The 71,541-nt window shown below is 39.5% G+C and overlaps 5 protein-coding genes and 2 pseudogenes across 5 annotated transcripts; 2 read left to right on the top strand and 5 right to left on the bottom strand.

Annotated features, from left to right (window-relative positions):
* The first annotated feature begins 3,421 nt into the window (after window positions 1-3,421).
* Window positions 3,422-5,184, top strand: LOC125316665 (adenylate-forming reductase 03009-like). The gene is made up of 4 exons (XM_048285560.1): window positions 3,422-4,244; window positions 4,329-4,559; window positions 4,640-4,914; window positions 4,966-5,184. Exons 1-4 carry the CDS (start codon window positions 3,422-3,424, stop codon window positions 5,182-5,184), a joined length of 1,548 nt encoding a protein of 515 aa, XP_048141517.1.
* Window positions 5,185-7,727: 2,543 nt separating this feature from the next.
* LOC115729788 (GDSL esterase/lipase At5g45910-like) lies at window positions 7,728-10,522 on the bottom strand. Its single transcript, XM_030660414.2, has 3 exons — window positions 10,365-10,522; window positions 9,331-9,607; window positions 7,728-7,912 (listed from the first exon to the last, which is right to left on the bottom strand). Exons 1-3 carry the CDS (start codon window positions 10,380-10,382, stop codon window positions 7,728-7,730), a joined length of 480 nt encoding a protein of 159 aa, XP_030516274.2. The 5' UTR covers window positions 10,383-10,522.
* Window positions 10,523-14,683: 4,161 nt separating this feature from the next.
* LOC115729789 lies at window positions 14,684-17,227 on the bottom strand (annotated as a pseudogene).
* A 17,851-nt stretch (window positions 17,228-35,078) lies between these two features.
* Window positions 35,079-36,842, top strand: LOC115729791 (adenylate-forming reductase 03009). The gene is given in 5 exon segments (XM_030660416.2): window positions 35,079-35,901; window positions 35,986-36,113; window positions 36,115-36,217; window positions 36,298-36,572; window positions 36,624-36,842. Coding segments are annotated over 5 exon segments (1,548 nt in total).
* A 2,390-nt stretch (window positions 36,843-39,232) lies between these two features.
* Window positions 39,233-43,646, bottom strand: LOC115733938 (GDSL esterase/lipase At5g45910-like). The gene is made up of 5 exons (XM_048285563.1): window positions 43,298-43,646; window positions 42,957-43,178; window positions 42,313-42,461; window positions 41,274-41,550; window positions 39,233-39,613 (listed from the first exon to the last, which is right to left on the bottom strand). The coding sequence occupies exons 1-5, from the start codon at window positions 43,533-43,535 to the stop codon at window positions 39,399-39,401; spliced, it is 1,101 nt and encodes a 366-aa protein (XP_048141520.1). The 5' UTR covers window positions 43,536-43,646; the 3' UTR covers window positions 39,233-39,398.
* A 9,350-nt stretch (window positions 43,647-52,996) lies between these two features.
* LOC115730078 lies at window positions 52,997-55,830 on the bottom strand (annotated as a pseudogene).
* Window positions 55,831-68,585: 12,755 nt separating this feature from the next.
* LOC115730077 (GDSL esterase/lipase At5g45910-like) lies at window positions 68,586-71,041 on the bottom strand. The gene is made up of 5 exons (XM_030660659.2): window positions 70,645-71,041; window positions 70,295-70,522; window positions 69,711-69,859; window positions 69,288-69,564; window positions 68,586-68,848 (listed from the first exon to the last, which is right to left on the bottom strand). Exons 1-5 carry the CDS (start codon window positions 70,883-70,885, stop codon window positions 68,637-68,639), a joined length of 1,107 nt encoding a protein of 368 aa, XP_030516519.2. The 5' UTR covers window positions 70,886-71,041; the 3' UTR covers window positions 68,586-68,636.
* Window positions 71,042-71,541: the final 500 nt, after the last annotated feature.

Below are 71,541 nucleotides of genomic sequence, written 5' to 3' on the forward strand. Positions count from 1 at the left end.
ATATAAAAGTGCAACCTATTTAATGAGGCACTATAAACTATTTAGGACCCCTCAACATCCAACTGTAATCATCCCTCTTTCATGCAAATGGAGCCCAACCATTAAATTCATCGGGATTAAATGACCACATAAATATTTTTAATATTCGTGTGCACTTGTTTTGAAAAAAAAGGAGGAAATTCACAAGATTCAGTCGCCTTTGACCTCCTCTCGACCGAAGGCCTCGTCAGCTTTTGCGTCGCCAATTGGTCTTGGAATGTACTGGTGACTTTAAAAGAGTCTGATCCAGAAGCCGGAAAGCTAGAAAACTTTATTTTGACCGAGTTTTTATTTTTTCCAATTTAGTGTCTTCTCTTTCATGAATTCGTCTATACCATTGAAGTAGATCTTGCTTGAAATAAGGACCTAAAGTGCGCTCGTTGTTTCAAAGAAAGACTTGATCAAATGGAATTTTTGTCTTTTTTGTCTTTTTTATTTTTTTCTTTTTATGTCCTCCTCTTTTACTTTCCTTTTTTTTTTTTTTCCTTTTTACTCTCCTCTCCCCCACCATTGCCGGCCTTGGGCGAGGGCTGCCCTCACCGGCATTGGGCGAGCGTCGCCCTCACGTGGGCTGTGCAGACAAGGGCAACTCTCGCCCAACGCCGGCGATGATGGGGGAGTGGCTCTCGATTCGCAACCCATTGCCGTCCACAAAAAATACACAAAGGACCGGTGAATTCTCATCCACCCATGGCGCTCCTCCCTACGCCAACCACCACTGCCACCATCGCGAACCACCGAGGTACACTCCGCCGCCTACCTTCCGCCTTGGCAAGGCTACCCTCGCCCGATGCCTGCGAGGGTCGCTCTCGGCTGCCTAGGCAAGGGCTGCCCTCGTGGTCACGATCGCCATTATTCCTTCCCTGTTTGCTTTCATTCCGTTAGCGAATGTAACGACGCAATAGATGCCCCATTGAACCAAGACTTGTGTCGTGTGCTGTCTGAGATCTACTTCTTCTTTCTTTCTTTCTCTTTTTCTATTTTTCTACTTCGTTCAAAGGGAAATAAGGATAGAACAACCTTTCGTCTCATTTTGCTTAACAATGTACTAAGTCGAAATGGATCACCTGTTGTTCTTGTTCTTCGCCGGCATTGTTGATGCTCTATTTCTGTTGAAATACATAGGCCAAATCGCGTACTTGCTTGAAGATTTTGTATTAATAATAATCCAGGAGTAGAAATTTTTAACTGTTATTAAACGAATTTTCCTAATCAGAAATTAACTTTTGGAATAGAAGTAGAAAAATCAGCTTCTGCTTTTAAATAGAAGTAGAAAAATCAACTTCTGGCTAAAAGTTGATTTATGAAACAGAAGTGTTGCCATGTGCACCCTTAATTAGGGGGAATTATGAAAAGTTCTCATTCCTCTATTGAAGTCTTGTCACCATTTTGGTTCAAAACATAGAAATTTCAGATTCAAACTGGACAAGCAGCCCGGCTGCTTCATAACTCATGTCCTGAATGAGTCATATGTACGCCAAATTATTCATTTGTCTGCGGATAATATTTCGTCTTGATGCAGGGATTGAGATCTACATTCGTCAATATGGAGATAAGATTCTGTCAATGTCAACTCATTAGAAGCACCTTTCAAGTGTGTTGACTTAGTTTACTATTCCAACCCCAATGTTAAGCATGTATTTAAGAGATCAATGCTAGAGTGGGCCGATATTTCGAAACCTACCTAACTGCATATTAAAGACAAAATCGTGAGAGTTGATATGGAATGAACCAAGGCAAAGTAAATCACGAGTGAGTTGGCGATGGTGTCACCACATGGTATTAGAGTAGAACACCCTCTAGTGGTGTGTTGTTCAAGTATGATCCCCGCAAAAACAGATGGGACCGTAAGGACATGCTTTGAAGAGGGCACAGAGGCAAGTTAGCTAGGTGGCTCCTCGTGGATTTCTAGGATGGTGAAGGAGACAAGAAGTACCCGAGTTGCACACTTAACAAGGGAGAATATTTATGTGCAAGATATATAGACCGAGGTCTCATAAAAAGACGCCTTTCGTAACGACTTGTTTTCGTATTGAAACTCAATTTTTGGGTATGTTCAGGTAAAAAAACTGATAGAATGGTGATCTCTTGAGAAAACGCCTACTTGTATTTCAAAAGACAAAACTATCATGTTTAGTCCGAGATGGGTTAATTAAAATCAAAGTTAAGATGCCTTAATGAATATGTGCCGTTGGATAACGTTGATGAAAAGTTGTCTTACAATTAATTTCTCGTTTGAACTTATGTAATAATGGAATTCGATTTGACCATATAGTGTTTTTTTTTGGTTGGTTTTTTTTGGGTTTGGGGGGGGGAGGGGAGGGAGGTTCTGGGGTTGGTGGGGTGCGGGCGCCGTTGGGCGTGGTGTGGGTTGGGGTCGTTGGGTTGGTGGGGTTTGGGCCCAAGAACATACTTCATCTTTATTTGTCAACTTAAGGGGCCAATGAACACAAATCCTTCCCTGACAAAACACTCAAAGACAGATTATTCAAACCAGTTAAAGTCTATCACAACGTAAGACTAGTAATATTTCTCCAAATGGAATTGGGGATGAACAAATACTTTGTCAAGCTCAACATTTGGATTTTTTTTTTTTTGGCTGAAAATCACAGAGAAGTTCGTGGATTAATTATTGATACAATTTGGCACACAAGCAAGGCTACTTGACAGAGTTTCGAGTATATACGTGCATGCCTAGTTCCTCTTACGGCAATCTATTTAAATGACCCTTTATCAAAGCAATTTTAAATTGTTCTATCTAACTTTGATTTTCAAGAGCAACATGGCCTGTGATTTGTTAAAAATTGATCCATTTACCAGAAAAATCCAGAATAATCCTAAAAGTATCTAGTCTTCATACGGTGGAGGAATAGTGTAGAATTATCTAGAATATGCCGAAAAATATTGGTTGGCACATCAAAGTGTCCATGGTTAGCAATAAAGACACCTGGGGCATGTGTTCACTGTATGTACATGCCGGTGAAATCTGCCTATGAATAGGCTTGACAGTGCTCCTGTAAGGATAGATGAAGAGGAAAAAAAAAATAGTCAAACACCCGATAGCCTTGCAAGTATTTTCCACTCAATAAAAAAATAAATATTTTCTTGTCTACTGATCTTGCCTTCTTACCATAAATAGCTAAAATAATACACTCTTGCCAAATATCAATTTACGCTTTCGCAAAAACTAACATGATTGGATGGAGCTGATCGTTTGGTCATTTAATGCTTGACCAATTCAACTTGAGAAATGATTTCTAAATCACAGTCAACTCTCTCCAATGAATAACCATGCACGACCCACTGTATAAACTCGACCCATTTCCTCACGAACGCAGCACAAAGCGTCGTGCACAAACCAAGCAATTGTCCTCAACTCGTCATGGAAAGCCAAGTGAGGTTCTCGAGCTGTAGAGGCGTGGCATTTGAGATCAAGCCTCGCCCAGATCCATTCGCCATTACCACACCTCAGAGAGATCCCGAGATGACCAGCTATGGGAGTAAGAGATTTTGGCTTCCGTGGTCTGGCGGAAGCTCATCTAGGGTTGCTCCATTGTCGCTGATTCAGCGATCGATGAGCAAAGCGAGTAGCCACTTTTGTGACCTTGATCTCGACCTCGACGGCGATGACGATGAAGGAAATGATGTGGTTTTCGAAACGCTCGAGGAAGGTGCTTTCCTCGAGCCCGAAAAGCACGCGGAGAGAGAGCAAGCCAAAGTGGCCTCAAAGATCGACCCGCGTCTCTCGAAGCCCTCTCGAGGACATGAGTCATCGAGGCTGTCGGTCATACTCTTTGACCAAGGGCTGTTCACGGTGTACAAGCGGCTGTTCGTCGTTTGCTTGACCCTAAATGTTGTGGCCCTCGTCCTTGCGGCGACTGGACACTTCCCTTATGCGAGGAACCGCGCCGCCCTCTTCTCCATAACCAACATCTTTGCGCTCACCCTGTGCCGGAGCGAGGCCTTCTTGCGCGTCGCCTTCTGGCTGGCTGTGAAGCTGCTCGGCCACTCGTGGGTCCCGCTCCTCGCCAAGACGGCCACAACCTCCCTCCTGCAGAGCCTTGGAGGGATCCATAGCGGGTGCGGCGTCTCGTCCCTGGCGTGGCTGTTCTACGCCCTGGTCCTAACCCTAAAGAACCGGGACAACACGTCACCCGAGATCATCGGGGTCGCATCAGTGATCCTCGCGCTCATCGCCCTCTCATCGCTGGCGGCATTCCCGCTCGTGCGCCACCTGCACCACAACGTGTTCGAGCGGACGCACCGCTTCGCGGGGTGGTTGGCCCTCGGTCTCCTCTGGGGTTTCGTCATCCTCACCACCGCGTACGACTGGAGGACGAAGAGTTACAAGAGTGACGAGTTGGCGTCGAGGCTGGTGAGGCAACAAGAGTTTTGGTTCACGGTGGGGATTACGGTTTGCATAATAGTGCCGTGGGTGACGGTGAGGAGGGTGCCGGTCAAGGTGTCTTCTCCTTCGGGGCATGCCTCCATAATCAAGTTCCACGGGGGAGTCAAAGCAGGTATGTAATGATTTGAATTTTTTTCCACTGAAGACATTCTCGATGTTATTTTCATTTCAAGCGTACTTTTCCAACAACAGGCATCTTGGGTCGGATCAGCCCATCCCCGCTATCCGAGTGGCATGCCTTCGGCATCATCTCTGACGGCAAGGATGAGCACATGATGCTCGCCGGAGCTGTCGGCGACTTCACGAAGTCACTCGTCGCCAACCCTCCAACCCACCTCTGGGTCCGCCAGGTCCACTTCGCGGGTTTACCCTACCTTGTCAACATGTACGACCGGGTCCTGCTGGTTGCCACCGGCTCCGGCATTTGCGTCTTCCTATCGTTCCTCCTCCAACCGTGCAAAGCGAGCGTTTGCATGTTATGGGTGGCCAAGAACGTGGAGCAAAACTTCGGCAAGGAGATCAAGGAGATGGTCAGCCGTCACCCGAGAGACAAGGTGATCGTGCACGACACCGCGGTGCATGGGCGGCCAAACGTGGCGGAGATGAGCGTGGACACGGCAAAGAAGTGGGGCGCTGAGGTAGTGATCGTCACGAGCAACCCCGAGGGAAGTAGGGACGTGGTGAACGCATGCAAGACCAAAGGGATTGCCGCTTTTGGTCCCATTTGGGATTCTTGAGTAGCTTAATCATACATACGTCTAATTTGCGTCCTCCACATTTTATCTATGTTTGAAAAGAAGCACGCAACTTGGTTTGATTGTATGTTTTTCCTGGTTCTGTAACTTAAGACTTGCTATGTATGTTCAAGAACTCAGGTGAAATGCAAGTGATAATTGCATATCACATTTGCTTGGACATGGTCATGGAATATAGTCACCTTTATTGGCGCAGATATTGTCATATGTTAACCTATTAATACTAGTTGTTTGATTATTTACTTGTTTGCATTGTCTCTCTAAGGTAATATTATCAATTTCACAAACAACACATAACATGAATAATAGACACGTTCATCTGCTACTTAACCATTAAGCCAATTTGTGGAGCTGAGCTGTTTAACTGTTCACAGTCGTGATAATTAACCCTTAATTATGCTGATAGATTCATTGACTTGTGTGAATATTAGATGACAGGGGCATACCAAAAATTCATCATTTGATGTGGGCAAAGTCCCACATCAAGATGGTATCAGAGCCACTCTTTTAGTGCCCACCTTCTATCACCTTATCCTCGGGGCTGCAATCTGTCAAAAGCTAAATTTCATGTTCGAAACACGTCACTGATCGAACTGGATATATTACACTGTGGAACATCTTGAATGCCACCTTGAGAGAGAGTTCTTCTTGTTTAATCACAGTCCCTTGGTGGTGACGCGAGGCGGGGCCCCGTTCTTCCACCCATTGTAACGTATCATCATTGTGATTCGTTGCTATTAAAATTGCTTTCCGAGATGCTTAATGCCTACTTGGCTTGGCCTGATCTTATTCTTATACTAATAATTGCTGTAAGAGTTCCTGAAAGATGATGATGTATACGCGCAAAATTTAGTATATTCCAAGTTTTTAAGAAACGTCCGACAGATTCAATGGGAAAACTAAGCAAAATTACCATTCATCATGTCCAGTACGGCTAGATATGAGAAAACGTCGAATATAGTAAATCTGATCGAGACAAATGGGTGTAAATTTTAAAGCCCCTGGAAATGTACAAGCGAGCCTTGTTAGCCGCAATTGTCCGAAAGCATATTTATAATCATTTTACTCAGAAAAAGGTTCACTATTTTACACTGCTGCTTATCTAAACTATTGCGCGGAACAAGCGATCTAACAATAAATAGACAGAATAAGAAAATAAATCGGACACCGGATGTACGTGGTTCGGTCGTAGAGACCTACATTCACGCGAAAGCAGCAACGAATTCCACTATAGATCAAGCGATACACGGAGATTGCAGACCAAACTCGAGTAACTCAAACACTCTCAGTATTTTTCAAACCCCAATTACATCCAATAACGTACACAGTGTTTAGCCCCCAACTCCTAACGAAATAATCTCTCAATCTCGCAAAAGAATTAAAATATAAATTCTTACAGCAAGAATTTCTTGACTAGAACACAAAGTTGTTGAAGTAATTCTACGGATAGAATCCACGACCAAGTTAACCCACTACCGAGCACTCGTCGCCGGCGCTTCTTGAAGACTTCACGTTGTTTTTCTCGTGTGTCCCTTCAAACCACAAGTACATATTATAATATATATGTACTCTGCCAAAAGATGAAAACAAGACCGACTTCTGCAGGGATTCGTATCTTCCTTTTCTTCTTATCTTTTATTGACCAAGTCAAACTTTAAGGAAAACAAAGTCCACTTGGACTTTCCAATGGAAAGCCAAGATCAAAACCGTATATCAAAGTGCATCCAATAAAAAATTCCTTAGCCGAATCCAATTGCACTTTCCTTTTATGTTTATTTTCTGCATGGACTCCAATTTCAAATATGAAGTATCCAATTCGAAATATTCATATTTTGGCTTTGGGCTCAAATTCGAAACATATTATAATATAAACTATGCTTGACATCGCAAAGTTTGTAAAATTAACCCATGTCTTTTGTATATTTGTTGCTGAAAATTTAGGGAAGATTAAAGGGAATCGAATATAACTTGACTTCATCTTGTCGTAACTTCTGTCCGGCATATGCCGTCTTCCTTTGGTTAATGGGAAAATTGCCGCTGTCCAAACATATCTTTGAAGGAAATGCGATCGCCAACTGCTAATTATTATGACAGAAAGAGACAATAGGAATCAAATTGATGTTTAATCTACACCTTTTTTTTTCAATTGTTTGACTCCTAATTTGGTACTAGCAAGGCCAACTGGATATCTAATCGGTATAGTGTTGTCTTCGAGTCCGGTGTACCGGGTAAAACATCTTGGACGGACTATAGATGACATTCTCTGAATAGATTATATATTAGTTCTCTTTCTTTGAAAACGTCATGAGAAAATACGCCATCACCTTTATTTCTATCTAGATATGTGATGAAGCCCTACTATATTTTTAATTTCGCTAGGTTTGCAAACTATTCAATTATATCGTCGCACTTTATTGTAGCACTCCCATTCTCAATCCAAACCCTAAGGCTCGAAAGAACAAGACAAAAAAGGCAAAGTATCAGTTTACTGTCGTCGTTCATAAAAAGGGTTGTGATGTAAACAGTTAAATTAAGTTACGAGTGGCAATGTGATGATAAGCAGACTCGGTCAAGTGAATCTCGTCCCAATTGACGAAAGCTGATGGATCCCTGCAAGCGGTCGAGCCGGTGTGACCGCACCTTGCTGAATTATTGAAGTTGTACGGACCACCTCCTCCACAACAGGCCCTCAGTGTCCCTTCGTAAAAGCCTGCGGTGGATGCACTCACCTGAGTCATCAAAACTTTTGGGCAGATCATGTAATTATGTGTGTTCATGTCAATGACATCAACCAGAAGGCCCTGAAGATGTCATTCGGTGTGCTTCATGAAATATGAAAAATGCTAGGGTTTTGTTTTCTTCCTGGGGAAAGAGTACTTTCGGTTTCAAACCGATTTTTTTGCTCTTTGAAGTTTCTGGCTTTTAGTTTAGGAGCCAAAAGACACAGCACTTGTTAATGAGCTCCCCACGGGACTAAATATAGCCGATTAAGGAATGTTTTATTAAATTTTTTTAACACATAATATGAGAAAAATAACTTACTTTTTCGTGTAAAATATGTTGGATAATGGAAATTACAGCATTTTTTTTTCCTTAAGTTGTTGATTAAGTGTCTCGTGAAACTCATTAACAAGGATAACAATAAAGCTGGGAAGCAAGTAAGTAGTTAATCTGTTACCCACTTCTTGGCATGAATACAATGTAATTCTGGCACTTTAGTACCCGATCGTATGTAAAGGCCCGTATTGAGCTAAGCCAATTTGGTTATTATGTTTTGAACTTCAAGAATCGTTTTTTCGAATGTATTCGGCCGCTTTCTCGGACTCAACCCATATCGACATGTAAACTCTCGGCCATTTAATCTTAATCACTTTCTGTTCATTCATTTATGACATTCATTATTTACATTTACATTCCTATATATCTAGTATTTTTGTTTTGTTTTAGAAATTAGTTCGGGCTGATCTGAGAAATTTCGGGCCTAAACATCAAACCCAAAGGCCCGAACCCTCCAAAATGAAAAAGAATAGGACAAGCCAGAAACCCCAGCCCCGAAAATCATGCTCCGGAGACAGGTCAATGGATGTCGACTCAATTCACTTGGGCCCACAGCCGATCACCAAAATCATGATTTATCATTTTGTTTCATTATACCGGTCCACCCAATTTGCCATTTCAACCTTAATTCTGCTTTGTGATCAAGCACAACGTTAAATCTAGAGGTGAAGGGAGAAAATTGTGGGTAAAAGAGAAAAAAAGTGGCTTTCATTTGATTTACAGACCATGTAAGTTCTTTCTTTTTCATACAAAGTCATCTATAATTATTGATCTCGTCCGTTATTGAAAGATAGATATGCATATGATTCAAATTCCATTCGATATGTTTTAGGACTCGATTGCAAGTTAATTATAAGTTCTAGGACTTAATTGCATTTTTTTTGAAATTTTTCTGACTCAATCCCACTCTCGTGACAAGTTATAAGATTTTTAATGCATCGATGATGAATGTGATATATGGAAAGTAAAAGTCATTCGTACACAGTTGATTACAAAATTGTTAGTTCAAGCAAAAGATATTCGTTGACCATGAAACCAGAAAGGGAAAAAGATAGTCTAAAGAAGGCTCACCGTAGTGCTTGGGAGCGTGATAGATAGACTTGGAGGCGCCGTAATAATCAGCGTACATGATTCTTGCATGAGGGTATTGTTCTCTCAAATTTTGCAATTCTTGCTTGAGGTAGTTATTGTGATACTTGGCAAAAGCATTATAAACCCTAAGACATCCGGTTCTCAAGTCGTAAGCCGACCTATCGGGGCTACGAAACAAAGTTAGATACACCGCGGAGCAGCCTACCGGCAAGTTTCCCGGCACCACCGGATCCACAGCCCCTTCTTCTATCAGCATCTGTTATGGTTATAATAGTTCGACAGAAAAAGCAAAGAAAGAGAGATAAGAAGTTGTGAAGTTCCATTGTGTACAATAATAATCGAAATAAGAAGTTTTTTTCATGAACGGTGTAATTATTGGGGTGTGATTTATACTCCCCTATGACAAGAAAGTACGTAGGTCCTGCTCTACTACGAGCTGGTGGGGGTTCGGGAGAGCCGCCTCGATCAAGGTCTCAAGGGGCGGCGCCTCCCGAACATCATAGGGACTTTCACGATTTAAGCTTATAATTTTTCATTAGTAGTTTAGGCTTGTGCTTATGAATAAGTATTGCTATATATACTCTTTTTTACTTATAATTGAGTGATGTAACGAGAGGTGAGAGGTGCTAATTGTAGCAGAAGCTTCTGCTGGACGTAACTCCAATTTAAGAGTGAATTAGGATAAAATCTCGTGTCTCGATTTTTCTCTCGCTTTATATTTTATTTCGACTTGATTGTGCGCGAATCCTAACAGCAATGAGAAAGAGATTTCCTTTACAATTTTAAATTCCACTTGCTCGTATTAAAGCGACCTTCAATTTTATTACGAGAATTGAACCTTAAACTCATGCCTAAGGGCTAATAGTACGTTTCAACGGTACACGCTCGTAGATGATACGTGATGATTCAGGGTGATCCTCCAATTAGTGTCATTAATCCATTTAATGAACATAATTCAGATTGCTTCCATGTTAAATGTACGTCAACATTCGAAGTAAGTTCGTAGGACATACGCTGACGGCACGAGTCATGGCTCCAACGACTGGCGGTACCAAAGCATGCAGCTGTTTAATGCTTCCACCGACAAAAGAGGGATAGTTGTAGTCATTGCCACCAATCTCCCCCCCAGAAACAGAGACTTCTTAAAGTACTCTTCACATTCTGCATCTCAAAAATAGCTTTATCCATCAAGGACTTATCCAGTCAGTATGTACCCACCTCAAGGAGAGGATAGAAAGGAACATTTTTGTGTGCAATTAGGCAAATCATACCACATCTATCAATAAAGTTACATGCTAAGCACCAAATAGTAGAGGTGAATAAAAAGGACCGATCGAACCGGGAACCGCCCCGGACTAGACCGTAAGAGCCCTATAGACAAGTCCAGTTACAGACGAGTGCGTACACATTTCACGTTTCATAGCTATTTCCTCAAGAGAGCTACTAGTCCGACAGGCTGACAATACCGTTAGTTGTTTCTAACCACACGATATCTCAATTAATGAGTGCTTCATACAAAATGCGCGGTAATGGTGTGTCGATCTATGGTTGAGATTGTACCATTCTTGTTAATATCTGACACGCTGGGATCAACGAATGGAATACGTTGGGACTCCCGTGTCCCAAAATAAATTTTAGGCAAATCTTATACTTTAAAATCCAAATCTGCCCTAGCCCTGGGGTCTTCTTGATGGCCCATCGATCTAGTCTAGCTCAGTACTTTGATTCAGGCAATAAGCCCCCATTTTATGAGAACCTTTCCCTCTCTTTATCTATTTCTTTCCCGACGTGGGACGCAAAACTAAAGAGGAAGGAAAAGGAGAGACCCTTGGATGTTATGGAGGTGTTGTAGAATTGAACAATCTCTGCACAAGCAAAACCGCTGAACTGTTCCAACAGTGCTGTGTATTTCTTTCATCATTCCTTGGATTTTTTTCAAGCTCCAGCATCCACGAGCATTATCTACTTTTGGATGAAGACAAAATTTGACATGTGGTAAACTATGAGCTCCCTTCTGTCACGGTAGATTACTCCGTCACTAGTTTATTGGCATACTGCATACATGCCATGAGCATTGCTCTGCAATTTTCGATATGGCTAACTGCAGTACTATACTTCAACAGGAGCAAAATTATGGTTCATATCAAAAACACCTCTGAACATCAGGAGGTATAAAAACTGCATATAAAAGAATGCTGAATAAGCCGGTCAATGGCGACTCTTGGATTGCAATATCATTCCGAATTTATCCTAGAGCGACTTACAAAACCATAACTCGTTCAAAGCAGCGCTGCCTAATCGAGGATCGCTATATGAGGCGAGCCCTTGTGGAATTTTTCTTTGTTCCTTTTGACGATGATGGTCTATGTGTTAGTTGCCTTGAGATTTATTCTTCGGTCAGTTATTTTGCACCTTTATCTCACTTCTCTGTGCCATGGAGGTGACGCTGAACACCATCAATATTGAAAGTTGAAAGACGATCAGGAGAAGCGAGTTTGCTTTAATGCAAGGGCAGAAGAGCAACAGCCGTTCAGTCCCCGGTAATTTTGATGTCAATATGGGGTCTTTTTCTCGCAATAGACATGAAACTAAAAACAAAGTCTAAGAGAATTATTATGGAAATCCATTCTAGGACTCTTTTCATTAATTATTTATATGTGAAATCATAAAAATGATAATTTATCATGTATATATAAGAATATACATTCAATATACAACGTGTCCCAATGTGTCATAATTTTCTATTTTTTGAGAAATCATGTGCCGCCGTATCGTGTGGTGTCGTGTCCCGTGTCCCGTATCGTGTCGGTACAATATAACTGCCAACCCTCGAAGAGGGTGGCCTGACCCTTGTTCAGCGAGGAGAGAGGGAGAGAGAAAGATGATTATTTTTTAGTCGAAAGAGAGAGAAAGATTCATTATTTGAAGATTTCAATACTATCTCTTATAATTAGACTAAATGGGACGGAATATTTTTCTTTCTTTTCAAGTTCCATATTATCTTATCTAGATTAGGAATTTGATAATATTGTTGCCTATTTGAATTTCATATTTTAGCCAGGTTATCTTTCTTTCTTTTTTCACTTAGCGGTTACTCAATAGTGTCCCAGTTACTCAGTCATGAGTGGCCCCCGATCTTTCATTGTAAAATGCAATTGTATTATTGAATAAAATTTGGACTTTTTGGGAATTGTCCATTGTTATTTCTCTTTATGTTCTTTTTTCTTCATAAGTGATTAAGGGCGCGGATGATAACCATTCTGCTTCTCTATTTCTGTTCCAAACCTGTTTAGTTAGGGACCATCTGGAAAAGGGTGCAAATATGACATTGGCCTCTTTAGTCGCCGCTAACCCAAATGAACAATACTTCAGAACACGTCATGCTAGTTTGAAATTTGGTAAGAGTAATTAATTTACCTGTACAACAACCAATACATGAGTGACCGGAGATAAGAGGCATATCTAATACTCAACATGCCATCCAAACTTTGATGCTAGATTGTGGCAACCCCACCGAGGTCCATGGCCACCTTGATATTAATTCGTTTTGGCTGCAGCTCATCCACACCCTACAGTATAAAAAACATGTCGTGCTAGCTTTAAGGTTTTCGATTAGCCCCCACATGGGCAATGTTAGAATTAATAAAGGGGTAAGCATGCAACAACTAGCTCAGTATGGGAACTTTTAAGGTTTAGAATAGGAAACTAAATAAATTTCTTATCCAAACCGTGGACTCCACATAATCAGCCACAAGTACATAAAACATGATCATGTCTGGTTCAATACAAATTCAACATACTAAGCATCAGATATGAAAATTGTTTTAAAAAACTAACTTATTATACTTTTACCAATTCAGTTTTAAATTTTTTATTTTTGTTAATTAAGTTCTAAACTTTTTTATATTTTGCCCATTGAGCCCATCCAACCAATTTTAGTCAAAAATCGCTGACATAAACACCGGTCCTACTTAGCATAGCTTGGACAATTTTCAATAGTATCTTAATATTCCTAAATTATTTCATTAATTCTTATACTATTTTCCTTTTTCCTGGTTCCCTTCTTTACTTTTCTTTTTCTTTTTTCTTTTTACTTTTCCCTCCGCCGTCTAACGCGGGCCTCAACGGCCTCGAGCAAGGGAATCCCGGCCCTAGGCTGGCATGGGCATCCCATTGCTAGATTGGGCAAATGAAAAAAGAAAAAAAAAGAAAAAGGGAAAAATTAAATAAAAGCAAATAAACAATTTGAAAAATATCTAAAATTATAGTAAAAATTATCCACGTCAGCAATACCCGTACGATGTAAAACGACCAACGTTCATGTCGGTAATTTTTAATCAAAATTGGTCAGATTAGCTTAATTGACATAGCGTGAAAATATTTAACATTTAATCAGCAAAACTAAAAGATTTATGAATAAATTGACAACGGTATAATAGACTTTGCACTTTTCAAAGAATTTTCTTGCATCGAAATGACACAAACTTTTTGATGTGTTCAATTGTATCATATCAAATCATTATCAATTCTCAAATCAAACATTATATCCATGTTTTAACTAATTGTTTATAATCACCAATGTCAATCCACCCTACAGGTGATCACATATGTGCTTATAAGTTATTTGAATGTCATGTCATGTCATGTCATGTGTGGATCATATCTACTTGTCAACTAGCTTGTGACTCATCTTGATAAACTAGGAGCATGCGACACGTAGTCATGCCTTCATATCATTTCACGTCACATGATCGGACCTAATTCCATAAAATAAAACTTGTCCCGATGAACGAGGCATCCGTAACAAAGTTGGCACCCCTAACAACGGCTAGGCCCGTACCGTGTACGTATCATCAAAAGCCTGCATAAAATGCTCAAGATGGAGCAGGTGTCCAGGTGATTTTCGATTTGATCCGGCTAGAACCAAACCCGTCAGTCCGAACGGGCACGGGGAGCTTGTTGTGTATGTGGATACACGACCTTCAACAAGATCCCAGCATTAGTAACTTGTTTCTAATCGAAGTACGAAAACATATAGAAGCATGGTCAGAACTGTCCAATACTCAAACACTCACACGACTCGACCTCTCTCATTGTGGATAGTGGGGGTCAACATAGGAATGCTCCGACTGTAGCCAACTTTCAAATTGCCGAGCGTATCCTCCGTTAGATTAGAAGCACTCTACATCTGGCCTGTCCCAACGCCAACTTTCATATTAATGGGGAGGATTGATCACTCGTTGAATCCCAAGCTAAACTGAAGCCAAATCGGGAAGATTACAACGACCGCGCAAAAACAGATTTGATGGTGAGTTTTTTTTTCTGTAACCTAAGTTGCTTAAATCGTTTTTAAAACTTTATTTGTTAACTGAAACATGAGACTGTTATTTCTCTTGTTGCGTGTGTACACACCCAAGAGAATACGTGAAAAAGCGATTGTCCATCAACCCAACATCTTCAAAACTGAGTTATGTCAAGTTGATCAGGGCATGAGAGGTGGAGATGCATACGGACCACGGAGCACGCCCCGTGCGACGTATCGATAAGCAGCCTCCGTGAAGTGAATGCCATCCCAATTCACGAACTCCGACGAGTTTTTGCATGAGGTCGAGCCAGGGAATGCACACCGAGCTAATAAGTTGTAGTTGTACGGCCCGCCGCCTCCACAACAAGCTCTTCGTGCCCCTCCGTAAAAACCTGCATAAAAAGCAATATAAACAATCATCTTGGAAACCCTCTATTGATGTTCTTATTTCGAAAATGTGACAGGTAATGACTATCTACATCAAATTTTCTCGTACTACCATAGCGTTTTGGGACGAGGTAAAAGCGCATAGCTGCTCCGTAGTAATCGCCGTAAATAATCCGTGCATGGGGATACTTCTGACGCAGCACTTGAAGCTCTCGCTGGGGGTGCTAATTGTGGTACTCGCTGGAGGCATTGTAAGCTTTGTGACACCCATTTGTTGGATCATAGTCCGACTGATTACTGCTCCGAACCAAAGCCAAATTTATCACAGAGCAACCAGAGGGGAAATTCCCAGGCACCACAAGCTCTATCGCCCCTTCTTCGATAAGCATCTTCATGAAAGAGTAACAAAATCGGGGAGATTTGCTCAGTAAAATGGAGGAAAAGAATTTTACTATTAGCTAGTTATGACAATTCTATGCAAAGCTTCTCCAGAATGATTTAACATACCCGGGTCGCACCGATAATGGCTCCAACAACAAGTGATACTATCGGTCGAATCTGATCAACAGTCGCACCGGCTAAGAACAGAAAGTTGTAGTCGTTTCCACCAATCTCCCCAACAAGAAATAGAGACTTCCTGAGTGCTCTTCACAATCTGAAGACAGAAAAGAAAGTCAATGAACCAGAAACATAGACCTTCTTCTGCATAATAGGACAGTAGAAGAAGACACTTGATTGCGTTTGTAGTTGATTCTCAAGACAAGGATTCACCGGGCTTTGTGTGGCAAAGAGACGACTTGAACTCCTTGAACCAACCGAGCTGAACGTTCAGCGAGGCGTTGGTCCATAGTCCAATGTTTCGAGCACAGAAGAATTCAGGGTCAAGTGCATTAGCGCCAGCAACTGCAAAGTTGACTCCATTGTCATGGACATGAGAGCCATTGGCCATTCCTAGATATGGTGGTAGATAGGGCAGCTTGAATGCCTCCGCTGCATTGGCGATTCACCTATCATTTGGTAAATCAATGCGTGCGTGAAGCGAATTGAATTTTGCTAATCTTATGAAAGGTCTCTTCAGTTTTTTTTAACTTGTTATTTTTTTGGTAATAGATTCTGGAATAGCGTTGCTCATTCTGAAAAAAAAAATCTATATTGAATTTGAAAGCGGGGTAAAGTCAGACCTCAATAGTTGCGCCATACGTTGAAATCCCATGCATTCTCATCTTTTTTATGGACGGACACCATGTCACCATGAATCAACCCGTTTGACATGTAAAGAGGTGATAGGTTTTGATTTAATTACAACACATCGTATACAATAGAAAAGAGCATGGTGTACGACAAAGAAGATTAGTTCAACTATTTGCCTATATTGATTGAAAATGGTCAGTACTTAGTTAGCCTCCTTAATAAAAAATAAATATAAGAAAAATTATTTCGTTCATTCCTCACTCAAGAAAAAGTATGCTAAGATGTGATTGATCTAAACGGTATCAGAGAAGATTACTATTCGTAATTATTAATTATATGATAACAAAATAATTGTGATGAATCGATTTTCAAACCGGTGGAACGCAGGGAATTTCAACTTCTTGTGATAAAAGCAAAAATATCTTTCATTAGAATTGTTCTAAGTAAAATCTTCTTGTTTAAGTAGCCTATCAAGTATCAACTTAGTGAACTTCAGACATTATAAATGTTCTTTTTGAGTTATTTGGGTTTCTTCATGCGAGTGTGCTTGTCAAACATGTGAGTCGTCTCATCAAATGATAAGTGTACTTCTTACTAAGGCAAAGTATAAACTCTATGCTTCTACAAACTGTACGATTAATTTGGTGGAAAATCATAGGCAACACAAAATGTGGCTATGTGATATGGTCCCCTCAGAGGCAAAAAAGGAAAAAGAAAAAAAGAACATTAAAAAGACAAACACAAAGAAGATACAGAGAGTCAAATACCTATGAAATCAACTATAAGATGCTCGTTAGAGAAGCGGCCGGTCAGATGCTTGAAAAAAGTCTCACCGTAAGGTGGCTTCCCGACATCCGGATGTGCCGGCGCACCCTTGAGGAGGTAGTTCCCGGTGTCACCGATCGAGTTACCGAAGTTGATAATCGACTTGTAACGACGAGGGGTCATTGGCAACACCGCCTTCAACGCGAAGCACCAAAGCAAGAGGGACATTACCTTAATCATCATGGAAAATTTTCGTGTGGAGGAATGGTGAATCGCCATATGAATGTTCAAATGTCGAAGGAGATCTTGCTCTGGCTCTAGTTTTAATCTGATGCTACTTACAACCTCAAGGGCTCAACGAATGGTGTTAGAAAAGGAGATATCGAGAGGGTTAATGGAGAACAGTTTGCAAGGCGACATTGCTTGCTCTAGTAAGTTAGTATGTCATGAGATGGAGGGTGGGCAATGTTAACGTGCACGTATTGGGTGTTCTGGAAATTACACTGAATAACCAAGCTGGAGTGTACAATCAATACCATTTTTTTTTTTTTTGTCGTAAATTGACCTTTCATTGCTTCACCAAATGAAATGAAAATGATGACTACTCCCAAAACAAGGTAAGAACCAGCATTTAAACATATTGCCACCTAATTTCCTGATACCTGACATTTCTTTTCTTAAAGGGCTTGCTTATAAAGATATACAGGGTCACGAGTTGGACTCCTGATATTTCTTTTCTTAAATGAAATAAAGGATGTCCATGTGTGGCTATGTTCAATCCTGTATTTCATGGAGAAATTGGATTACGTGGTATGATCAGACGTTGTTTTTCGTGAAATAAATTTCTAAATTTTGGCATTAAATTCTAAATCTTTGCGAAAAATTCCAATGTAGTTTTTTCGGCTAATTTCTCTTGAAAATTATCGATGTGGACATGTGTCAAGTAGGGTGGTCCGCCATTACTGAACTCTCACGTCAGCTATTTCCGAAGGAAATTGATCGAAAAGGACTACATGAGAATTTTAGGTAAAGTTTTAGAACTAACTTGGCAAAATTAAAAAAGTTAAGGACTAAATAACCACTTGCATAGTAAGTGTTTGGGTAATTTTTTCAAAAAGTGTTAAAGCAATATGCCATGCTCGTAATGTTGGTCAGTTTCTCTAATAATTTAACTTTTTGAAGAGACAGGGATAATGACACACTACTTGTAAGTGCTTCTTAACCATTTGTTTATCTATTGTTTTTTTTTTTTTGACATCATATGCGTCAATATCTCATAGACCCACAAATCGAAGCAAAGATCTCAATCCCTCCAAGGCTCCAACAGAGACCTCGTACATGTAACGAGGTGATTGGTTGTGCCCATTAGGGATCAGCCCGACCTTTTACTACTGCTTACACCTATCTTGTGGCTCTCCTTAAACATGGATCATTGAATAAGCATGAGAGCGACACATAGCCTAACTTAGTATCTATCTCAGTACGTGTGTGTGTACATACGTACACACGCTCTTTCATTTACCAACCAATTGTTTGTCTTAAGGACCTTTTTTGAGGTATATTTGAATTTTTAGCTAATTGGAAAAAAATATAACCACACAATATGAAGAGAGAATTTAAGATTTAAACATTTCTCAATGAGTTCTCTTATTAGAGAGGGAGATGATTCAAACTTCGAATTCGCAACATATTAGATGTAAGTAGAATTATTATTTGACGCACTTGTCCATCAATAAAATGTTTATAAAATAACTAACTGAGGTTTTCCTTTGCTTGATATACTGACATGGTTAATTTTGGATACAATGATGAGCTCAAGTAAATGAGCTGTATCATATAAGAAAATATTTTCGAGAAAATAGTTAGTTTTGGAGTGCATTTATTTGGGGGAAAATTTCATGATAAAAGAAAATACTTTCGAGAAAATAGTTAGTTTTCTTTTGTTTGGTATTATTTGATCTAAAACGTTTTTTGGTGCTTGAATCTCATTTGAAAAAAAAAAAATTCAAGCAAAAATACTGAAATTTTTTTAATTTATTTTTTCTTTTTCTTTTTATTTTCCAACTTCCTCCATCACTGCCGGGCCTCGGCGAGGGCCGAGCAAGCTTGATCTCGCCGGATATGAAGAAAAATTGTCGAAAAATCATAAACATTTTATATTGTTGCTAATTTAGTCATGAACCTTTAAATTTTATCAATTTAGTCATAAACCTTTTCGCTTTTTGACGATTCAATCCTATTGGCCGAAAGTTGATAATATGGATGTTGTCATTCTTATGTGGCATCGCCGGCACCGACATGAACAATTTGTAATAATTTTTTAATATTTTTTATTTTGTCCTTTTTTTTTTCCTTTGTTTTCCTTTTTTCATTTTATTTTTCCTCTGCTCGGCCTCAACCTCCGTCGACCTTAGCCAACAGGGCAACCTAGGTGGTTGCTCTCGCCCGATTCAGCAAGGACAGCCCTCACTTGAGGATGGCAGAGGGAAAAAAAGGAAAAGGAAAAATAGAAAAAAAATAAAAAATAATTTAAAAATATAGAATATTATTAAAAGTTGTCCACATCAGCATCGACGGTGCCACGTACGATGGCCAGTGTCCATGTCAGCGATTTTCAACTAATGGGACCGAATCATCAAAAGGTAAAAAGGTTTAGGACTAAATCATCAAACTTAAACTATTTTAGGATTGAATTGGCAAAAGTTACTTTTTTGACAATTTTCCCCTAGATGTGGTAAGGTTCATCTCATGTGATCGATCGACGGCCGTCGCCAAGACCCGGTGACCGGCAGAGAAAGAAGGAAAAGAAGAAAATATTAAAAAAAAAATTGAGAAGCATAGTTCTCGAAAACGTTTTTCACCTCTTAAGATTTAGAAATTTATTTTTGTAATTTTATGCATGAATCTTTCACTTGATCGAAAAATGTTTTCCGTTCACTAAGTCATTTTCGACTAACTAAATGAGTGAAAGTCCACAAAAGTAATTATCGAAAAATATTTTCAATCAAATAAACGCGCCTTTAAATATTTTCAATCATGGAATTTATTTTCTGCAAAACAAACAGAGCCTTAATGATAATATTTTCTTTTACTTGCATTTATCTTTTTTTTTTTTTTTGAATTGATTTTCCATTCTTCATATTCAAAATTTTCCACTTATTGAGGTTTCGCGCTTATAATTTTGATGTGGGAAAATTGTCAAAAAAATCTTAAACCTATTGTACTTTTGCCAATTCAATCATAAACCTTTAATTTTTCAATTTAGTCATAAACCTTCTGCTTTTGTGCCAATTTAATCCTAAAACTTTTTTTGTGCTAATTTAGTTCTAAACCTTTGGCATTTGTACCAATTCGGTCCCTTCGACCAATTTTGACTAGCCGGCGCCGACGGGGCAAATTTTAATAATTTAATTTTTTTTGCTTATTGGTCGCTGCCAATCCATGCCATGTTGGACAAGGCCGAGCACAATAACCTTTTTTGTTCATCCGTTGCCGAAGACGGCCAAGGATGGAGGTCGGTACTGATCTAAGCATGCGTAGGAGGAAGCTCACGGAAGTGGCATGAGGAAGAAGAAGAACAGTAAATAAGAAAAATAAATAAAAATAAAAATAACATAAAATATTAAAATATTATTAAAAATTGCCCGTCAGAAGTGGCAGGTCAAAGTTGGGCGGATAGACTAAATTTGCACAAATACAAAAGGTTTAAGATTAAATTGGCACAAAAAAAGTATTTATAATCAAATTGGCACAAATACAAAATGTTTAGGACTAAATTGGTAAAATTAAAAGGTTTAGGACTGAATTGATAAAAGTGCAATAGGTTTAGGACTTTTTTTTATAGTTTTACCATTTTGATGTTGTTAGCTAATAATTTTTCTTTTGAAATCCTCTAATCTAATCCTAAATTAAGTTGAGAAAGAAGTCATGGAAAGGAATTAAAAAAAAAAAAGGAAATCATTGGACCAGTCTCCCTATTTCCTCCATAAAAGTGTGTGGCTGATGTTCAACCGCTCCTACTATCACAAAGGCCCTACTGTTAGGTTAGCCGGACTCTATTTTCCGTGAACTAAATGTCGGAAAATTCGAAAAGTAGTTTTTTGCAAGTTATTTTCCTCAAAACAAAGAGAACCTTAATAATAATATTTTTTTTACTTGCGTTATCTTGTATTTTGACATTTAAATTGATTTTCCGTTCTTCATATTAAATTTTTTTCCCTAAGTAGGGCTTTCCCACTTATGATTTCGATGCTGCTAGCTAAAAATTTTGCTCTTCGGATCTTCTAATCTGATCCTAAGCTAAGTCGAGAAAATAGGAAGGCATGGGAAGGAAATATTAAAGAAGAAGAAGAAGCAGAAAAGGAAACCACAAGAGCCAAACTCCCTATTTCCCCCATAAAAGTAGTGGCTGATGTTGAACCATTCCTACCGTCACAAAGGCCTTACCATTAGGCTAGCCGGACTCTTCCAAAGTCCATTCTCTCTCACTTCACACCTAAAACCGTATCCTTATTGTATAAAGAAAGGCACATATTCATGAGAATGTGCTCTATTTTTAAGGATACTCTCTGTTGATACCTAAATTTTGACTGTTATAGCTATATATCATATTAAGAAAACAAGAGATCAACCCGACCTAAACAAAAACACCATTTATATAATTTGCATTTGCATTTCATTTAAGTTATTGCCAATGCGTCTTGGAGACAATTCAACTTTGTTTTCGTTAGTAGTTTTATTACATTCTGTACAATTGGCGAAATAAGAAGTTTTTGCAAACAGTGTACTGATGAAGACATTTTTCATTTTCAAATTCCACGTGCTCATATTCAAAATTAGCATCATGCTCGTGCACATATTGGGCAGATGAAGCTGCAATTTCTCACTTGCATTTTCCACGAGAAGTGGCACCCTTTTATTAAATGCGTAAAGCCCTTATGGAAAAACGAGCACCATGGAAATACATGCTACTCAGCCAAAGAAGGATAATGAAAAGCTGGCCAAAATGAGCACTAAATACTTTCAAGAGATATCCTCCAAATCATCAGTATGGCTATCGAAATTGTGAGCATCAACATGTAGGTTCCAGATCCAAGTGGTAGTATCAATGCCCTTAGCTATTCTTCTTGAAAAATGACTCGGTTTGGCCCATTCCTCGAAAGAAGTTTTTATGAGATTCCTATCTACCAAAATTTTGATTTCTGGTTTCGATGAACGAATAATCATTGAATCCTCCTCATTCGAGACAACACATACAAAGAAACTCGCCAATAGTTAAGTAATTAGTGAACCTATGGAAGATGCTTACAAGAGCTTTTTTTTTTCTTTCTTTTATCTCCCATCTATTTTATGTAGTTATTCACTAAATCAATTATTATCTGGAAGTCAATCTAGGGCAAGTGGTTAGATCTATTATGACATATTCATGAGGTGCGCAACGGACCTTTTTCATCTTCTACAACCTTTTACGGAATTGATGCAAAAATCATTTTTTGTGCGACCCAGTGTGCAGTAACTTGGAGATGAAAAAGAGAACCCGAAATTTTGTGAGCAATGCGGAGTTGAATTTGTTGATTCTCGGATACGAAGATATCAAATGGGATACATCAAATTAGCATGTCCGGTAACCCATGTGTGGTATTTGAAACGTCTTCCTAGTTATATCGCGAATATTTTAGATAAACCACTCAAAGAATTAGGAGGACTAGTATGCTACTATATGTGATTTGATCGAAATTTTGATTTTACAAACTCGAAATGAGAAACTGTCATCCCAATCAATCGAATTGAGATGCCCCAAATCTAACATATCTCGTGAAAGTGTCTAAATATGAGACAATATGCTTTGATATTATTGATCATTCTTTGATTTAAAGAATCATCCCATCTCAATAGAAAACATAAATACCGTTTTAGTAAAAAATAAAGTTTGCTTCCATGTTGCTCTTATATTACTTTTTCTTTCTATGTTTTTTCATATCTGAGCTTGCATAATCTTCTTTGATATCTTTTTCTTGGTTTGAGAGAAGTGATCTAAGATTCGCTTGATTTTGTGATTCAAGATTGTCTCGACTTGAGGATTCTTTTTCTTCTTGATTTCTATTCTATAATTCTGGATCTAGCGTATTAATACGTTCAAGAAAAAACCACGTAAATACATTTTGAATACAATTGATTTTTTTTATGACAAAAAATATATTATTCTTTTTCTTTATCGAGTAAATTTTTTTTGTCCAAATGTATCTTGTCTTTACCCCGATTACCTTTTGTTTCTATTAGAGTCGCGAGCTTATTGTCGTCGGTCCTAAAAGAGGAACCTTGCTGCTTACTTGCTATATCCCTACGTTCTTGCACGGCTTGGCTCGTTCTTCGAGCCCCGCTTCTCTCTTCCCCCTCTCCCTATTTTACAGTCCAAATCAGGCCGTATGGAGTATAGCCAAGTGGTAAGGCATCGGTTTTTAGTACCGGCATGCAAAGGTTCGAATCCTTTTACTTCAAATTATGAACACCCGATCGGAAACTCTGCTTATTCCATTATCCAAATCATAAGGACTATTCGCAACTTCGGTGGCTGTGGTTGAGTCAATGATTGGTGAAGAATCACGCTCATATAAAGAAATAGGCAAAACAGGAGAATCTATCATGTTGCGCTAGAAAGACATTTCCTCGGAAAGTGACGTTATGGCGAACATAAAACTGTTTGTGTTTCAAGCTATGTAGCACGGACATGCCTATGGAGGAAGTTTTCGCATGTCGGACACGTGTTGGTGTCCGACACGTCCGAACATGCCCCGGACACGGGCGGACATGTGGTCAATGCGTGTCCCGACGTCGACACGGGGTCAAACTCACGGACACGCACGGGACTTGCATGTCCAGGTTTAAAAGGGTCAAATTCTAAAAGTTCAAATTGTGGCCTAATTTTCGGCCTCCCCGATCTGTCTTTGTTGAGTTTGCTCTTGTTGTCGCGCGTCCCCTCTCCGAGTCTTCTCTATCTCACGTTTATCTCTCGCTGCTCTCGTTCCGTCACCTTGCCTCCCCTCGATGCCGATCTTCGCCTTGTGGCTGCCGGCCTCCCCTCGGGCCCTCGGCTCGCCTCCTCGCTTGCCTCGCCTTGCCGCGTCTTGCCACCTCAACCCACCTTCTCGCCTCATCTCCTTGGCTCGCCTCAATCAAGCTCTCTCGCTCTCGCCACTCGATCTCATTCGCTGCTATCCACTCAATCTCGTTCGCTGCTCGCCGCTCGATTTTGGTGTTGTGGGTCCACTCTGCTGCACACGAAAACCAGGTAATTTCTTGGTTTTTCATTTATATTTTCTTATGTTCTGGTTGTGCTGGGATATGAGGCCGATTGTGGTGTATATTAAGGGCTTGAGAGATACCATGAAAGGGGGACAAGAAGGGTTGGAGATTATGATTAATTTGGGACAAACATGAAATGAGTTGTATAATATAGACGAATGAATTTTTGTTATATTTAATGATGAAATAGGTGTTTTTTTTTTGGGTTTAGATGTATCGTGTTGCGGCATTCAATTTGAAACTTTTTGGATCCTTTCCCTTCTTTTTGAGATCAGTGTGTGACGAGGAGTTTTGAGTTGAGTCGGATCTGGTGGCTGTTTTGGGATGGACATACATGCATTCCCTTATTCAGATCTGTTGCTCTTTTTTTGTTCGCCGCATTGTTCGAGCTTGAGGTGAAAGCTTTTGGTTTGGTGATCTTGATTTTATGTCATGAATTAGCATGCGACTATTGGATCTGATTTGTTGACCCATCGCTTTTGGCATTTTATGCAAAATTGGAGGTTGTTTATATAAAAAAAAATTTTTTTGGTAAAAATTGTTTATATGAATTTGTGTGCTTGTTTAAGCAAAAAAGCATACTTCTTTTATGAATGAATTGAGAACGTTCCTTTTTTTCTTTTATTGGAGATTATTCCCCTTTCTAGTTAATTGGATGTCCATTGCTTGCTTTTGGTGGGCGGAGATCTCTTGGTTACTACCGACAGAAAAAAAAAAAAAAAAAAGACCTCTCCGTTACTGGGTTTTTATTTTCCAAATTGCTCTTGTTGATAGGTTTTCTCTCAATTTTGGTCTGCAGGGCTCTCTAAATTGGCTGCAAATGCTTTCTTGGCCCAAAGGATCTCTTTTGTGAATGGCAAATTCTCACTTTGTAAGGCGACCGGGGTAGTTGTTACTCAAGTGGCTTATGCTATGGGTAAGGACTCGAGAATTGGTCCCAAGTTCCTTAATGCTAGTGTTGGCTCTAGAGACTTATAATATCGTGATGTTTGGAGTTTATAAAAATGATAATTTGTTACGTATATAAAAAAATATATAAATTTAATATACAACGTGTCTCAGCATGTTGTAATTCTTAATTTTTTAAGAAATCACTTGTTGGCGTGTCATGTCGTGTCGTATCTCGTGTCACGTCGGTGCTACATAGGTTTCAAGATAAAGAAATTGTGGGAACCCTTTCGAGAAAAAGGATAGACAATGAATGTTCTCGGAGAACCGCACTTATCAAATTTGACCTTGACATTGACAGTGCGCCCAAAACATAAGCATTGAAAATTACGCAAATGGTTATAGAAGACGAAGGGCTTTCTAATTATCAAAATTTCATAAGGGAGCTATAGACGGGATTGAAAACCAAATGCTCATGCCACATTAAGTAAATAGCAATGTTTACATTTTTTTTTTTTGGGTCGAAGGCGATGTTTCTATTTGACAACCCCATTTTGTTGAGGTTTGCCGGTGCAATTTACCATTATCATAGGGAAAATTACCAAAAAAGTCACAAAACTATTGCAATTGTGTCAATTCAGTCATAAATCCTTTTATTTTGCCAATTTAGTCCTACACCTTTTGTAGATGTGTCAATTCAATCCATTTGGCTGATTGGTACTAACATGGCCTCGCCAACGCTAACGTGGCAAAATTATAATAATATTTAATTATGTTTTATTTTTTTCCTTTTTTTTTTTCTTTTCTTTGTCATTTTCCACCTTCCCCCTGTGGCCGGCGAGGGTCACCGGAGCTCGCCGACCACTAGGTGAGGGCCGCCAAGCCATCGTCGGCCATCCACTAGGGCTTCGTGGCCCTTGCTCGACCTCGCCAGGGCATCGATGGTTGCGGCGAAGATGGTCTCACCCATGGCAAATGAGGCCATGCCCGCCTTTGCCGCAACCTTGGCAAGGTTGGGCTAGCCCGGATCTAGGCGAGCCTATAGCCGTAATGGCCCTCACATAGTGGCCAGCAAGCTTCGGCGACCCTTGCGGGCCATAGCTTGCCGTCCATAGGGGTAGGGGGAAATGAGAAATAAATAAATAAATAAATAAATAATAAATAATTATTATTAATATTTTGTCATATCGGCGTAGGCTAATCAAATGGATTGAATTGGCGCAAAAGTAAAAGGTTTAGGACTGAATTGGTACAAAAAAAAATTTTAGGGCTGAATTGGCGTAATTACAATAGGTTTAGAACTATTTTGGTAATTTTTCTCATTATCATAAGTACTTGTTTTAAGTTATATATCCCTTATCGTAATCAAGTGTACAAGTTTGTTCTTTTAGTTTTAGGCACGTAAGGAAACTGTATATAACAAAGCCCCAACCGGCCTACACTCGGCCGAAGGTCGGCCCAGCCCGGAACTACAAGTTCAATTTCTTCGGTAGTGGATGAGATTGGACAGCCAAGTTAGGCCTGACAAGTCAAGGGATTTCATAATTCCTTATAAAGCGCTTTTCACTCATTCATGGATTTCCACATTCACATGTATTCTATTTGAGCTCTTCAAGCCTTTGTCATTCTTCTAGCCTTAATTAAAACAAAGAAGGAAGTAATAAATTCGAGTTGCGTTGTTATATAGTGGTTTAAGCTCATAAGGTAATCGGCTATTTGTGAGATGGTCGTGGAAGCAATGTTCGGGATATAAAAATCGACTTAAAAAACAAAGAGAAAATAAAGTGATAAGACATGAGTAAAACTTATAACATGTGTATCATATTGAAGAAACCCTCATGAGTTTAGACATAAAGTTTGTAATGTATCGTTTTGTTAAAATAAAAAAAAAAAAGCTTTTCACTCCCACTGGATGCCTCAAAAAAGAGCCGGTTCACTCACGAGCAAAGCGGTTGTCCTTGATGTTTGCCAAAAAAATATGATTCCGCCATAGCGATTTGTGAGTACTCAGATCAGATTCAATGCTCTTTCGTAAGACTAGTTATAGATCCAAGCAATTCTTTGCATGGGCATGCTAAACCAAAACCCTAGAGGCTGGTTCTGGGAAGAACTCCTCCATGTTATTGGAGAGACATTGGAATGAAGTTGATCTTTCTGAGAAAGCTAGATATGTCCAAGAGTTCACGAGCATACAAACAAGCAATTCAACCGCGTTTGGAACGTGTATCGCAACTATTACGTGAATACAACTACAAGTTCCAACATTTTCAGCTTATTTTTCTGACTGCTGATTTGACTTTTGCTCATATATTCTAAGTCCACGAATTGTCAGATATCAAGGGGGTAACTACAAAAAAAAAAACAAACTGTGTCGAGGTCGCACAAAATAATGATTTGGCATGTAGGTTAGATAAGAATCTAGTCGACGGTCACACGGACAGAAATGAGTTTGCGCTGAAAATGGGGGTTAAGAAAGTTCACTTGGTCGTGCATATGGCATGTACTTTGCTTGTAGATTCCAGCCTTCGTCTATCCTTGGAGTTGACTTGGAATTGAATAATCGGACCTTCATAATTGCTTCCAAGTCATAGTGATTACGTCGAACATCCTATGCATTCTGATTTAAATAAAAAATAAGTTGTTTTATGATATATCCCATATGTCTGAGCACAACCATGGCAAAAAATGTGGTCACAAAACAAGATAGTAAGTTCACGGCATTAATCAATTATTTTTCTTATCTTGTAATCTTTCCCAAACTAGTACATCGGTGTTATATTTACCCAAGCTAATTTTTTTGGCACAAAAATTTTGAAACTGATACACCCTTAAGAAATCTACTAAAATTGGAGCGAATTTTGGGCATTTTAGCAGATTTTCCAATCGTGAGAAAGCTCTAAAGGCAAAATTAGAGCTTCTTGTTGTGACCTTTCCAAAAGGAACGCTGGTAGATTACTAAGCCCAAAGATTTAAGCGTAGACTCTCCCAAACACTACCAAACGCAACTTTAGGATTTTGATTTGATCAATTTGGCTAAAGTATACTACAAATGCTAAAACTTGTGTGCATCACTCACTTTAGTGCCAAAACTTTCAAAACGATCACTTAAGTGACAAATATTTTGAAAAAACGCTCATTTCAGTGTCGACTACGATTTGAGCTAACATGGCTCGCCGGAAATCCGACGTGACCTTTTTTTATTAATATCTGAGTTGAGTGGCTCGCCGAAATTGGCACTAAAGTTAGCGTTTTTTAAAAAATTTGGCACGTAAGTGATCCTTTTGATAGTTTTGGCCTTGAAGTGATCATTTTTCAAAAAAATTGACACTTAAGTGATTATTTTGAAAGTTTTGGTATTAAGGTGAGCTCCGTATACAAGTTTTGGCACTTGTAATGTACTTAAGCCGATCAATTTAATATGCAATTCAATTCAATAACGAGTCGCCACTAATCTATTATTGGTCAACGAGAAACCCAAATAAAGTGTGAGAGAACATGTTAAGCTAGATTTATCTAACATCTTTTGGTATCTAAAAAAAAAAAAAGAAAACAAAATGTGCAAGCAGTCTTGATTGATGTTAAGCCTAAGCCAGCAAGCAATCTTCATCGATTTTAAGCTAAGCCACTAATATGCAAGAGTAATCATGAAGGTGCACAATCAATAATGTGACACTCGAGAAATCAAAGCAATAAATAAATTGCTGGAGATAGGGCTAACCTTAATGCAAAGCAAAGCATAACCTTACTATCATTTATTTACCAAATATTTGCAAAGAGGTAAACATGAATTCTGAATAAATATGCAATTCTAAGTAATTCTTTTTGGGTTTTTTTCTTTTTAGTCAAAGCTTCATGCCCTCGTTTCTCTTGGTTTTTCCTTTCCTGTACTCCCACGGCATAGACTCGTGGCTCTTGTTGAAGCTTGGAGAACTGTGATGTAGAGCTTCTTTTGTGAGATTTCTCTTCGTGAATCAGCCCCCTTTGTCCCTCCTCGATGCTTCTTTTTGTATATAAAACGCTCTCCCTTTTGAACTTATTCTCGTATGAGTATTTATAGGTGAGTTTCCTTCAAGAGCACAAAATCCCTTTCCTTCCTATCTTGGACTCATACCCTATCCTTTATTAATAGGAAACCCCACGGATATCTCTCCAAGTTTTACCAATATTTTCCACCTAGGCGCCTCCACCCATATACGAATTTCGGACATTATTTAAAATTAAAGGGCTTAGCCTAGTTAATTCAATTAAGCTCAGAATCCCCCTGCCCCAGTCCATTATGTCCTATGCAATTATATAGGCTTAAATAAAATGTTTTATCTATAGGCCATGAATGCCTAAATGAGACGCCAAAGTTTAGGTGTCAAAACTTGTTCAGCAGTGTCTTTGCAGGATTAAGTTTAAGAAAATATGAAAGTGCAGCTTCCATTCCCAGGAAAAATTGAGATGATGAGACTATGTTTGTAGAAAGTTTTAGGGTTTCTAGTCCTGTAAATACTATGAAAACACTTCTCTTGCTTCTCAAATGTTCTAGAGTGAATCTTGTGATTGGGAAAAAGGATTTTAAGCAATCGGCACATGGAATAATATTTCATATTTCTGTGACCGGGGCTTTGGGTATTCGAGAGTTTTGAGTTAACTGTCTCGAAATTCCTGCCTATTGCTATCGTAGAATAACTTCCGACATTCGTGGATGTAGATAAAATTGCCAAATCACGTAAATCATAAGACTTTGCTCTTTGCTATGATTAAATTTCTAGTCCATTACTCGATAGCTCCCAATATGCTCGTGGTTGTGCGTCTTCCCACTTTAACCTGACAATGAGAGATTGGAGATGTAGTGGATCCGCAGGCATTTGGAAAATGGCGACCAACTTAATGATTTTCTCATATATCTAACATCTTATCCTAAAGTTGTTCTCGTTTTATTGGATTAACTTATATCCCTTGTGGAAATTTCAGTTCTTGGTCCGCCATCAAAGTAGGATAAGCAACATAATTTCCATGGACTTGCATTTTCAGATTGACTAATGATCGTAGCGAAGTGGGGAGAAAAGGGACTAAGAGAAAGACTAAGAAGTCCATAATGATCAGGTTGTAGGTGTAAAGTTGCTGGATCCCATAGCTGTGGTGCAACAATCGTAATGGGAACGAAAAGTATTCCGAGTATGTTTTTCCATTATAATCATCTTGGAGTATCCCTCAAATTACTTTGTCAACAACCTTCAATTTCTAAAGTATTCTTGATACGTAAAGTAAGGACCCAGGGGGCTACCATTGTGTAATATTGTTCACTTTGGACCCACTAGCCCTCACGGTTTTAAAACACATTACACAGATTAGAAAACCCCAAGCCTTATCAACTAGCTCATGACTCCCCCCTCGTCGATGTGGGACAAGAGACATGCGATTAGCCTTGCCTTGCACACGTCTAGGCTAGAGGCTCAGTCTCCCCTGCCATCCCTCTTCCTGCACCTATTGCTAGGGTTTTGGGGTGTCACACATAATACAAGTGAAACTTTGCTTTTTTTTTAACTGATAAATATCCCGAAGACACTCGTTCATAAAAATCTTTATTGTGGTTCTTGCCAAAAAAAAAAATCATTCTTATGTTCATTGTTGATGTAATAATTTACACATGCATTCATGGGATAACATTTAACCCTCCATACACAGTATACATGGTCTCTGAAAATTTGAACCCTATTCGTTGAAATAGTTAGGTTTTACCTATGGAGGATAAAGCAAATATGTCGTTGTTCAATGATTGTGATTGTCTACATATGTATGAACAACTACGCTTGTTTTCATTTACAATGGCCAATTTCATCATAAAGAGAACCTCCTACTTTTAAGATATCCACAAAAAAAAAATTCTTTCACAAAATATCATCAAATGGTTGTTTCGTAAATAATATATTAATGGAAGAACGTGTAAACGAACTATTTTGTTTCATCTCTCACTTACTTCAATTTTAAAAGTTAAATACGTATTTTTTGCATACATGTAACGGAGGGCTTGGTAGTCTATAGAAAATAAACTCCTCAACTACTCATTTTGAAAATTAATTTGAATTGGAACGTTTAACTTTGGTGAAAGGATAGTATCTTCGAAAGTTACATATACTCCCTCCAAGAGGGTAGTTCAATATCCTAAACTTGCACACTAAAATAAGAATAATTTGGGGCATATAAATTTTTGTGCGCAAATACACAAATTTTCCCTGCAACTTAACCCTAAAGCCCGAAACTATTTTCTTCTCTTTCGGGGGATTTTATGATAAGTCCTTCTGGTTTGAAGGGACATTCTGTTAACTTGACATTCGATATAGGACGCGTGTCTGACCCTCTTCGACGTGTGACCCATGCGTGGTTAATGTATAGACACACTAGCGTCATGCCGAGACCAGCATCCCGTCATATCATTTTGACATGCATTAATCAATTTTAAGAATTTTCAATAAATTATGAGTCATAATGCAAATCTATCAAAACTATATATACTTAAGTCATATACTCAATCACTCCAAAATTAATATACCCAGCTAGCAAAAAAAAAAAAACTAATTGTGAATTTCTAACAGAAAAAGAAGAAGAAACTCACCACTGATATATATATATATATATATATATATATATAAGTTTATCATATATATAAGATATACATTTAATATATAACGTGCTCCATTGTGTCGAAATTTACTATTTTTAAAAAAAATAATATGTTGTCGTGTCGTGTCGCATCGCGTATCGATATCGGTACTACTTCGACCATGACTACATAAGTTAGGACATTTGCCGATATATAATATAAAAGTGCAACCTATTTAATGAGGCACTATAAACTATTTATGACCCCTCAACATCCAACTGTAATCATCTCTCTTTCAGGCAAATGGAGCCCAACCATTAAATTCATCGGGACTAAATGACCACATAAATATTTTTATATTCGTGTGCACTTGTTTTTAAAAAAATGGAGGAAATTCACAAGATTCAGTCGCCTTTGACCTCCTCTCGACCGAAGGCCTCGTCAGTTTTTGCGTCTCCAATTGGTCTTGGAATATACTGGTGACTTTCAAAGAGTCTGATCCAGAAGCCGGAAAGCTAGAAAACTTTATTTTGACCGAGTTTTTATTTTTTCCAATTTGGTGTCTTCTCTTTCATGAACTCGTCTATACCATTAAAGTAGATCTTATTTCAAATAAAGGCCTGAAGTACACTCATTATTTCAAAAAAAGACTTGATCAAATGACATTTTTGTCTTTTTATTTTGTTGAATTTTTTCCTTTTTTCTTTTTATGTTCTCTTCTTTTCCTTTCCTTTTTTTTTTTTTTCCTTTTTACTTTCTCTCCCCCGCCATTGCTAGCCTTGGGTGAGGGCCGCCCTCACTAGCCTCAGGCAAGGGTCACCCTCACGTGGGCTATGTAGGCAAGGGCAGCTCTCGCCCGACGCCGGCGATGATGGGGGAGTGACACTCGATTCGCAACCCATCGCCGTCCATAAAAAAATACACAAAGGATCGGTGAATTCTCATCCAACCATGGGGCTCCTCCCTACGCCGACCACCACTGCCACCATTGCGAACCACCGAGGTACACTCCGCCGCCTACCTCCTGCCTTGGAGAGGTTACCCTCGCCCGATGCCTGCGAGGGCCGCCCTTGGCTGCCTAGGCAAGGGCTGCCCTCGCGGTCGCGATAGCCATTAGTCCTTCCCTGTTTGCTTTCGTTCCATTAATGAATGTAACCGACGCAATAGATGCTCCATTGAACCAAGACTGGTGTCGTGTACTGTCTAAGATCTACTTCTTCTTTCTTTCTTTTTTTCTCCTTCATTCAATGAGAAACAAGGATAGAACAACCTTTCGTCTTGTTTTGCTTAACAATGTACTGAGACAAAATGGATCACCCATTGTTCTTGTTTTTCGCCGGCATTGTTGATGCGCAATTTTTGTTGAAATATATGGGGCAAATCGCATATCTTACTTGAAGATTTTGTATTAATAATATTCCAGGAGGAGAAATTTTCAACCATTATTAAACTAATTTCTCTGATAAGAAATTAACTTCCGGAGTAGAAGTAGAAAAATCAGCTTTTGCTTCTGAGTAGAAGTAGAAAAATCAACTTTTGTCAAAAGTTGATTTATGAAACAGAAGTGTTGCCATGCGCGCCCTTAATTACTAGGATTATGAAAAGTTCTCATTCCTCTATCGAAGCCTTGTCACCGTTTTGGTTCAAAACATAGAGATTTTCAGATTCAAAATGGACAAGTAGCACGGCTGCTTCATAACTCATGTCATGAACGAGTCACATGTATGCCCAATTATTCATTAGTCAGCAGATAATATTTCATCTTGATGCAGGGATTGAGATCTACATTCGTCAATATGGAGATAAGATTCTGTCTATGTCAACTCATTAGAAGCACCTTTCAAGTGTGTGACTAAGTTTACTATTCCAACCCCAATGTTAAGCATGTATTTAAGAGATCAATGTTGGAGCGGGCGATATTTTGAAACCTACCTAACTGCATATTAAAGACAAAATCGTGAGAGTTGGTATGGAATGAACAAAGGCAAAGTAAATCACGAGTGAGTTGGCGATGGTGTCACCACATGGTATTAGAGTAGAACACCCTCTAGTGGTGTGTAGTTCAAGTATGATCCCCGCAAAAACAGATGGGACTATAAGGACATGCTTTGAAGAGGGCACGGAGGCAAGTTAGCTAGGTGGCTCCTCGTGGATTTCTAGGATGGTCAAGGAGACAAGAACTACCCGAGTTGCACACTTAACAAGGGAGAATATTTATGTGCAAGATATATAGACCAGGGTCTCATAAAAAGACGCCTTTCGTAACGACTTGCTTTCGTATTGAAACTCAATTTTTGGGTATGTTCAGGTAAAAAAACTGATAGAATGGTGATCTCTTGAGAAAACGCCTACTTGTATTTTAAAAGACAAAACTATCATGTTTAGTCTGAGATGGGTTAATTAAAATCAAAGTTAAGATACCTTAATGAATATGTGCCATTGGATAACATTGATGAAAAGTTGTCTTCCAATTAATTTCACGTTTGAACTTATGTAATAATGGATTTTTTTTTTGGCTGAAAATCACAGAGAAGTTCATGGATTAATTATTGATACAATTTGGCACACAAGCAAGGCTACTTGACACGGTTTCGAGTATATACATGCATACCTAGTTCCTCTTACGGCAATCTATTTAAATGATCCTTTATCAAAGTAATTTTAACTTGTTCTATCTAATTTTGATTTTAAAGAGCAACATGGCCTATGATTTGTTAAAATTTGATCCATTTACCAGAAAAATCCAGAATAATCCTAAAAGTATCCAGTCTTCATACGGTGGAGGAATAGTATAGAATTATCTAGAATATGCAGAAAAATCTTCGTTGACAAATCAAAGTGTCCATGATTAGCAATAAAGGCACGTGGGGCATGTGTCCATTGTATGTACATGGCAATGTAGGTGAAATCTGCCTATAAATAGGCTTGATAGTGCTCCTGTAAGGATCGATGAAGAGAAAAAAAACAACTAGTCAAACACCCAATAACCTTGCAAGTATTTTCCACTCAGTAAAAAAATTTCCTTGTCTACTTATATTGCCTTCTTGCCGTAAATAGCTAAAACAATACACTCTCACCAAATATCAATTTACGCTTTCGCAAAAACTAACATGATTGGATGGAGCTGACCGTTTGGCCATTTAATGCTTGACCAATTCAACTTGAGAAATGATTTCTAAATCACAGTCAACTCTCTCCAATGAATAACCATGCACGACCCTCTATATAAACTCCACCCATTTCCTCACGAACGCACCACAAAGCGTCGTGCACAAACCAAGCAATTTTCCTGAACTCGTCATGGAAAGCCCAGTGAGGTTCTCGAGCTGTAGAGGCGTGGCATTTGAGATCAAGCCTCGCCCAGATCCATTCACCATTACCAAACCTCAGAGAGATCCCGAGATGACCAGCTATGGAAGCAAGAGGTTTTGGCTTCCGTGGTCTGGTGGAAGCTCATCTAGGGTTGCTCCATCGTCGCTGATTCAGCGATCGATGAGCAAAGCGAGTAGCCACTTTTGTGACCTTGATCTCGACCTCGACGGTGATGACGATGAAGGAAATGATGTGGTTTTCGAAACGCTCGAGGAAGGTGCTTTCCTCGAGCCCGAAAAGCACGCGGAGAGAGAGCAAGCCAAAGTGGCCTCAAAGATCGACCCGCCTCCCTCGAAGCCCTCTCGAGGACATGAGTCGTCGAGGCTGTCGGTCATACTCCTTGACCAAGGGCTGTTCACGGTGTACAAGCGGCTGTTCGTCGCTTGCTTGACCCTAAATGTTGTGGCCCTCGTCCTTGCGGCGACTGGACACTTCCCTTATGCGAGGAACCGCGCTGCCCTCTTCTCCATAACCAACATCTTTGCGCTCACCCTGTGCCGGAGCGAGGCCTTCTTGCGCGTCACCTTCTGGCTGGCCGTGAAGCTGCTCGGCCACTGGTGGGTCCCGCTCCTCGCAAAGACGGCCACTACCTCCCTCCTGCAGAGCCTCGGAGGGATCCACAGCGGGTGCGGCGTCTCGTCCCTGGCGTGGCTGGTCTATGCCCTGGTTCTAAACCTAAAGGACCGGGACAACACGTCGCCCGAGATCATCGGGGTCGCATCGGTGGTCCTCGCGCTCATCGCCCTCTCATCGCTGGCGGCATTCCCGCTTGTGCGCCACCTGCACCACAACGTGTTCGAGCGGACGCACCGCTTCGCAGGGTGGTCGGCCCTCGGTCTCCTCTGGGGGTTCGTCATCCTCACCACCGCGTACGACCAGAGGACGAAGAGCTACAAGAGTGACGAGTTGGGGTCGAGGCTGGTGAGGCAACAAGAGTTTTGGTTCACGGTGGGGATTACGGTTTTGCATAATAGTGCCGTGGGTGACGGTGAGGAGAGTGCCGGTCAAGGTGTCTTCTCCTTCGGGGCATGCCTCCATAATCAAGTTCCACGGGGGAGTCAAAGCAGGTATGTAATGATTTGAATTTTTTTCCACTGAAGACATTCTCGATGTTATTTTTATTTTAAGCGTCCTTTTCCAACAACAGGCATCTTGGGTCGGATCAGCCCATCCCCGCTATCCGAGTGGCATGCCTTCGGCATCATCTCCGACGGCAAGGATGAGCACATGATGCTCGCCGGAGCTGTCGGCGACTTCACGAAGTCACTCGTCGCCAACCCTCCAACCCACCTCTGGGTCCGCCAGGTCCACTTCGCGGGTTTACCCTACCTTGTCAACATGTACGACCGGGTCCTGCTGGTTGCCACCGGCTCCGGCATTTGCGTCTTCCTATCGTTCCTCCTCCAACCGTGCAAAGCGAGCGTTTGCATGTTATGGGTGGCCAAGAACGTGGAGCAAAACTTCGGCAAGGAGATCAAGGAGATGGTCAGCCGTCACCCGAGAGACAAGGTGATCGTGCACGACACCGCGGTGCATGGGCGGCCAAACGTGGCGGAGATGAGCGTGGACACGGCAAAGAAGTGGGGCGCTGAGGTAGTGATCGTCACGAGCAACCCCGAGGGAAGTAGGGACGTGGTGAACGCATGCAAGACCAAAGGGATTGCCGCTTTTGGTCCCATTTGGGATTCTTGAGTAGCTTAATCATACATACGTCTAATTTGCGTCCTCCACATTTTATCTATGTTTGAAAAGAAGCACACAACTTGGTTTGATTGTATGTTTTTCCTGGTTCTGTAACTTAAGACTTGTTATGTATGTTCAAGAACTTAGGTGAAATGCAAGTGATAATTGCATATCACATTTGCTTGGACATGGTCATGGAATATAGTCACCTTTATTGGTACAGATATTATCATATGTTAACCTATTAATACTAGTGGTTTGATTATTTACTTGTTTGTATTGTCTCTCTAAGGTAATATTATCAATTTCACAAACAAGACATAACATGAATAATAGACACGTTCATCTGCTACTTAACCATTAAGCCAATTTGTGGAGCTGAGCTGTTTAACTGTTCACAGTCGTGATAATTTACCCTTAATTATGCTGATAGATTCATTGACTTGTGTGAATATTAGATGGCAGCGGCATACTAAAAATTCATCATTTGATGTGGGCAAAGTCCCACATCAAGATGGTATCAGAGCCACTCTTTGAGTGCCCACCTTCTGCCACCTTGTCCTCGGGGCTGCAGTCTGTCGAAAGCTAAATTTCATATTCGAAACACGTCACTGATCGAACTGGATATATTACACTGTGGAACATCTTGAATGCCGCCTTGAGAGAGAGTTCTTCTTGTTTAATCACAGTCCCTTGGTGGTGACGCGAGGCGGGGCCCCGTTCTTCCACCCATTGTAACGTATCATCATTGTGATTCGTTGCTATTAAAATTGCTTTCCGAGATGCTTAATGCCTACTTGGCTTGGCCTGATCTTATTCTTATACTAATAATTGCTGTAAGAGTTCCTGAAAGATGATGATGTATACGCGCAAAATTTAGTATATTCCAAGTTTTTAAGAAACGTCCGATAGATTCAATGGGAAAACTAAGCAAAATTACCATTCATCATGTCCAGTACGGCTAGATATGAGAAAACGTCGAATATAGTAAATCTGATCGAGACAAATAGGTGTAAATTTTAAAGCCCCCGGAAATGTACAAGCAACCCTTGTTAGCCGCAATGGTCCGAAAGCATATTTATAATCATTTTACTTAGAAAAAGGTTCACTATTTTACACCGCTGCTTATCTAAACTATTGCACGAAACAAGTGATCGAACAATAAATAGACAGAATAAGAAAATAAATCGGACATCGGATGTACGTGGTTCGATTGTAGAGACCTACATCCATGGGAAAGCAAGAACGAATTCCACTATAGATCAAGCGATACACGGAGATTGCAAACCAAACTCAAGTAACTTAAACACTCTCGGTATTTTTCAAACCCCAATTACATCCAATAACGTACACAGTGTTTAGCCCTCAACTCCTAGCGAAATAATCTCTCAATCTCGCAAATGAATTAAAATATAAATTCTTACAGCAAGAATTTCTTGACTAGAACACAAAGTTATTGAAGTAATTCTACGGATAGAATCCACGACCAAGTTAACCCACTACCGAGCACTCGTCGTCGGCGCTTCTTGAAGACTTCACGTTGTTTTTCTCGTGTCTCCCTTCAAACCACAAGTACATATTATAATACATATGTACTCTGCCAAAAGATAAAAACAAGACCGACTTCTGCAGGGATCCGTATCGTCCTTTTCTTCTTATCTTTTATTGACCAAGTCAAACTTCAAAGAAAACAAAGTCCCCTTGGACATTCCAATTGGAAGCCAAGATCAAAACCGAATATCAAAGTGCATCCAATAAAAATATTCCTTAGCCGAATCCAATTGCATTTTCCTTTTATGTTTATTTTCTAGGTGGATTCCAATTTCAAATAGAAAGTATCCAATTTGAAATATTCAAATTTTGATTTCGAGTTCAAATTCGAGACATATTATAACATAAACTATGCTTGACATCGCAAAGTTTGTAAAATTAACTCATGTCTTTTGTATATTTGTTGCTGAAAATTTAGGGAAGATTAAAGGGAATCGAATATTACTTGACTTCATCTTGTCGTAACTTCCGTCCGGCATATGCCGTCTTCCTTTGGTTAATGAGAAATTGCCGCTATTCGGACATATCTTTGAAGGAAATGCGATCGCCAACTGCTAATTATTATGACAGAAAGAGACAATAGGAATCAAATTGATGTTTAATCTACACCTTTTTTTTTAATTGTTTGACTCCTAATTTGGTACTAGCAAGGCCAACTGGATATCTAATCGATATAGTGTCGTCTTCGAGTCTAGTGTACCGGGTAAAACATCTTGGACGGACCATAGATGACATTCTCTGAATAGATTATATATTAGTTCTCTTTTTTTGAAAACATCGTGAGAAAATGCGCCATCACTACATATGTGATGAAGCCCTACTATATTTTTAATTGCGATAGGTTCACAAACTATTCAATTAGATCGTCACACTTTATTGTAGCACTCCAATTCTCAATCCAAACCCTAAGGCTCGAAAGAACGAGACCAAAAAGGCAAAGTATGAGGCTCCATAAACAAAACATTCAGTTTACCATCCTCGTTCGTAAAAAGGGTTGTGATGTAAACAGTTAAATTAAGTTAGGAGTGGCGGAGATGTGAAGCCGCCGTAGATCAACCCTTTGGCGATGTGATGATAAGCGGACTCGGTCAAGTGAATCCCGTCCCAATTGACGAAAGCCGACGGATCTCTGCAAGCGGTCGAGCCGGTGTGACCGCACCTCGCTGAATTATTGAAGTTGTACGGACCACCTCCTCCACAACAGGCCCTCAGTGTCCCTCCATAAAAGCCTGCGGTGAATGCACTCACCAGTCATCAAAACTTTTGGGCAGATCATGTAATTATGTGTGTTCATGTCAATGGCATCAACCAGAAGGCCCTGAAGATGTCATTCGGTGTGCTTCATGAAATATGAAAAATGCTAGGGTTTTGTTTTCTTCCTGGGGAAAGAGTACTTTGGGTTTCAAACCCATTTTTTGGCTTTTAAAAGTTTATGGCTTTTAGTTTAGGAGCCAAAAGACACAGCACTTGTTAATGAGCTCCCCACGGCACTAAATATAGCCGATTAAGGAATGTTTTAATAATTATTTTTTTTACACATAATACGAGAAAAATAACTTACTTTTTCGTGTAAAATATGTTGGATAATGGAAATTATAGCATTTTTTTTCCTTAAGTTGTTGATTAAGTGTCTCGTGAAACTCATTAACAAGGATAACAATAAAGCTGGGAAGCAAGCAAGTAGTTAATCTGCTACCCACTTCTTGGCACCAGTACCATGTAATTCTGGCACTTTAGTACCCGATCGTATGTAAAGGCCCGTATCGAGCTAAGCCAATTTGGTTGTTATATTTTGAACTTCAAGAATCTCTTTTTTTTTTTATGTGTTCGGCCGGTTTTTCGGACTCAACCCGTATTGACATGTCAATCCTAGACCATTTAATCTTAATCACTTTCTGTTCATTCATTTATGACATTCACCAGCATAAATAATGTATTCTCCATTATTTACATTTACATTCTTATATATCTAGTATTTTTGTTTTGTTTTAGAAATTAGTTCGGGCTGATATGAGAAATTTCGGGCCTAAACATCAAACCCAAAGGCCCGAACCCTCCAAAATGAAAAAGAATAGGACAAGCCAGAAACCCCCAGCCCGAAAATCATGCTAAGGAGACAGTTCAATGGATGTCGACTCAATTCACTTGGGCCCACACTCCATCACCAAAACCATGCTTTATGATTTTGCTTCATTACACCGGTCCACCCAATTTGCCATTTCAACCTTAATTGTGCTTTGTGATTAAGCACAATGTTAAATCTAGAGGTGAAGGGAGAAAATTGTGGGTAAAAGAGAAAAAAAAAGTGGCTTTCATTTGATTTACAGACCATGTAAGTTCTTTCTTTTTTATACAAAGTCATCTATAATTATCGATCTCCTCTATTATTGAAAGATAGATATGCATATAATTTAAGGGATAATTGTACTGAAAGTCCAAAAACTTATCACAAAAGCGTAGTTGGGTCTTAAAACTTTCATAAAGTGCAATCAAGTTTTGGAACTTGTCACGAAAGTGCAATCGAGTCCTAAAACTTGTCATGAAAGTGCAACTGAGTCCTAAAAATTTTTCAAAAAGTGCAATCAACAAAATAACTTGATTAGATAAATTTGACATGTTTTAGAACTTAATTGCACTTTATGAAATTTTTAGGACTCAATTGCAAGTTAGTTATAAGTTCTAAGACTTAATTGTATTTTTTGAAATTTCTTTGACTAAATTCCGCTTTTGTGACAAGTTATAAGATTTTTAATGAATTGGCGATGAATTTGATATGTGGAAAGTAAAAGTCATTCGTACACAATTGATTACAAAATTGTTAGTTCCAGCAAAAATTATTCGTTGACTATGAAACCAAAAAGGGAAAAAGATAGTCTAAAGAAGGCTCACCGTAGTGCTTGGGAGTATGATAGATAGACTTGGAGGCGCTGTAATAATCAGCGTACATGATTCTTGCATGAGGGTATTGTTCTCTCAAATTTTGCAGTTCTTGCTTAAGGTAGTTATTGTGATACTTGGCAAAAGCATTATAAGCCCTAAGACATCCGGTTCTCGGGTCATAAGCCGACCTATCGGGGTTGCGAAACAAAGTTAGATACACCGCGGAGCAGCCTACCGGCAAGTTTCCCGGCACCACGAGATCCACAGCCCCTTCTTCTATCAACATCCGTTATGGTTACAATAGTTCAACAGAAAAAGCAAAGAAAGAGAAATAAGAAATTGTGAAGTTGCATTGTGTACAATAATAATCGAAATAAGAAGTTTTTTTTTCATGAACGGTGTAATTATTGGGGTGTGATTTATACTCCCCTATGACAAGAAAGTACGTAGGTCCTGCTCTACTTTGAGCCGACGGGGGTTCGGGAGAGCTGCCCCGATCGAGGTCTCAAGGGGCGGCGCCTCCCGAACATTAGAGGGACTTTTACAATTTAAGCTCATAATTTTTCATTAGTAGTTTAGGCTTGGGTTTATGAATAAGTATTGCTATATATACTCTTTTTTGCTTATAATTGAGTGATATAACGAGAGGTGGGAGGTGCTAATTATAGCAGAAGCCTCTGCTGGACGTAACTCCAATTTAAGAGTAAATTAGGATAAAATCTCGTGACTTGATTTTTCTCTCGCTTTATATTTTATTTCGATTTGATTGTGCACGAATCCTAACAGCAATGAGAAAGAGATTTCCTTTACAATTTTAAATTCCACTTGCTCGTATTAAAGCGACCTTCAATTTTATTACGAGAATTGAACCTTAAACTCATGCCTAAGGGCTAATAGTACGTTTCAACGGTACACGCTCGTAGATGATACGTGATGATTCAGAGTGATCTTCCAATTAGTGTCATTACTCCATTTAATGAACATAATTCAGATTGCTTCCATGTTAAATGTACGTCAACAACATTCGAAGTAAGTTCGTAGGACATACGCTGACGGCACGAGTGATGGCTCCAACCACTGGCGGTACCAAAGCATGCAGCTGTTTAATGCTTCCACCGACAAAAGAGGGATAGTTGTAGTCATTGCCACCAATCTCCCCCACCAGAAACAGAGACTTCTTAAAGTACTCTTCACATTCTGCATCTCAAAAATAGCTTTATCCATCAAGGACTTATCCAGTCGGTATGTACCCACCTCAAGGAGAGGATAGAAAGGAACATTTTTGTGTGCAATTAGGCAAATCATACCACATCTATCAATAAAGTTTCATGCTAAGCACCAAATAGTAGGGGTGAATAAAAAGGACCGATCGAACCGGGAACCGCCCCGGACTGGACCGTAAGAACCCTATAGACAAGTCCAGTTACAAACAAGTGTGTACACATTTCACGTTTCATAGCTATTTCCTCAAGAGAGCTGCTAGTCTGACAGTCTTATAATACCGTGAGTTGTTTCTAACCATACGATCTCTCAATTAATGAGTACTTTATGCAAAACACGCGGTAATAGTGTGTTTATCTATGGTTGAGATTGTATTATTATTAATAGTACTGTCAGGAAAATATTTCCATTTCCTCAAAATGTGTCCAAATATATTTTCCTTTTTTTAACGCTGGCAGGTAGAGAATTTACCATGTTTGGTGGTGCAGAGAGAAGACTTCAAGTTCCTGAACCAGCGAAGCTGAACACTCAACGAGTCGTTGGTCCACAACAGTGGCCCAATCTTTTGAGCATAGAAGAAAGACGAGTCGAGTGCTGTGGCACCGGCAACTGCGAAGTTCACTCCGGCACGGACATGTGGACCTTTGGCTACAGCTAGATATGGTGGAAGATGAGGCAGTCCAAATGCTTCAGCTGCATTCTCAGATATTCACGTTCATCATGAGATCAAAGATACCATTTTAGCAGCACTGGAAATGAAAATTCCTGCTAGAAAGATGGAGACGAGTAATTAATGAGAGAACATGGACTACCTATGAAATCGACAATAAGGCGTCCGTCTGAGCATCGACCGGTCGCGTGGCGGAAGAAAGTCTGGCCATAAGGGAGCTTCCCGATGACCGGAAACGCGAGTGCCCCAGAACGGAGGAAGTTTCCCGTGTCGCTCAGAGAGTCACCGAAGTTGAAGATCGCCTCATAACGAGCGGACAAAACAGACTCCGAGGAGAGGCAGCAGAGCAAGAAGAAGACTAGTATCTTCATGGCTTTCATGTCGAGCAATGCTAGAGAATCTGGATGAAGGAATAGTCTGCTTAGGGTTGAGCTTGAGCCCTTATGTTTATCTCATAGAGTGAACCTCGCCTTCCCAATTTAGGCATTGGAGTTTTGGCAGGTGAAGCTTTAATGGCCCACTTGCACCTGCGGTTTCAACGAGAAATGGCACCTTTCATTAAATGGTGCGGTTAGACATCTAAGGTTTTTCAATTACATAGATGACGCGGAGAAATTTTCAGCTACCCGTCCATTACATCTACGTCGGTCGTTGTCGTCCGTCAAGTGGTACGAATTGTCTTGTTATTTTCTTCGTTGTTTCCACAATTTACAGCAGGTCTGGTAATTAACTTGAATGATCGAGAACGACGTACCCAAAAGCGTCTATGCCTATCTTACTCTCTTAATTTTCGCTTTTGAAGTTTGCATGTGTGTTTTGCCGCTGGTTCAAAATTTTGGCCATGCTATATTCTTAAATCGGAACACGGGAAACAATGTGTTCCATTCTAATTGCATCGTTTCACTCGTCTTTTTTTTTTTCTCTGTGTATGAATAATCTAGAATGTAGAAATTGTGGCTCAATCAAACTTTACGAATGCATGTCAAGTGCCTTCTATTGAAGATATCACCGCCTACTCGAGAATTCAATAGCGTGACTCTTGATGATTTTTGGTTTCGATGGACGTCTAGCGGTGTTTAGTGTCATTATTGGTTTGTAGTTCTTTAAGAGTATTATTTGTTGTGTGTTGGAGTTTTTAGTATTCCAATGTGTAATTATTGCTATGAATGGGATTGGTTTTTTTATGTACCTAGGGTATGTCAGGAGTCATGTCTTTACGCCTATATAAAGGCAAGTCTTGTAATCGTCTCAAAAAGGTGAAAGTAAGGTGAATATAGAAATTGTGAGTCTATCTCCTCCTTGACACTTCTCTTGTGTGAAGAGAACCTTTCACCTTCGATAAATCTTCGATCATCTTGAAGGGTGTTCGCAACTCGAGATTCAACATTTGGTATCGGCGCGGTTACCGGGGACCGTGAATCAAGTCTTCGGAGCGTGGTTCGTGAGACGGTGGTTGCGACCATTGTTCGTGTGCAAATAATGGAGTACGTGGTTTCGAATACGGGATCATTTGATTGGACAAGCCGGACACTTTTCTCAGATGGCGGACGTATCAAGTTCGACGAATGGTATTGAGAAGATATCCAATTATAATAATTGGAGTACCCGTGCGTTTATTTGGGGGTCAAGATTTGTGGGATATTGTTGCGGCGGAACACCCGCACAAACGATGGTGATCGAGGAGATGGAATATCAATGAAGGCTCTTTCGCCCTTTTTGTGTTGAAGATGACTTGTTGCAGATATAAAGAGCCCCGAGGAGGCATGGGATAACTTAGCGGCGTTGTTCGGTCGAATGATGCCAAGTTGCAAGGTTGGAGAATGAGTTCTGTCGATGTCACAACAAAATATGACGGTGAGTGGTATTTTCCAAAGTTAAGTCTATTTGTGACGAAATTTGAAGCTAGATCCAAATAATGCTATCTCGAAACGAGAATGAGAAGGATTATTATTCACGGGTTAAGAGTTAATGGTATTGTTATGTACCGTGGATGGGCAACACAACCAACATTGATCGAATGGAGAATGTTTTGGCCAACCAAGAAACTTTAGATAATCAAATGTCTAAGGTTTCGATGAAGGGGATGAGTGCCCTCTTGGTGATAAAAGAGGGTTCAAGGAGGAGAATCGGTGCGACAATAGAGATGACAAGCGGGAAAAAGTCATGTCGAAAGGGAGCTCGTGGAGAATGGAAAAAGCGTCAGCCGATCGGGGGGGAACCGCTATGGCAATGATAAAAGGCGTAGTGGACGATGTTACATCTGGCAAAGAAGGTCGAGCAATCATCGAAGATGAGTGATTTCGATGACAATGTGGAATGGGTTTTCATGTTGCAGCGGAGGTGCAAGACGAGCTTTGCCTCATCCATTGCCGAGTCGAACCATTCGATGGCTTTAATATTTAAGTGATAAGTCGATTAATTATGATGTTGGTGGATTGTTGATTCGGGGTGTTCGAATCCATGACCGGAGATCAAGGAAGGTCAAATACGTTGGATTATACGGTGGACGTGTAGTGTGCGGATGGCTCGAGGTTGCCAATTTCCCATATTAGTGAGGCGGTGATAACTCCTCGACTCAATTCCAGGGGTTGAATTGAAAAATGTGTATCACGTGGGGATGAAGAAAATTTATTGTTGTGTCCGGCTCATGGACTCGGGTAACTATGTTATATTGGTCCACGGATGTTAAGGTGTACCAAAGGTTAAGCCCACTAGTCGACCAATCATGGAGGGACGTCGCGGGTGTCGCTCAAACGGCATACGTAAACAAAACCCGGAGGAATGATACACTGATTTGTGGCATGCGCGACTTGGGCATGTAAGTTATCCAAGTTGAAAGTGATAATGCGGAAGAATATGTGAGGGCCTTCCCGGTTGGAAGTTCAAGAAGATGTGGTATGTGCCGGATGCCGGTATGGAAGGCACAGCTTCCTTGAGGAATCATCATTCAAAGCTCGTATGCCTCTCGGGCTCATTCACTCGGATGTGTTTGGTCGGTGAAGCAATGTCTATTGGTGGATCAAAGTATATGATCACATTTATGACGACTTCTCCGGTATGTGTCGGTTGATTTTATGAAAGATAAATCGAGGCATTTATCAAATTTATTGAGTTTAAGGGAAGGTAGAAAGTGAAGTGGGCAAGAAGATTCTTTGCCGTGCGATAATGGGGAGAATATACTTCTAATGAATTTGAAGTATTTGCAAGAGTGCAAGATCGTCGGGTTTTCTTGTGTATACGCCACAACAAAATGGAGTTGCCGAAAGGAAGAATCGACATCTAGCGGACATGGGGGCATGCTACATGCGAGAATGTTCCATCAAGATTTTTGGTGTATGAGACAACGGCTCATGTGATTAACGTTACACAAGCAAGGGCCGTTTCCCATACGAGGTTTGGAGTGCAACTGTGGTAGTACTTAGTTTTGGATGTGTTGAAGCAAATTCGACAAGAGGCGGTTCGATGTTTTTCGTGGGCTATGATGATCAACGAAAGGATGGAAGTGATGTGATCCTACAACAGGGAGGTGCTATATTTCGAGGAATGTGGTGTTCGACATTGTCGTCATGGTGGTCATCTCAGCCGGTGCGGTTCATATCGAAGAGTTTCAAGAAAGGTGAAGATTCGATGAGGATTAGCCTATCGAAAAGATGTCGAAAGGATGTGAGCACGAGGTTCGACGGGTTCTTCTAGTGAGCATCGAATAGTACGGAAGAATTTGCCAAGTGGGTGGGACTTGAAGAAGAGGAGCCTCGACTCGGAGATCACGGAGGGAGGAGGGCAACCAGTATGCATGGGCGTTGGCAAGATGTCGGCGAGTGGGCCGTCGACATATGAGGAAGCATCGAAGGATGGAGTGGAGGAAAGCCATGGAGGAAGAGCTCCTCGCACTAAAGAAGAATGGACATGGGACTTGGTGCGAAACCCGAAGAGGTACGTCCTATATCTTGCAAATGGGTTTATAAATTGAAAACTCGACCGGATGGGTCGATGAGAGATATAAAGCACGTCTAGTCGCTGAGGTTTTTGAAAGTATGGCGTCGATTATGAAGAAACCTTTAGCCCGGTGGCAAGTTACTTGTTGAGTTTTGTTGGCACTCGAGCAAGTCGTGGAATCTATGGCGGATGGATGTGAAGAATGCCTTTCTTCTGGAGAGCTTGATCGAGAAATATACATGGAGCGCGGATGGTTTCAAGAGCAAAAATCATCGAATATGCAGCTAAAGAAAGCCTTGTATGGCTTGAAGCAAGCCCGGGCATGGTATGGGAAGATCGGAATTCTTATTGGAAGCGGTTGTTGTCTAATTCGAGCTTGTTCGTGAGGAAGAAAATGGAAATGTAGCTGTGTTGGTTTTGTGGATGATCTCATCTTTGGAGATGATGAAGATGAGATATGTCGATTGACCAATCTTTTTGATGAAGGAGTGAAGCACTTTCGGGACTCGAGATTGATCGGACAAGGAAGGATTATTCCTATGTAGAAGTATCGGATCTCTTGGTTCGGGATGCTCTTGCAAGCCTATATCTACTCGTTGGATGGGATGGTGAGGTCAGAGTTAGAAGATTCTACCTGCGCGGGTGTCTATTTACCTTACCATACTCGCTGATATGATGGGAATAGTAAGTCGATTTATGGAAAGCCACGGAAGCCTCACTTGGATGAAGCGTATCCGAGGTATGTAAGAAGACATTTGATTTTGGCTTTTGTACAAGAAGGTCTCTCAGTGGTTGGTCGTTATTGCGATGCCGACTTTGCTGGAGATCAATACACGGGGCACTCTGGATACTGTTTAATCTTGGTCAGGATATCCTTTGAGCGACGGGAGAGTACGTGGCTGTTTTGGATGATCTTCTCATCGTAGATTTTCGACAACATTGTTTTGTGATAATCTATCCGCTATAAGTTTGGTAGAAATCCAGTTTTCATGCTAGAACAAAGCATGTGGAGTACACTATCATTTTTCGAGGAGGTCTTGGGGCGAGATCAATGGGTACCCAGACGGGTGTCGGGTTGCGTATCTTCCCAAGGTCTTGGGGAAAGTTAATGAGTTTCGAACTCGCTAGGTATGGTCGCGATCGTCCTGGAGAGTAGTCGGTGAGGGGGAGTTTGTTCACCCTTCGAGAATTCAATAGCGTGCTCTTCGTAGATTTTTGGTTTGGACGTCTTCGGCGTGTTTAGTGTCATTTTGGTTTGTGTTCTTTAGAGTCATTATTTGTTGTGTGTTCGAGAGTTTTTAGTATTCCAATGTGTATTATTGCTTGATGGTCTTTTTGTACCTAGGTATGTCGGTTGTTTTCGCTATATAAAGGCAAGTCTTGTATCGTCTAAAAGGTAAAGTAAGGTGAATATAGAAATTGTGGTCTTCTCCTCCTTGCCTCCTTGTGTGAAGAGACCCCTTGTAAATCTTGTCTCTTGAAGGTGCACCTGAAATCCCTTCCTCATGTGTATCCGATGACACGTCGATGATCGAAGGGCGGCCTACATCACCACCACATGAGCAGTAATGAAGAGTAAATAGCTGTATATGTAGACTAAAATTTGATCATTTGGGGATAATTGTACTGACTTTCCTGGACACTTGTGATCGTTCGAGTTGGTCCTAAAGTTCAAAAACTTGTTATGGAAATGCTAACAGTGGCCACTAACAGCCATGTTGGCTCTTATATACTAGCCCGTGGCGCCAACATGGCCATTAAAACCTCAAAAAAGAACAGAGAAGGAATTTGAATATAAAATCAATGTGTCAGTGTCTGACACGTTATGATCAACGAATGGAATACGCTGGGACTCGCGAGTCCCACAACAAATTTAGGCAAATCTTATACTTTAAAATCCAAATCTGCCCTAACTCATGGGCCCTCTTGATGGCCCATCGATCTAGTCTAGCTTAGTACGATGATTGAGGCAATAAGCCGCCATTTTATAAGAAGCTTTCCCTCTCTTTATCTATTTCTTTCCCGACGTGGGACGTGAAACTAAAGAGGATGGAAAAGCAGAGACCCTTGGATGTTATGGAGGTGTTGTAGAATTGAACAATCTCTGCACAAGCAAAACAGCTGAACTGTTCCAACAGTGCTGTGTATTCCTTTTGGATGAAGACAAAATTTGACGTGTGGTAAACTATTAGCTCGCTTCTGTCATGGTAGATTACTCCGTCACTAGTTTATTGGCATACTGCGTACATGCCATGAGCATTGCTCTGCAATTTTCGATATGGCTAACTGCAGTACTATATTTCAATAGGAGAAAAATTATGGTTCATATCAAAAACACCTCTGAACGTCAGGAGGTACAAAAACTGCATATAAAAGAATGCTGAATAAGCCGGTCAATGGCGACTCTTGGATTGCAATGTCATTCCGAATTTATCCTAGAGCGACTTATAAAATCATAACGCGTTCAAAGCAGCGCTGCCTAATCGAGGATCACTGTATGAGGCGAGCCCTCGTGGAATTTTTCTTTGTTCCTTTCAACGATGATGGTCTATGTGTTAGTTGCCTTGAGATTTACTTCTCGGTCAGTTATTTTGCAACTTTATCTCACTTCTCTGTGCCATGGAGGTGATGCTGAAGACCATCAATATTGGAAGTTGAAAGACGATCAGGAGAAGCGAGTTTGCTTTAATGCTAGGGCAGAAGGGCAACAGCGGTTGAGTCCCTGGCAATTTTGATGTCAATATGGGGACTTTTTCTCGCAATAGACATGAAACTAAAAACAAAGTCTAAGAGAATTATTATGGAAATTCATTCTAGGACTCTTTTTATTAATTATTTATTTGTGAAATCATAAAGATGATAACTTATCATGTATATATAAGAATATATATTTAATATATAACGTGTCTTCAACATATCAAAATTCTCTATTTTTTTGAAAAAATCACGTGCCGCCGTATCATGTGATGTCATGTCTCGTGTCCCGTATCGTGCCGGTGCAACATATCTACCAACCCTCTCGAAGAGGGTGGCTAGACCCTTGCTCGGCGAGGAGAGAGGGAGAGAGAAGGATGATTATTTTTTAGTCGAAAGAGAGAGAAAGATTCATTATTTGAAGATTTCAATACTATCTCTTATAATTAGACTAAAAGGGATGGAATATATTTTCTTTCTTTTCAAGTTCCGTTTTATCTTATCTAGATTAGGAATTTGATAATATTGTTGCCTATTTGAATTTCATATTTTAGGCAGGTTATCTTTCTTTCTTTTTTCACTTAAGAGGTTACACAATAGTGTCCCAGTTACTCGGTTATGAGTAGCCCCCGATCTTTCATTGTAAAATGCAATCGTATTATTGAATAAAATTTAGACTTTTTGGGAATTGTCGATTGTTATTTCTCTTTATGTTCTTTGTTTTTCTTAAGTGGTTAAGGGAATGAATGATAACCATTTTGCGTCTCTATTTTTGTTCTAAACCTGTTTAGTCAAGGATCATCTGGAAAAAGGTGCAAATATGACATTGGCCTCTCTAGTCGCCACTAACCCAAATGAACAATGCTTTAGAACACGTCATGCTAGTTTGATATTTGGTAAGAGTAATCAATTTACCTGTACAACAACCAATACATGAGTGACCGGAGATAAGAGGCATATCTAATACTCAACGTGCCATCCAAACTTTGATGCTAGATTGTGGCAACCCCACCGAGGTCCATGGCCACCTTGATATTAATCCGTTTTGGTTGCAGCTCATCCACACCCTACAGTTTAAAAAACATGTCGTGCTAGCTTTAAGGTTTTCGATTAGCCCCCACATGGGCAACGTTAGAATTAATAAGGGGTAAGCATGCAACTAGCTCAGTATGGGAACTTTTAAGGTTTAGAATAGGAAACTAAATAAATTTCTTATCCAAACCGTGGACTCCACATAATCAGCCACAAGTACATAAAACATGATCAGATATGAAAATTGTTTTAAAAAAATTCATAAATCTATTATAATTTTGCCAATTCAGTTCTAATTTTTTTTACCTTTGTCAATTAAGTTCTAAACTTTTTTACGTCTTGCCCATTGAACTCATCCAATCAATTTTAGCCAAAAATTGTTGACATAGACGCTGGTCCTACCTAACATGGCTTGGACAATTTTCAATAGTATCTTAATATTCCAAAATTTTTTCATTAATTCGTATATTAGTTTCCTTTTTCCTGGTTCCCTTCTTTACTTTTTTTTTTTTTTTTTCGTTTTACTTTTCCCTCCTCCATCTAACAAGGGCCCCGTCGGCCTCAAGCCAGGGAAGCCCGGCCCTAGGCTAGCATGGGCATCCCATTACTAGATTGGGCAAATGAAAAAGAAAAAAAAATTAAAGGGAAAAAAATAAAAAATTTGGAAAATATCTAAAATAATAGTAAAAATTGTCCACATAAGCAATGGTTGTGCGATGTAAGACGACCAACATTCATGTCGGTGATTTTTAACCAAAATTTGTCAGATGGGCTCAATTGGCAAAGTGTAAAAATATTTAACACTCAATCAACAAAATTAAAAGATTTATGACTAAATTGGTAATGGTGCAATAGGCTTTGCACTTTTTAGACAATTTCCTTGCATCAAAATTGTTGGAGTTAGCGAATACATCGGGAACTCTTGTTTCTCATACGGAGCACGCCCACGTGAACTTAAGGAAATTGAAGTATAAATCGACGACATATACTCCTACGCATGGAATGGGAGGGTTCGGGGGTAGTGCCCTTGAAACGAGGGTCCCGCTGCTCGATCGGCTCCCTCGAAACAATAACGGGCTTAGACTTGTGTTTAAGTTGGTCCATTTATTATGGAATTAAAGGGGTTTGGATAGGTTTAGGTACTAGACCCATTTTTTAGGTCATATATTGTTCTCGTATGAGATATCATTGTAACGAATTATGCGACTATAAATCTAAATCATAGTGAAATCTCTTTGCAAGACGTAGCTCTATTCTAGGACAAATATGGATAAATCGTACTTTATCTCTTTTTTTATTATTTGTGTGATTGTTCTAATTCAAATTTGGATACAACCCATAAAAAATGACACAACCTTTTCGATGTGTTCAATTGTATCATGTCAAATCGTTACCAATTCTCAAATCAGACATTACATCCATGTTTTAACTAATAGTTTACGGTCACCAATGTCAATCCACTTATAGGTGATTACATATGTGCTTATAAGTAATTTGAATGTCATGTCATGTGTGGATCATATATATCTACTCATCAACTGGCTCGAGACTCATCTTGATAAACTGGGAGCATGCAACACGTGGTCATGCCTTCATATCATTTCACGTCACATGATCGGACCAAATTCCATAAAATAAAACTTGTCCCGATGAACGAGGCATCCGTAACAAAGTTGGCACCCCTAACAACGGCTAGGCCCGTACCGTGTACGTTTCATCAAAAGCCTGCATAACAAGTTCAAGATGGAGCGGTGTCCGGGCGGTTCTTAATTCGATCTAGCTAGAACCAAACCCGTCGGTTCGAAGGGGCACGGAGAGCTTGTTGTGTATGTGGATACACGACCTTCAACAAGATCCCAGCATTAGTAACTTGTTTCTAATCGAAGTACGAAAACATATAGAAGCATGGTCAGAACTGTCCAATACTCAAACACAAACACGACTCGACCTCTCTCATTGTGGATAGTGTGGGTCAACATAGGAATGCTCCGACTGTAGCCAACTTTCAAATTGCCGAGCGTATCCTACGTTAGATTAGAAGCACTCTGCATCTGGCCTGTCCCAACGCCAACTTTCAAATTGATGGGGAGGATTGATCACTCATTGAATCCCAAGCTAAACTGAAGCCAAATCGGGAAGATTACAACAACCGCGCAAAAACAGATTTGATGCTGAGTTATTTTTCTCTGACCTAAGTTGCTTAAATCGTTTTTAAAACTTTATTTGTTAACAGAAACATGAGACTGTTATTTTCTTGTGCGTGTGTGTACACACTCAAGAGAATACGTGAAAAAGCGATTGTCCATCAACCCAACATCTTCAAAACTGAGTTGTGTCAAGTTGATCAGAGCATGAGAGGTGGAGATGCATACGGACCATGGAGCACGCCCTGTGCGATGTATCGATGGGCAGCCTCAGAGAAGTGAATCCCGTCCCAATTCACGAACTCCGACGGGTTTTCGCACGCGGTCGAGCCAGGGAAACCACACCGAGCTAACAAGTTGTAGTTGTACGGCCCGCCACCTCCACAACAAGCTCTTCGTGCCCCTCCGTAAAAACCTGCATAAAAAGAAATCTAAATCATCATCTTGGAAACCCTCTACTGATGTTCTTATTCTCGAAAAGGCGACAAGAAATGACTGTAACTATCTACATCGATTTCCTTGAATTACCAAAGAGTTTTGGTGCAAGGTAAAATCGCATAGCTGCTCCGTAGTAATCGCCGTAAATAATCCGTGCATAGGGATACTTCTCACGCAGCACTTGAAGCTCTCGCTGGAGGTGCTCGTTGTGGTACTCGCTGAAGGCATTGTAAACTTTGAGACACCCATTTGTTGGATCATAGTCCGACTGATTACTGCTCCGAACCAAAGCCAAATATATCACAGAGCAACCAGATGGGGAAATGCCCAGGCACCACAAGCTCTATCGCCCCTTCTTCGATAAGCATCTTCATGAAAGAGTAATAAAATCGGCGAGATTTGCTCAGTAAAATCGAGGAAATGAATTTTACTATTAGCTAGTTATGACAATTCTATGCAAAGCTTCTCCAGAATGATTTAACATACCCGGGTCGCACCGACAATGGCTCCAACAACAAGTGATACTATCGGTCGAATCTGATCAACAGTCGCACCAGCTAAGAACAGAAAGTTGTAGTCGTTTCCACCAATCTCCCCAACAAGAAATAGAGACTTCCTGAAGTGCTCTTCACAATCTGAAGACAGAAAAGAAAGTCAATGAACCAGTAACATAGACCTTCTTCTGCATAATAGAACAGTAGAAGAAGACACTTGATTGCGTTTGTAGTTGATTCTCAAGACAAGGATTCACCCTGCTTTGTGTGGCAAAGAGACGACTTGAACTCCTTGAACCAACCGAGCTGAACGTTCAGTGAGGCGTTGGTCCATAGTCCAATGTTACGAGCATAGAAGAATTCAGGGTCAAGTGCAGTAGCCCCAGCAACTGCAAAGTTGACTCCATTGTCATGGACATGAGAGCCATTGGCCACTCCTAGATATGGTGGTAGATAGGGTAGCTTGAATGCCTCAGCTGCATTGGTGATTCACGTATCATTTAGTAAATCTATGCATGCGTGAAGCGAGTTGAATTTTGCTAATCTTATGAAACGTCTCATCAGTTAACTTGTTATTATGTTTTTTGGTAATAGATTCTGGAATAGCGTTGCTCATCCTGAAAAAAAATCAATATTGAATTTGAAAGCGGGGTAAAGTTAGACCTCCATAGTTGCGCCACACGTTGAAATCCCGTGCATTCTCATCTTTTTTATGGACGGACACATTGAATCGATCCGTATGACACGCAAAGAGGTGATAGATTTTGATGTAATTATAACACATTGTATACAATAGCAAAGAGCATGGTGTATGACAAAGGAGATTAGTTAACTATTTACCTAAATTGATTGAAAATGGTCAGTACTTAGTTAGCTTCCTTAATAAAAAAAAATAAAAGAAAAATTATTTCGTTCATTACTCACTCAAGAAAAATTATGCTGAGACGTGATTGATCTAAACGGTATCAGAGAATATTACTATTCGTAATTATTAATTATATGATAACAAACATTAAACAATGGACAAACTGAAAATCCGAAAAGTCCTTGTTTATCTAATTTGCGAACAAAATAACTGTGATGAATCTATTTTCAAATCTGTGGAACGCAGGGAATTTCAACTTCTTGTGATAAAAGCAAAAATATCTTTGGTTAGAATTGTTCTAAGCAAAATCTTCTTGTTGAAGTAGCCTATCAAGTATCAACTTAGTGAACTTCAGACATTATATAGGCTCTTTTCGAGTTATTTGTGTTTTTTCATGCGAGTGTGATTGTCAAACATGTGAGTCGTCTTATCAAATGATAAGTGTACTTCTTACTGAGGCAAAGTATAAACTCTATGCTTCTACAAACTTTACGATTAATTTTGTGGAAAATCATAGGCAACACAAACTTTGGCTATGTGATATGGTCTCCTCAGAGGCAAAAAAGGAAGAAGAAAAAAAGAACCTTAAAAAGACAAACACAAAGAAGATATAGAGAGTCGAATACCTATGAAATCAATCGTAAGACGCCCGTCAGAGAAACGGCCGGTCGGATGCTTGAAAAAAGTCTCACCGTAAGGGGGATTCCCAACATCCGGATATGCCGGCGCACCCATGAGGAGGTAGTTCCCGGTGTCACTTATTGAGTTACCGAAGTTGATAATCGACTCGTAGCGACGAGGGGTTATTGGCGTCACCGCCTTCAACGCGAAGCACCAAAGCAAGAGGGACATTACCTTAATCATCATGGAAAATTTTCGTGTGGAGGAATGGTGAAGCGCCATATGAATGTTCAAATGTTGAAGGAAATCTTGCTATGGCTCTAGTTTTAATCTGATGCTACTTACAACCTCAAGGGCTCAACGAATGGTGTTAGAAAAGGAGATATCGAGAGGGTTAATGGAGGACAGTTTGCAAGACGACATTGCTTGCTCTAGTAAGTTAGTATGTCAAGAGATGGAGGGTGGGGGGCAATGTTGACGTGCACGTATTGGGTGTTCTTGAAATTACACTGAATAACCAAGGTGGAGTGTACAATCAATACCATTTTTTTTTTTGTCGTAAATTCACCTTTCATTGCTTCACCAAAAGAAATAAAAATGATGACTACTCCCAAAACAAGGTAAGAACCAGCAGTTAACATATTGCCGTCTAATTTCCCGATACCTTACGTTTCTTTTCTTAAAGGGCTTGCTTATAAAGATATACAGGGTCACGAGTTGGACTCCTGATATTTCTTTTCTAAAATGAAATAAAGGATGTCCATGTGTGGCTATGTTCAATCCTGTATTTCATGTGTAAGGTCTGAGTTACAAGCGCGAAAGATGGAGAAATTGGATTTCATGGTATGATCAGATATTGTTTTTCGTTAAATAAATTTCTCAATTTTGGCATTAAATTCTAAATCTTTATGAAAAATTCCAATGTAATTTTGTTGGCTAATTTCTCTCGAAAATTATCGACGTGGACATGTGCCACGTAGGGTGGTCTGCCGTTTCCGAACTCTCACGTCAGCTATTTTCAAAGGAAATTGATCGAAAAGACTACATGAAAATTTTAGGTAAAATTAAAAAAGTTAAGAACTAAATAACTACTTGCATAGTAAGTTTAAGGCTGTTTAGGTAATTTTATCAAAAAGTGTTAAAGCAATATGCTATGTTCGTAATGTTGGTCAGTTGCTCTAATAATTTGACTTTTTTGAAGAGACAGGGATAATGACACACTACTTGTAAATGCTTCTTAACCATTTGTTTATCTTTTTTTATTTTTTTTTTTTGACATCATATGCGTCAATATCTTATAGACCCACAAATCGAAGCAAAGATCTCAATCCCACCAAGGCCCAACATAGACCTCGTATATGTAACAAAGTGATTGCTTGCGCCCATTAGGGATCAGCCCGACCTTTTACCACTGTTTACACCTATCTTGTGGCTCTCCTTAAAACATGGATCATTGAATAAGCATGAGAGCGACACATAGCCTAACTTAGTATCTATCTCAGTATGTGTGTCTGTATATATACACACACGCGCTCTTTCATTTACCAACCAATTGTTTGTCTTCTTAAGGACCTTTTTTGAAGTATATTTGAATTTTTAGCTAATTGGAAAAAATATAACCACACAATACGAAGAGAGAGTTGAAGATTTAAACATTTCTCAATGAGTTTTCTTATTAGAGAGAGAGATGATTCAAACTTTGAATTCGCAACATATTAGAGGTAAGTAGAATTATTATTTGATGCACTTGTCCACCGATAAAATGTTTATAAAGTAACTAACTGAGGTTTTCCTTTGCTTGATATATTGCACGGTTAATTTTGGATACAATGATGAGCTCAAGTAAATAAGCTGTATCATATAAATTGTGATCCAAATGTCCCGAGCTAACCTCAGAGGGTAATAAAATAACAAATGTGGGAAGGACATTTAATCTAACAAACAAAACAACAATTGCGATGACAACAGTGTTAACTTAATTAAAGAGAATAGTTATCTAAATTAAATTGGTCAGCTATGGCATGATTCAAGCATGACTTTTCAAATTCAGTGATTGCTTCACCTTCTTATTTGCTCAACTCATTGGTATTTATATCATGTAACCAAGAAAGGAGAAAGGCTATCCGGTAATTTTGAGAAAGTGAGGGGAATGAAAATTAGGGTGGAAAATTGACAAAATATTCACCATTTAAGAATCCGTTCGTTTCACGAAAAATGTGATTTTTTGGAAAAAAAAATCTTCCTAGAAGTCATTTTTCAAGAAAATGTAAATATTTTTCGGTATTTGATTGAAAATGGTAAATGAACTGGAAACTATTTTATGTCGTCTCTTAAAGAGAATACTATCCCCCATTTGATTTTCTGCATTTTCGTTTGGTTGGAAATTGCTGACGTGGACCAGATTATCCTACGTGGCACAACTGGTGTTAACGTGAAAGTTTTTTGTAATTTTTAATTTCAATTTTTAGTTATTTTTTATTTTTTATTTTAAATACTTTTATTTATCTTATTTGTTTTGTTTTATTTCTTCATCTGCTGATCCCCGGCCGCTGGCCAAGCTCAGCATTCAACAAATTGATAAGGATCTTTCCTAAGAGAGAGGTGATGTAAAGTGTACAATTCAAAAATATTAGACTTAAAATAGAATTATTCATGTACGCCTTTGTCAATCAACGGAATGATGATAAAATATGGATATTTTGAGAAAGAAGAAAAAATAATTACGATCCCTTAAAAGTAGAAGATTCTCTTTGTTTTGTGTATTTTCGCATACATGAAGAAGTTAAGAGATGCAACAAAAAAGAAAAAAAATGAAAAAAGAAATTCAAAGCAATTATTAACAAATTGCAAATACTGGTCACATTAACATCGATCGTGCGATGTAGGACAAATGGCATCCACATAAACAATTTTATGGAAAAATTGGTTGGATGGATAGCATTGCCAAATCATCAAAGGTTTAGAACTATATTTGCCACTATAAAATTTTATGACTTAATTGTCACAATTGGAATATGTTTAGGTCTTTCTTAGTAATTTCCTGGTCTCCATACGATTATAGGCTCTTATAAAATATTACACTAAATAGTCCACTTTGCTGCATATGCCTAATATTCTTATATTCAATTTTGCTTTTGCCTTTAAGCGGAAATTAAGTGTTATCGGATATATCGAGTTTCGCCATAATGTTACTGCAAGGTGATCTACTTTTTTTTTTCTTTATGTCATGGTGTACTTTGACTAGTGAAATGTGCATGTTTTTTTATCTAAAACGTTTTTTGATGCTTGAACCTCATTTAAGCAAAAATAATGAAATTTTTTAATTTTTTTTCTTTTTCTTTTTTTTTTTTTCCAACTTCCTCCATCAGTGGCTGGGCCTCGGTGACAGCCGAGTGAGCTTGATCTCCCCAGATAGGCAAAAAAATTGTCAAAAAAATCAAATACCTTTTATACTTTTGCTAATTTAGTCCTAAACTTTTTAAGTTTACCAATTCAGTTCTAAACCTTTTCACTTTTTGGGGATTCAATCATATTGGCTAAATCGCTGATGTGGATGCCAGCCGTCTTACGTGGCATCGTCGGCACTAACATGAATAATTTGTAATAATATTTTAATATTTCTTTATTTTGTCCTTTTTTTGTTTTTCCATTTTCCTTTGTTATCCTTTTTTCGTTTTCTTTTTTCCTCTACTCGGCTTCAACCTCCGCCGGCCTCGAGCGACAGGGCAACCCAGGCTAGGGTCGCTCGACAGCCCTCGCCCGAGGCTGGCAAAGGGAAAATAAGGAAAAGGCAAAACAGAAAAAAAAATGAAAAAAATAATTTAAAAATATAGAATATTATTAAAAATTATCCATGTCAGTATCAAAGATGCCACGTACGATAATCGGTGTCCATGTTAGTGATTTTCAGCTAATGGGATTGAATCAATAAAAAGTAAAAAGGTTTACTAAATCAGCAAATGTAAACGGCTTTAGGACTGAATTGGCAAAAGTGTAAAATATACTTTTTTGAAATTTTTTTCCCCAGATGTGGCAAGATTTGATCTCGCGTGATCGATTAGCAGCCATCGCCAAGGCTTGGTGACCGGCGGAGAAAGAAGGAAAAAAAATAAAATATTAAAAAGTTTGAGAAGCATAGTTTTGGAAAACATTTTTCACCTCTTAAGATTTAGAAATTCACTTTCCTAATTTTATACATGAATCCTCCACTTGATAGGAAAGTGTTTTTCGTCCACTAAGTCATTTTCGACTAACTAAATGAGTAAAAGTCCAAAAAAATAATTATCAAAAAATATTTTCAATCAAATAAACACGCCTTTAAATGGTGTCCTATTAAAGGCAGGGGATAAGAGTCCACTACAACTGCCGAAGAAACATACCTAGGCTCATTTACAATTAACCAAAATGCCTCTTTTAGAGATTAAGGGCAAGCGGTTTCAAGTTCCACCTGGAACCTACCAATTGGAACAGATTTTTCTTTTTTTGGAATCTGAAACTCACTCGTCATACCATGAAACCTGGAATCTACCATGTCATAGATTCTAGGATTGATTCCAGGGTACTCGGGAACCTACCAATTTCTTTTCTTTTTTCATTTTTAGTTAAGAAAATGAGAGTGAACGCTACAACCGCTAAGGAAAGTAGAGGTGAGAAATTTCATGTTCTGTACAAATTACATTTAGAACTTGAAACCAACCCGTTGGGAAAGGTTCGTCATTTTTTAAAATCTGAAACCTAAAAATTTATTTGGCTTTAGATTATACACTCATCATCGAATGCCATAAAACATTTGTTAAATTATGTCTCAAATTTGAGCCCGTGAACCCCATCTGAGATTTATTAAAGGAAAGTCAGAAACTGAGCAAAGGAAAATATGTACGCGACATCAACTTATGAATTAAAGTTGATTGTGCGTTGGTGTCTTTGCTCAAGAAGCATAAAAGTTCAATTCAGACTTGGACTCGGTCTACATGCGTCAGCCAAAGAAAGAAAGAAAATACATGGAACTTCCAGGTTGGATTCGGCCAAAGAAAGGATAAAACAAGAAAGTCCAATTTTGAGATTTTGTTTACCTTATCTTGGATTCTGTTTCCAGTTTGTTGTGGCTATCTTCACGATGCAAATCTGCACTTTCTTTGGCGATGAGTTTAATATAAATACTTCTCGAGTTTACTTTATCGATGACTTTCGAAAAAGAGTCCTAAAGCACCAGTTTCAAGTGCTTGGTAGAGTGTTTTTCAAGCAGAAGATTTATTCGTGGAGTCAAGAAATTCTTGTGGTAAGAATTTGTGATTAAATTCCTTTATAAGATTGAGAGATTATTTCGCTAGAAATTGAGGGTTAAACACTATGTGCGTTATTGGATGTAATTCGGGCTTGGGAAACACTAAGAGTGTTTGACATCTCCGTATATGTCGTTTGTTCTATAGTAGAATTCATTGTTGTTTTTCCTTTGGACGTAGGTCTCTACGACCGAATCACGTACATCTAGTGTCTGATTTATTTTCTTGTTCTTTCTATTTTATTGTTCAATCGCTTGGTTCCACGCAACAACATTTATATGATCCCGCGAAGATATATACCAAGAAAAAAATAAAAAATATTTCAAGTCGAGGTCCAAGTTCCAAATTTCAGGTTCTAGATAGTGAAACATTAAACCTACCCCTTGGAACATGTTCCTCAATTTTTTGAACCTAAAACCTATCCTACTTACCTTGGATAGGTTCAGGGTCCGGTTCCAGGTTCTCGATTCTACCCTTGGGATCATGCTCACCCCTAGCATCAACTCCTAACGTTTTTTTTTTTTTTTTTTTTTGGCCTGTCCTTTCAACTCCTTACCTTTTTTTTTTTTTATTGGTCAAAATCCCCTTACCGTTTGATGAGTAAATATCCGCGTAATCCATGCGGCTGTTAGTCATGACTTCCATGTGATGAGTAGTCGCACAATTCGTCGGTGGTTAGTGACCTGCCCGGGACAGAGAGAAGCAAATCACGGACGACGATTGCAACGGCGAAGGTAATAGGCATTGGGTCGGCCGACACGGATGTAGGCGACGATGGCGGGCGACATTGGCAAGCAGAGGTCTGTATACCGTGGAGTTGAGGAGGAGAGGGGGCAGAATGAGAATGAAGAAAATGGGGAGAAAAACGAGTTTCTGAGTTTGTGCCGTCTAAAGCTGCCCCGTACATCACTTGCTAGTTCGGTGTATCTCTCTCGGTAGACGATATAATTATTTTCTATCTTCTTGATTTTTCCAGCCTACTTTCTGCCGGCTTATGAAGATAATAAAGAAATAACAAATGTGATGAGAAGGGTGTTCACTTAGCTAAAGAAATAATTCTCTAAGCTTAGTTGGTCAGGCATGCCATGATTCACGCATGGTTTTTTAAATTCAACGATTGCTTCACCTTCTTAATTGCTCAACCTATTGGTGACAATAATGGAGAAATTGTCGGAAAAATCCTGGACTTATTGTACGGTGGCCAATTCAATCATAAACCTTTCATTGTGTCAACTTAGTGCTAAACTTTTTGATGATTTGTCAATATAGTTCTTTTGGTCAATTTTAATCAGAAATCATAGATGTGGGCGCAGGCGGACCTTCTTGGGGAAAACTACCAAAAAAATCCTAAACATATTGCAATTTTACAAATTCAATCATAAACCTTTATTTATTTTTTGGCTGATTCAATCCTAAATCTTTTATAATTGTGTTAATTTAGTACATCCGGCCAAATTTGGCAAGTCGGCACTAACGTGAATGCCGGCTGTCTGGCGGCATAACATTTTAATATATTTTTGTATTTTAAAAAAAAAATTAATTTATTTTTTTTTTTCATTTTATTTCTCTCTTTCTCTTCACCAGCCCAGATCTGGGAGAGCCCCGTTCAAGCTCCTGCGAAGAATCTGACCACCCCCAGAATCACCCCGTGAATCAACTCTCTCAACCCCAAATTCCCCACCTTCTTCTTCTGCTTCTCCTCCACCTCCACCACCTTCTCCTCCTCGACTTAGCGCCCCTTACTCTTCAACCTCTCGAAGTAATTCCCGTACATGTTCTCGTCGCCGAACAGCATGATGTGGCCGTGCCACTCCCACAAGCGATAATCCGAGCCGGTCTCCTCATGGAATCCGACGCAGATATGGTGCTCGCCGATCGTGATGGCCTGGCCCGAGTTAGGCTTAAGCGAGTCGGTCTTCCCACATATGATGACCTTGATGATCTCCCTCTCAAGCCTGGCCTCTAAATCGTGAGCCGGGACCTGCCGGGGTCGGACTTATTGGTGCTGCAGCCATCGTCATCCTTGTCATTGAGATCGGAGAGGTTGTTGACTTTGTCGAAGAGGCCGACCTAGCCAGCCGTTGCTCTGGCGGGTCACCAACAAGAGGAAGAAGAAGAAGAGAGAAGGAAATTTTTTTAAAAAAAATTTAAAAAAAATTTAAATATTATGTCGGAAGACGGCTGGGATCAGCTAGAGTTCATGTCAACCCTGGTCGACTAAATTTGGCTATATGGATTGAATTGACACAATTATAAAAGGTTTAGGACTAAATTGATTAAAAAAATATTTAGGACTGAATTAACACAATTACAATAGATTTAAAACTTTTTTGATAACTTTCCCCGACCTACGTGACAAGACCACCGACATAATTGATTCTGACAATTTCTTTTAAAGAAATATCTATTTACGCTTTTTTTTTCCTTTTTTTTTTTTTTACTATTTTCATTTTTCCTTCCGTCAACTAGGGCCGTGGCGATGGTTAGCAGAGGTCACTGGCCACACATGAGGGCCTAGACATCCTTGCGTACCATAGCTTTCCAGAGACGAGAGCGTCGCGATCTTGTCGGATCTAGCCTGGCGTGGGCTCGCGACGCCCTTACCAGCCATAGCCATGTTGTTGCTCGGATGGAGGTTAGTGGCAACAATGGTGGGATGACGACGCGCGGATGAGAGTTAGAATGTGAAACGCAGAACGGGGTTACTAGTATGACGATCATACAGTGTGATGACCACTCATTTTCCTTTCTTCTATACAAGTGCTTGGAAAAAAAATGTTTGCAATACACTGGTCTCTTTCTCTCTTGTGCTGTTGACTCTTGATCATCATACAATAATGGCTAGATGACCCAAAACGGCCACCGGTTCAAAACTGAGAAAATCATTAAAAATAAAAAGTCTTAAATCTATTACAATTATGTCAATTTAATTTCTAAAACTCTTGAAATTATATCAATTCAGTCCATTCGGTGATAACGTAGACTTTGTTAAATAATATTTTACTATTGTTGTTGAATTTTTTTTTTTTTTTTTGTATATTTTTAACAGTTTTTTTCTTGTCTTTCTTTTCTTTTCTCCTTTTTTTTTGTTAGGGCTGGTAGGAGGTGAGCTCTCACCCAGTGGCCGGGGAAGGTTGCCACGCCTCGGCCCATGGCCGACAGGCTCTTGCCTACCCTAACAAAAAAATGGATAGGAATTTTTTTAAAATTTAAAAAATGAATATAGAAATTCAAAAAAATTTAAGAATATTATTAGAATTGTCTACATCGGCGCCGATTGCGCCATGTCATCAATTTTCAGTCAAAATTAGCACAAATGTAAAAGATTTAGAACTAAATTGATAAAAAAAAAGGTTTAAGATTGAATTAGCACAATTATAATAGATTTAGGACTTTTCTTGTAATTTTCCTATTCAAAACGTGTGAAATGGTTAGGAGCCTTATCATTCTTCCGGATCACTACCTAACCGAATACAACCATATATATATATACCAAATCGGCTAATGCTCGCAGGTTGGTGCGACATATTCCACCGCTTGACTGAAGACTTGATTATTGGTATATCCATCGGTCCAGCACGGATTGAAATAGAAGTTGGTTTGACAAGAAGCTTTTGAAAATACAATGCACCCAGGTAAATAAGGAACGAGATGAATACAAAGGTTAAACGATCATCCCACATAGAGAGAGAGAGAGAGAGAGAGAGAGAGTTTTAACTCTTTCTAACAAAAACGTTGGAAGTCTCGGACGTTCTCTTTCTTTCCAAACTTCTTTGTATAGAGGATACAGATTTAAACTCTCTATGTTCGTTGTGTTTGATCAAGTTAGGATGCCTCGTAGGTCAAAAGTAAACGATTAGCCCAGTGCGATGCGAAATAACGGGTTAGATAAAATAATTACTTGGTCACTCCAAAACATCAAGCGATCGAAACGAATTTAACGTGCACAAGCTAATGGCCCTTATTGGTAGCTGCTTAAATAATTGATAGTATAGATATACACGGTGAAAATGTCACACGGTGTTGAACAAGTCGATCTAGCTATAACTTGCTTTCTTGTGCATCATTGCTTTCGAGAATCAAATACAAATTATTCCGTTGGGCTACGGTCCAAATTGGTCTTAATCAATGGCTCCCACTTGCACCGTAATTGACCCTCGGCCTCATTTTTGTCGTAACTGGATGGCGTCGCTGCAAAATTTCAATCCCCCGTTTCGAGGTAGTTCACAAAAAAAAAAAAAGGAGCTCGGATTTGAATCCCATGGGCCTTGTACCGATGAGTGCCCGTTGACACGAAAACTCATACTAGGGTTATGAGCCAACTATCGGTATCTATTAGATCTCCGCCCCGCATTTGTATAACGCAAAACCTGCGTTCATTCATAGTCTCTTCATTGAAATCAAAATATGATCGCAATCTTCGCCAAAATCCGCAATTATTTGCGAGATTTCCTTTACTTTGATTATCACCATCAAGACGGTAAAATTACCAAGAAAGTCCTAAATTTATTGTATTTGTACCAATTCATTTCTAAATATTTTAATTTGACCAATTTAATTTTAAATTTTTTTAACAATTTGCCAATTCAGGGATTAACCTTTCAATTGTTCCAATTTAGTCATAAAACTATTGACGATTTACCAATTTAGTCATAAATATTTTTATTAGCTACCAATTTAATTTTTCTTGCCAATTTTAATCGAAAATTACCATTGTGACGTTCTAATAAATGCCGATCATCTTACGTGGTACAATCGGTGGGCTAGCACTAACGACAACAATTTTTTTAAAAAAAAAATTTTCAATTTTTTCTGATTTTTTATTATTTTTTGTTGGTTTCTTTCTTTTTCTTTTTCTAACCCTGGCCCGTGACCTTTTGGCATGCTGGCAATGACATGAACAATTATTTTTAAAATTTTCTAAATTTTTGAATTTTTTATTATTTATTTCTTGTTTTATGTTCTTTTCTCTTTCATTTTCTTTTTCTAACCCTAGCTCGGCAAGGTCGCTAGCCAACCCTCCTCGACTGCAGACATGGGACAAAGGCATGGGACTCTCGCCCAGATCCATGTGAGGGTTACAAACGTCGGCCGTTGCCTAGGGAGGATAGTGTTAAGGACAACAAAAAGAAAGGAAAAAAGAAAAAGAAGAAGATTTAATAAATAACAGAAAATTCATAAAATTTTTAAAATTATCCACGTCAATGTAACAACATGTCAGCTTGCCATGTAGGATGGTCGGCGCTTGGGAAACCATCACGTCATTGATTTCCTACCAAAATTGGTAAGAATGATTAAATAGACAAATTGTCAAAAGATTCAGGACTAAATTAGCACAATTGAAAGGTTTATGACTTAATTGACATAAATGCAATATGTTTAAGATTGTTTCGGTAATTTTCCTCATGAAGACACCGGCATATAATAGTTACTACTAGTTGAACGCAAGTGGTGATAATACTTGTTAAGATGCACAACTAGCAAAAGACCAATGCATTATCCTAGGGATTGAAAAGAAAGAGCCAAAACCCGAGCCCAAGCCAAAAGATATAATCAATTGAACCCATACTCACTTAAAATTTTAATCCAACGAAAGCTAGATATATAAAGCATTCAATCCCCTATCAACTCTCCCATATGGCTCTCTTGTCCCCTAAGCAAATATGTGCACCCAATCAAATTAGTGTTATTGAAGCTCAAAATGAACAAGCTATTGCTACGGGCTGATGCTTGACATCGAATCGTGTGTCGACTTAGGCTCCCTTTGGATCGTTGAGTCGCCCAAGCCAAGCTTTTTCCCAGGGATCGGCTGTTTATCAGCCCATTCGGATCGAAGACAGAGAAAATGTTTAGAGAGAGAAGTTCTAGGGGAGAATGTATTTTTATTGCTTAATTGTTGGGTGATACAAGTGAGGGAGAGAGTAACCCTTTGTACAAGATGCCTTCCAGTTACTACCTTTGATTTCCCCTTGATCAAGGGGTTGATATTTTCCCTCCCCAACTACTATCTACCCTATGAAATAAAATACTACTATCGACCTCATTAAATACATGAAATATCTTGAATATAAATTTCTCATTTTGTCCCTAAGAGTATCTTAGAATCCTCATGAAAAACCTAAATCCCAAGACACCACACGTCAATCATCTAGGCTATCTCGTCGGTTGGTTGGGTCACGGAACCTCTAGTCCATGACATTCTCCCTTACCCATCTGAGCGACATCATCAGCGTTCTCAACTTGGAGGCCTCCTCTTGCTCAATCGCATCCTTCCCTTGGATCGCTAGTTCCATTGAACGTTTGCTGCTTACCCTTCCACTTCTTGACTTGTCGGCTACACGGCTCTTGCATTTCACTTTTGAGTTGACATAGATCGCGTCAACTCCACCTTTGGCTCCTCTAAAGGTCGTGGCTCCGCTCTCGACTTGGCTGCAAGCTCCTCAACGCTCGGTCTTTCATCCACTAGTCGTATCATGGAGATGCTCTTGGTCTCCGTCAACTCAAAGATCATTGGTAACACCAATGGGCATTCTTGGTGGGTGATGATAATTGGCTTGGTTCTCATATCAATCACGGCTTTTCCGCTATCAAAGAACTCCAACCCCAAAATGATATCATTCTCATCAGCACCCAGAATGATTTCATACTCATCAAGTGAAATTACCTCAATAGAGAATTTGCCCTTCCATCATCGACAAGTGCTGAGCAATGCCAACAGCCGGTACATCATTCGAGTTGACCGCCTTGAACAGGTATGAATGCATTCCATCTTAACGTTCAATACATTTTTTTGTAAGTTAATAATATGAATATTTACCAAATTAGCCACACATATTATAGATCCCTATAATCCATATATTTGCCACATCCAAAATGGAAACGGAAATAACTGGAGATCTAATCCATAGTCTCAAAGATCAAACTCCCAATACTGCTTTGGTTAATGCAAGGTGTAATACAAGCTAAGCTTAGGACAAATCAATTAACCAAAGGGTTTTGCTAACATAATAATCTTTGGATCATTGTGAGAGTCACAGTATGTTGTGAGCCATCAATTCTTTAAGGAGTGAACCACATAACAATTTATTATTATCTATGATTGTCTTTTTTGTGGTCTAGAACAAACTGTTATTTTTATTGTAGATTAAAGACTATCACACAATCATTTTTCTTGACGAAATTGAGATAGCTATATAATAAAGGATAATGCCTAAAACGGTCCGTTACTGCTTGCATGAGTAACGGACCACTATTGACCACAACATTCGCGCTTGGAACCTTATGACTTTTTTGTCCGGTAGAAACTAGGTCAATAAAGTGAGAAATAATTATGATAATACTAATAATAACAATGTTGATGAGGACCATAATACACTAGTTGGGGATACAATTTTCGTACTACTTGAGAAATAATTCAAAATGACGACGGTGCAATATAGTTTCCTATTTATAGTTTCTACTCAATGGGACAATCATTTAAACTAAGCCACTTTGAAAGTCCCATTAAGTGGAATACTTTTGTGACGGGGCAATCACCAGTGGAGTTAAGGAGGAGAGGTTTAGAACGAGAGAAGAAAAATGGGAATAGTGATGGGGCAAAAAAAAAAATAAAGAGAGCAAATTTCTACCATACAAAATCGTTCGTATTAATGTATCAACCCTTCAAGAACGTTGAGAGGATCCGATCATAAAATCAGTAATTGAGAAAAGTTGGATACTTAATTAGTTGAGTGACTCGCAATATAAGTAATAATTTGAAAGATCTTGATTCTATCTGTATACATGACTCACTGCATGAATGATAGTCCAACAAGAAAAGGGTACAGGATAGAAGTTTGAAACAAGAACAAACAGCAAGAATAGGAAGAACGTCAATCCTCCGAACACTCCGACTCTTTATGACACGATGACCATGAGCACACAATTCATCTTTGACATCAGAATCGAAGCTCGATGCACTGTCCCCTTCAGACTTCTAGGCAACGAGACGTGGAGAAGTGAAGGGACCATCCAGTAATCCCGTGGCCATGTGCCGATACGCCGCCTCGGTCAAGTGAACTCCGTCCCATTGTATGAAAGCTGATGGATCTGTACACGTATGGGAGCTGGAACCACACATCATCGAGACGTTGAAATTTAATGGCCCACCAGCTCCACAGCAAGCTACTTGTATTAATTTACTGAAACCTGAAAACAAGAGGACATTGAGCTCATTACGCCCCCTTATAAGTTCATCAAGAACCACAAGCTTTCGATTAGTTTTATCCTATACTCAGTGAGATATCCGTGCTGGTATATCTTGCAAGAGTCCGGTGACGCGTTCGAGGACACTTTGTACTGGACTAGACTTTTCAACGTGCTTTCATCGTCATCTCTAGTTGTTTTCAGTTTATGGTCAGCAAGCAAAGGGAAATTCAATTCAGTGTGCAAAATGTATAATTCTCTTTCTTTTTTTGTCCAGAGAGCTTGTGTGCATAGAGAAGGGTTTGAATTACTGCAAAAAAAGGACCAAAAGGTTGATGCTTAGTGAAATTTTGTGAACCATATTAAACTAAAAGTAGAATAAATCTCCTGTCTATATGCCTATTCACTGTTGATCATGAAACCAAGATGAAAGGAAACTCACCATACTGTTTTGGTGATTCAAAGAGACGCATGGAATCTCCATAATAATCAGCATAGATAATCCTTGCATGGCTGTGTTTTTGTCTCAAATGCTGCAACTCTTGCTGAAGATAACCGTTGTGGTACCGTGCGAATTCATTATAACGATTGAGACAACTAGTTGTCGTATTAACATCGTCTTTGTCCAAGAGCGGAGAAGTCGCTATGTACGACGTCATGCAACCCATCGGCAAGATCCCTGGCACTACCAACTCCACCGCCCCGTCTTCGATGAGCATCTAAAACAGTCACATGCCTTGGAAATAAATTTATTGGAGTACTTAAAAAAGGTTAACCACGTAGATAGCAATTCGGTTTAGTAAGATCTTGTTGAACATATAGTATTGTGCTTATGTCACTTGCGAGAAAAAGAAAAGGGCCATACGCTGGTGGCATTGGTGATGGCTCCAACAACAATTGGCACAATGGGACGGAGCTGCTCAAAGTTTGCACCATTGGCGAAAGCAAAATTGTAGTCGTTTCCACCAATCTCCCCCACTAGAAATAATGACTTCTTGAAATATGTTTTGCAATCTGTTAAAGAAAAGAATGAGAACAAAAATCAAAACGATGGAACGACTCAAGTAATCGAACAAGAGACTATTTTATATTTTCCTCTGATAATGCAAGAGCACATGGACGTAGAAACCCGTCTATCTAGAGAACCATGAAATGCTTCGCAAACCCTTTAAACTAATAAAGTTCGGACTTTTGGCCTGAACAAGTGGCCTTGACCCACGACAACTTTCATGCAATTGATAGAATTCAAACGAAATGACCTTTAGTTTCTGAGATAAAACTCCGAATGTCTCAATCAACTGCGTCTAATCCTGAGTGGTTATCTTAGGAAAGATTTGCAAGCTGCTTATACGTGATATCTGCCGAATCCCTCGATGGATGCCCATATCGTGAGTGAATAAGATCGATGGCACAAAATGGAGCACAGAAAAACAGGGTTTATATATTTACCCTGCTGAGTAGTGCAAAGTGAAGATTTGAGTTTCTTGAACCAGTCGAGCTGAACGCTTAAGGAATTATTCGTCATTGTAAACGTCCGGATTTTTCGAGTTGCAAAGAATGTGGGATCAAGCGCTGTGGCACCAGCAACTGCAAAGTTAACTCCACGACGAGCATCAATTGAGCCGTTGTTGACAACCTCAAGATATGGCTTCAGATGCGGTAACCCAACTGCTTCCGCTGCATTTCCATATACGTAATCCATATTAAACCAATTAAACATCTGCTTTCTATGCCTATTCTTTGTGCCTAACACGAGCATGCATCTACAAAAGCAACGTAGAGTCGGAAGAACTACGTACCAATGAAATCAATTATAAGACGTCCGTCGGAAAAACGACCAGTCGGGTGCCCAAAGTAGGTCTTGCCGTAGGGAAACTTTGGCACGACCGGAAGTCCCGCCACGGATCGGATGAAGTTCCCCGTGTCGCTCAGAGAGTCGCCGAAGTTGAAAATCGACTCGTACTTATGCAGGATCGTCGAGTTGGTCTTCAAAGCGAGGCAACATTGCAGAAGGATCAAGATTATTGCGGTATGTTTCATGGCAACTCCTGGCTATTTTCGAGAGAAGGAAATCTTGGAGATGCTAATTTCCAATTGGTGAGATTTGGGGCCTTCAAGGTGTAGCTTAAATAGCTGAAGGCGGTTTAATCAGTTCTTCGCGCCCTCCTCTTATAATAGAAGTGTGAGATGGAAGAAGGGCGACGAACAACATGGGGCGGTGGGCATGAGAACGTCGTTTTGTCGTTACCGAGTCGTTTTGTCGTTAGCTTGTACTCATTGTTCCTGTGGGGAGACCAAGGTTGTTGATTGATTCTACAACTTCCTTTCGGTTTCGGTTCGGCTTCGGTCCGGCCGTTGAGAATGTCGTTTTCCCGATTCGCTGCATCGTTTTGATCCTCCTCCAATACTTTTCTAGAAACCATTTGTCAGGAAACCCACGGAAAAAATGTCTCCTCGACGCGCCACGTCAGATACTTCTCTCCTAATTACCCAAAATCTAGGAGAAAGATTCATAAAATCTAGTAATTATCTGTTCATTTTTTTTTCCTCGAAATTTAACAAACGCTGCGTGGTAAGTTGGATCTCAACATTAACCTTAATTTATCCCCTCTGTTAAATTTTCTTCACCGTTACTTTATTCCCCGTTAACTCCTTTCTCTCCCGTTACCCTCTCTCTTTCTCCACTTTTCACTTTC

Source organism: Rhodamnia argentea, chromosome 9 (assembly GCF_020921035.1).
Source record: "Rhodamnia argentea isolate NSW1041297 chromosome 9, ASM2092103v1, whole genome shotgun sequence".
Lineage (NCBI taxonomy): Eukaryota > Viridiplantae > Streptophyta > Magnoliopsida > Myrtales > Myrtaceae > Rhodamnia > Rhodamnia argentea.

What these genes read in the sequence shown, in the direction of transcription:
- LOC115733938 (XM_048285563.1), bottom strand. Translation starts at nt 43,535, where the DNA reads ATGAAAGCCATGAAGATACTAGTCTTCTTCTTGCTCTGCTGCCTCTCC. An exon ending in TCTCTGCACCACCAAACATG is followed by an intron (nt 42,462 to 42,956) that starts GTAAATTCTCTA and finishes TTTGAGATGCAG; the next exon opens with AATGTGAAGAGTACTTTAAG. An exon ending in CCATCACTCGTGCCGTCAGC is followed by an intron (nt 41,551 to 42,312) that starts GTATGTCCTACG and finishes TAACCATAACGG; the next exon opens with ATGTTGATAGAAGAAGGGGC.
- LOC115730077 (XM_030660659.2), bottom strand. Translation starts at nt 70,885, where the DNA reads ATGAAACATACCGCAATAATCTTGATCCTTCTGCAATGTTGCCTCGCT. An exon ending in ACTTTGCACTACTCAGCAGG is followed by an intron (nt 69,860 to 70,294) that starts GTAAATATATAA and finishes TTTCTTTAACAG; the next exon opens with ATTGCAAAACATATTTCAAG. An exon ending in TGAATCACCAAAACAGTATG is followed by an intron (nt 68,849 to 69,287) that starts GTGAGTTTCCTT and finishes TCTTGTTTTCAG; the next exon opens with GTTTCAGTAAATTAATACAA.
- LOC115729788 (XM_030660414.2), bottom strand. An exon ending in TCACGCTCCCAAGCACTACG is followed by an intron (nt 7,913 to 9,330) that starts GTGAGCCTTCTT and finishes CATCCACCGCAG; the next exon opens with GCTTTTACGAAGGGACACTG.
- LOC125316665 (XM_048285560.1), top strand. Translation starts at nt 3,422, where the DNA reads ATGGAAAGCCAAGTGAGGTTCTCGAGCTGTAGAGGCGTGGCATTTGAG. An exon ending in CGCGCTCATCGCCCTCTCAT is followed by an intron (nt 4,245 to 4,328) that starts CGCTGGCGGCAT and finishes GGTTGGCCCTCG; the next exon opens with GTCTCCTCTGGGGTTTCGTC. An exon ending in TCCAACCGTGCAAAGCGAGC is followed by an intron (nt 4,915 to 4,965) that starts GTTTGCATGTTA and finishes TTCGGCAAGGAG; the next exon opens with ATCAAGGAGATGGTCAGCCG.